The sequence below is a fragment of the Coenobita brevimanus genome, chromosome 53 (genome assembly GCF_032717465.1).
Source record: "Coenobita brevimanus isolate Jiangsu-jjx chromosome 53, ASM3271746v2, whole genome shotgun sequence".
In the NCBI taxonomy this organism is placed as follows: Eukaryota; Metazoa; Arthropoda; class Malacostraca; order Decapoda; family Coenobitidae; genus Coenobita; species Coenobita brevimanus.
In genome coordinates, this window is record NC_137006.1 from 43,432,092 (window position 1) to 43,504,180 (window position 72,089).

The 72,089-nt window shown below is 41.0% G+C and overlaps 4 protein-coding genes and 1 pseudogene across 4 annotated transcripts in view; 2 read left to right on the forward strand and 3 right to left on the reverse strand.

Moving 5' to 3' along the window:
• Positions 1–1,908: 1,908 nt before the first annotated feature.
• On the reverse strand, positions 1,909–2,027 carry LOC145400912 (5S ribosomal RNA; annotated as a pseudogene).
• Positions 2,028–11,301: 9,274 nt separating this feature from the next.
• Positions 11,302–29,819, reverse strand: Hmgs (hydroxymethylglutaryl-CoA synthase). The gene is made up of 10 exons (XM_080273111.1): positions 29,739–29,819; positions 22,411–22,551; positions 21,221–21,335; positions 20,306–20,506; positions 18,162–18,287; positions 17,270–17,431; positions 15,769–15,931; positions 14,536–14,706; positions 13,106–13,341; positions 11,302–11,523 (listed from the first exon to the last, which is right to left on the reverse strand). The coding sequence occupies exons 2-10, from the start codon at positions 22,540–22,542 to the stop codon at positions 11,327–11,329; spliced, it is 1,503 nt and encodes a 500-aa protein (XP_080129237.1). The 5' UTR covers positions 22,543–22,551; positions 29,739–29,819; the 3' UTR covers positions 11,302–11,326.
• Positions 29,820–31,114: 1,295 nt separating this feature from the next.
• LOC145400823 (oxidized purine nucleoside triphosphate hydrolase-like) lies at positions 31,115–35,425 on the forward strand. The gene is made up of 3 exons (XM_080273259.1): positions 31,115–31,272; positions 34,033–34,184; positions 35,157–35,425. The coding sequence occupies exons 1-3, from the start codon at positions 31,115–31,117 to the stop codon at positions 35,423–35,425; spliced, it is 579 nt and encodes a 192-aa protein (XP_080129385.1).
• Positions 35,426–47,895: 12,470 nt separating this feature from the next.
• Positions 47,896–50,612, reverse strand: LOC145400824 (putative glutathione-specific gamma-glutamylcyclotransferase 2). The gene is made up of 3 exons (XM_080273260.1): positions 50,478–50,612; positions 49,516–49,557; positions 47,896–48,303 (listed from the first exon to the last, which is right to left on the reverse strand). The coding sequence occupies exons 1-3, from the start codon at positions 50,610–50,612 to the stop codon at positions 47,896–47,898; spliced, it is 585 nt and encodes a 194-aa protein (XP_080129386.1).
• Positions 50,613–69,636: 19,024 nt separating this feature from the next.
• LOC145400756 (serine/threonine-protein kinase SBK1-like) overlaps positions 69,637–72,089 on the forward strand; it is a 3,652-nt gene continuing 1,199 nt past the window's right edge. Inside the window, exons 1-2 of the mRNA XM_080273195.1 lie at positions 69,637–69,844; positions 70,838–72,089. The exon at positions 70,838–72,089 is cut by the window's right edge and continues 1,199 nt beyond it. Coding sequence (XP_080129321.1) covers positions 69,817–69,844; positions 70,838–72,089 — 1,280 coding nt within the window. The 5' untranslated portion in view covers positions 69,637–69,816. The remainder of the gene's footprint in view (positions 69,845–70,837) is intronic.

Genomic DNA, 72,089 nt, shown 5'->3' on the forward strand with positions numbered 1-72,089 from the left:
CCTCAGTCTCCCCTTCCACAGCACCCCCCTCCACCACACTCACATACACTCTCGAAGTTAGTTTCTTGCTCTCCATCCCTCCATCTCATCCTTGGTCGCCCTTTCTTCACCCCCCCTCCACCTCACTCACATACACTCTCCTAGTTAGTCTCTCACTCTCACTTAGGGTCCTAGCTTAAGTGGCTTTGAATATTTCCAAGCACCTTTAATGTTGTGATTTATTTTACACAATAAACATCAATATCCTTTTTGTAATTTATTCATACTCATTACGCTGCTATGTTAATGATTTTTTTTGTGAATGGAAGACACCCGTAATCTGGTGTATGGAATATTTTTTTTATTTAATTTGTTTTTCCTTCCTCTGTGCCTCATCAAAAAAAAAAAAAAAAAAAAAAAAAAAAATTGTTAAGGGCCGTATTTGGGTTAGGAGGCTCCCTAACACCTCTTCTTTAGCTATTTATTTTTGGATATGACTCATTAATATCCTTTTGTACATTATCTAGGCAGAGTATGGTGATGCTGGAGGGATTTATGTAACACAGAACAGAACAGTAAGGCGAAATAAGCAAAACAAATCACTTAGAAAAAGGGGTTAGGGATGCTGGAAGGATTTATGTAACAGAGAACAGGACTGCAAGGTGAAATAAGCAAAATAAATCACTTAGAAAATGGTGTTAGGGATGTTGGAATGATTTATGTAACAGCATAGGACAGTAAGGTGTAATAAGTGAAATAAATTGCTTAGGAAAAGGTGTTAGGGATGTTGGGAGGATTTATGTAACAGAACAAAATAGTAAGATGAAAAAAGCAAAATAAACCACTTAGGAAAAGACATTAATGATGGTGGAAGGATTTATGTAACAGAGTAGGACAGTAAGGCAAAACAGGCAAAATAAACTGCTTATGAAAAGACATTAAGGATGCTGGAAGGATTTATGTAACACAATAGGACAGTATGGTAAAATAAGCAAAATAAACTGACTACAAAAAGGTGCTACGGAGCTTCCTTAACTGACAAGAATAATATAGTGTGCTGTGTCAGGAAGGAATGGGGTTGTGGTGTTAGTGTACAAGGAGTGGAGTGGAATGGCAGGGCTGAGGTGGTGGTGAGGGTTGAGGAAGTTAGGGACAGGCAAACTGTTTTAAAAGTCAAGGATGGAATTCAAAATATTACAACTACTTCCCCTTAACTGATACTGTAAGCTGGGGAAACTGACTAATCAATGATCCTTCGATAGGCAAGTTTTCAGCAATTTAGTGAGAGTGTAGGAGCAAAAGAGAATGTTAATAACGGTGATTTAAAACAAGAACTATCTTCCTCTGTCTGTATTTCCTACTGCCTGTAATCTCCAGTCTTATAAAAGTAATGTCTCCAGGAATCTCAAAATGAATGGAACTTGAATTTGGCTCTGTTATTTTGTTTTTTATTTTTTTTCCTCGGAGGGAACAATTTGAATGTTTCTGGCCTTTGGTTTCTCCTTCCTTGCATTAAAAAGAGAGAGAGAGAGAGAGAGAGAGAGAGAGACAGAGAGACAGAGGATATTGGTTGAGACTCCATTCTCCTTTTGTGGGTGGTTTAGTTAAAGCATTTCCAGTCCACACCACCATCCTCCCTTTTTGGTCACCTTTACACTACACGAAGGGACATGGTGTATGATTTTGATGACAATATTGTTTTACGCTATCCTAATCTTTTAACAATATTCTTTTTAAGTCTATCCTTATCTATTCTTATTGATGATGATGATGATGATGGTATGTACTGCTTATCTGGGAGTTCATCATTCATTCATTGCCAGACGCCATGTATCCCAAACAGGGTGGCCAAGGGCTTAGAGTTAATTGTTTTACAGGGAGGGGCACTAATCCTCCACCAACCTCACTTGACACGTAGGGAGAACGTTATGCCAACAGCATCTGGTGTTCCCAGGCGGTCACCCATCCAAGTACTAACCAGACCCAACGTTGCTTAACTTCACTGATCGGACAGGAAGCGGTGTACTCAACGTGGTATGGTCATGAGTGGTGAAAAAAATCTTGCCCGTGTATACATTATGAACACCACCCATCCCTGTTCTCACACAAACACAACAAAGGATGCCAAACATAAACACAATATAACACTGCACCTGATGCCACACAACTTAATGCCGGTACTGTACAATGTCACAACATTAACAAACACGTGCGGTATCTAAGGCAGCAATATAAACTGTGTACTCTTGCTGCTTCAGATGACTATTCAGCTTGCTTTGGACCTAATTTTGTTGTTGTTGTTGTTGTTGCTGGTGGTAGCTGTTCTTTTTTTCTGAACCTCAGTCTGTCTCACACCTCTTACAGTGACGGCATTTGATGAAAGTCAGCCCTAACCCTCCAGTTCACAAATCTTCAACATTTGAACCATATCTTCTGGACACCGCAATAATAATATTTACAAAAAGAATATTATTTACAAACATCCTTTTACTAAATGGGTAAACAGGCACTTCTTCATGCACTTTTGACCACCCCTTCATTCTGATTACTGGTTTTCTATGTATTTTCTTCCTGCTGCCTCCACACAATTATACCTAAGTTAGTAAAGACCTCTAACACTGAAAGGACTAATGAAGGTTATCCACTATCTAACCCATCCACTTCAAAATGTCTCTGGTTGTATTGTTTTGTACATCGGCTCTCCAAGCTGTTCAATCTCTGGCAGTCTCCCTGTTCAGTCCCTTATCCCTGAGGTCACACTCTGAATAAAGCTAAGTAACAAGAATATAATAAAATATATCCTTTTTTCTGGAAGTCAAGTTGCAATTCTATCTATCTATCTATCTATTGCCAGATGCCATAATCCCGTAAGGGGTGGCCATTTGACTTTGAGCTATTTGTTCTACGGGAAGGGGCACTAACCCTCCACCTACCCACTTGTTGACACGTAGGGAGCACGTATGGTTTGGCTATATGGTTACCACCCAGCGTTGTAAATGGTTTCTTGGCTTACAGGAAACCATTTGGCTTGTCACTCAATGTAAAGCCACCTGTGAAGGAAAGAAAAGCAATGAGAAGTGACAGGAAAGATGGGAGAAATAGGAAGAGAGGAGGACAGACACAGAAAAAGAATGATAAAGGCTAAGGAAGAAGTAGGCAGCACTACATCAAGTGAGTGGATGATGGTTGCCACCACCTACCACTAATTTTCATTCATTCATTGACAGACGCCATGTATCCCAAACGGGGTGGCCAAGGGCTTAGAGTTAATTGTTTTACAGGGAGGGGCACTAATCCTCCACCAACCCCACTTGACACGTAGGGATGCCAACAACATCTGCTGGTGTTCCCAGGCGGTCACCCATCCAAGTACTAACCAGACCCAACGCTGCTTAATGATGTAATGTTTTAGTTAATATAGGTACCTGTACTGGCTGCACCTGGCATGACTTTAGAAGTGTTTTTCGAGACTGATCAGTTTCTTTTTTCTTTCTTGTGACTTTTTTCATCACAAAAACTCCAGTTCCAAGTTTCATGTTATCTCAACTGTTTAGAACCTAACTTAATAGGCTTCTGGTGCAGATGTGACAACACACAAAGCTGGGAGATGGTGAATCCTTTCCTTGTAAACTATGTACAATGTATTTGCAACTAAAATAATATAAGTGGACCTTCTAAGTCAATAGGAAAAAAAAAAGTGGCTGTACTTTTACAGTGCCTGGTAGTTTTGAAGTTATGATTGGTTTTCAAGTGATGTTTACAGAACTGTTTATAAATAACTAACGTATAATATAAGCCTACTCTCAGTGGCTGTAATTGGGCGCAGGATTTCAGCCAGTAAAAAAAATAAAAAGAAAAAAGTAAAATCATACCTGATTTTAATTGACATTTTACAATATCTGAACATTTGCCCCTTATTAAAAGAAAAAAAAATGTATGGCATAGAAAATTCCTTGAAAGAACATAGGCCTATACAGTAAGATATGCATATTGGCTTAATGGAGGAAGTAAAAATACCCGACACTAAAAATGAAATATAATAGGCCAGCATGAGATCAGATCGTTCCTTTATTTCATTTTTCAGAACGCCATGAAAACTAAAGTATTTTTCTTCATTCATTCAGGAAGAAATACGATATACAGGACAGGCCAACTTGCCAAGAATCTTTTTGAATTAGTAATCTTGTGCATGAGTGAAGTACCGTACCACTCAATCGTCACCTGTATCAAGGGTTGCCATTGATATTCCGGTCAAATGCTTGGCTGATGATGTATATAGCCCAAAGAAATTAAATAATCACACAGCCAGAGTAAATTAAGTAAAATATCCCAAAATACCTTGAGCTTTAATCTTCTTCTTCTTCTTTGTAAGGTTCCTTGCGGGCTTTTCAATCAACACTAACTCATATTTATCTTAATCCTTATTATTTTTCCCAGTCTTCCCTGTCCAGCAACTTTTTTACACCCTCTACCACTCCCACTTCCACATCATTCTACCATAACACAAACCTTTCCCCTACCTTCCTTATATACTGTAATTTCATTCCCCATACCCAGATATATTTTAATCCTCCTCCGACTCTTTTCTCGGTTCTCTACAATATTCACATTCAGATGGTCAACTATTTCTTCAGTGGGGACACCTCCATGCACATGTTTTTCATGCTATATCATTCTCCCATCCTCCATCTCCCTACTTGCTCACTTCCTTGTCTTAAATGACATTTTTTGAAGGGAATCTTCCATCACTGAATGCTGAACACTCTCGGTTTTTCTTTATTTTTGTAACTTAGGGTACCAACAACTCCTTCCCATCCATGTTTTTCCACTCCTACATTCCCTTTTATTTATCTTGTTTCTAGTTTTCTTTTTTTTTTTTTTTTCCCACCTAAAAAAAAAAAAAAAAAAAAAAAAAAAAAAAACATTCCTTGCCATGTCAGTTCTAATATTACCCCTTCCATCAAACATTCAAGAATCACTACCAAATCATTCCTGACCATTACTTTCTCATTTTTTCCTGCATTCTTTATCCCATCTACATTTCCCACTTACCCATTCATACATTTGCTCTGGCCATCCCCCTCACTCATTCCTTCCAACCTCACATTATATTTTATATTATCTATCTATCTATCTATTGCCAGACGTCATAATCCCGTACGGGGTGGCCATTTGACTCTGAGTTATTTATTTTACAGGGAGGGGCACTAACCCTCCACCAACCCACTTGACACGTAGGGACCTTTCACTAATTTCCAATATACCATATTTCCTTTCAAACTTATAATAATCTGCACATTAATATTATACCAAAGAATCAAAATAACTCTTCTTCTTTACATTTTCAGGTACAAACACACTTAAACAAAAACCATATGTATTTAACATTTATTACAACAATAACCACTACACATTAAGTACACTAAGTAAACAAAGATACCTGAAACTTTACGATGTGATGAAGGAAATTTGCCGAGGCTGTGGTGGAATGTTCTTACCTTAGGCTGAGTTTAATGCCTTCAATATGGTGACATTTAAATAAAGTTAATTCTCGTTACCACCAAACTATTATATTGAACTCAGGAAATTCTCTCTCTCCCAAACTTATTACATTTAACTCTGGAAATTTTCTCTCTCTCTCTTGTTACCACCAAATTATTACATTCAGCTTAGGAAATTCTCTCTCTCTCTCTCACACTAAATACTTAAGAGAAAAAAATATTACCCAAACCATAAGGGTTACAAAGTTGCTACATATCAGTGTAGCACAGATTTTCATGTACAATTTCCATGATTCACGCTTTCTCTCTCTCTCTCTCTCACACTTAATTTACTAACGTCTCATATTTTACAGTCTACACTCTACCCATGGATGGTCCGTCAACACTGGGCCTACTAACCACTTTCAACTGAGGGAGGGGGAGACTGAGAATGAGATGGAGAGATGGAGTGGAGAGGTATATGAGAGGGGGGGCTGTAAGTTGTGGAGAGGGCAATTAAATGGCAGGGGACAGGGCAACATGGAGGTGATTTGTTTGTGGCCACCCCTTATGGGATTGAGGAGCCTGGCTCTCGTTAACAGTATATAGACAGAACTGTATGTAAATGAATATACTGTCTATCTATCTATCTATCTATTGCCAGATGCCTCAATCCTGTAAGGGGTGACCACAAACAAACTGCCTCCATGTCACCCTGTCCACACCTCCGTCTCTCATAAACCTCTCCACTCCATCCCTCCATATTATTCTCAGCCTGTACCCTGGTTTTATACAGTATACATATTATTATACTTATGACATACAGTACTGACCAGAGCATAAATACACAACTAAAACTGCAAAACACATCAAGCAGCCAATGGTTCACCTCACATGTAAACACACACACATAAACAGATGCTCAGAATTATGCGATATTAATATCAGTATCATTATTGGTAAATGTGGTGTTTCATGACCCCTGGCCCAGTTTCAATGAAGAGGCACTAATGAGTAACAAAAGGTCAACTGTTATTATTATTATTATTACCATCATTATTATCCTTATTACTGGTGTTGGTGGTGGTAGTAGTAGTAGTGATAGTAGCAGTAGTGATAGTAGTATTAGTAGTAGTAGTAGTAGTAATAGTGGTAGAAGTGGGAATGATGCACATACAGTAATCTCCAAGTGGTAACATCATCATCAGCTGCCAGTGCACGCTGGTACAATTCGGTTCCATAACTGCCAGTACACAGCGTCAACAGTGCCTCAGACAGATTTCCTTTACAGACTAACACAACAGAGAAACAAGGAGACTTCAACACACAAATAAGCGCTATAACAATAACTTATAAACCTAGTCTGTCTATAAACTCTCTTAAGCTATAACAAGGTACAAAATAACTATTATGTCGTCTCTCAACCGCTTTAGTCGGAGGATGTGCTCTTCATTTTACTCTCGCTGCTGTTCAAGATTTTTCCAGCATCAGAGAAAGGTTTGGAATTAATGTCTGATATCATATCGTTTATAAAAGCTCCAACATGCTTGCATACATCAACCTTGGTGACCTAATGCCAGCTGTCCACACTGCTTGATCTTTGGCAGCCTCCCTATTCAGTCCCTTATCCCTGAGGTCACACTCTACAACCTTGTGCCAGGTCTTTTTCGGTCAACATTAACACCTTCACTACTATGGGCCTCTCCTATGCTGAGTAATATTACCTAGTACAATAACAGCAAAATTAAATGAAATAAAAGACGCCAAACAAAAGAAGGGGTTTATGCCAGGGATGTAACAGTGTATCTATTGTTCTATTATTTATTTGCTGCCTTCAAACCCTCCCTCCCGGCTCCTCCCCAGTAAATATATCTACTGGTATCTATCTATCTACAGCCAGACACCTTCATCCAGTAAGGGGTGGCCACAAACAAATCACCTCTATGTTGCCCTGTCCCCTGCCATTTTGCTGCCCCTCCCCCACCTCACACTCCCCTCTCTCATATACCTCTCCATTCCATCTTATCCTTGGTGTCCCCCTCCCCTCCTCCACCTCACTCACATGCACTCTCCTCATTAGTCTCTTGCTCTCCAACATACATAACATACAATAAATACACAAGGAGGCCTTTACACTACCCAGCCCTTGCCACTACCTAGCAAATCATCCTGTGTTATAAGGATGGGTCAGTCAGCATAAATTTTTACTTACCATAACTCTTTCTGTGATTTATAGCGAACATTCGTTTTTTACATCCTCTAATAATACGGCGGATTAGTAACACCATGAGACAATCAACTTGTCTGCCCTCCTTACACCCACACCAGCACACTGAGCCATCCTCATAACTTGAAGACATAAGGGCACCACATAGAGACCACTCTGTTTGTACTGACCGAGTGTTACTACAGTTATCAATCCCATCACTATGATGCTGTACTGTACAGTATATTTAATAATTGCTGCCTTCAAATGATTTTATTCAGTTTATGACAGATTATTCCAACCTGAGTTGTTAGTTGTCAGATACAGCCTTTATTTACCCTTCACTATTTGGATGCTCTCCCATTACATAAAAGTCTGGCAGCAGCAAGACTAAAATAAAAGCCATCCCCATACATAAGAACTTATAAACATATTACCGGGAACATATTTTAAAAAGTGGGTACACCAACTACAGTATAAATAATCAGACCAAAATACTGTATATATATATATATATATATATATATATATAAAATAACCTTTTCACAGGCGCTTCTATATTTGAGACCCTTTTCATACAAAGGACTTTTTTGGTATGAAGTGTTGTAACATAACTTGTTGTTGTCCCAGGCTCAACTGGACATAAGCCCCATGGACTGCAAGAAACCAGCCACTTCCACAGGTCCTTTGTTGAGCTGATGTTGAAGGATTATGTGCTGCGATTGTCAAGACTGATGCCAGAGGTGAGTAAATGTGTGGGGGTAAAGAGAAGTCGCATTATAATGAGGGTAAAGTGGAGAGTTTATTAGCTGTATTTTGTGTTGGCGGCCACCCTTTGCGGGATTAGGGCGTCGGGCTATAGATAGACAGATAGATAGATAGACTAAAACAGGGAAAAGTGAAGGCCACAGCACAGTCTGGCCAGGCACACTCATCTCTCTCTAGGAAGGGCAATTTCTGAGAGATCTGTGTCTAGTGGAGATTCATGGTCACATGCTGTTTAGCTGGAGGGTTTTGGATGGTTGTAGTGGCAATGTGTGAAATGTGTTGCATGGAGGAAGAGAAGGAGGAGATGAGGAGGATTAGGATGAGAAGAAGCAGGAGGGAAGAAGAAGGAAGAGGAGAAACAGGGAGGAAGGAGAAGGAAAAGTAGGAGGAAAGAAGAAAAGGAGAATGAAGGAGGAAGGAGAGGGAAACAACCGTGAAGCTGTGTATTATGGAATCAGTCCAAAAAAAAAAGTAGTGAGGATGGTGTGTGATGAAACCTCCTAAGCCAGAGAAAATACAGCCCTAAATGTATGACCTTTGGACAGAAGAGTCATGGAGTGATGCATGAGAAAATAATAAGACTATTATTGTATACTCTACATTTCTTCTAAACTAACAGAGATCTCCAATTTCTTTCACCTCAATTCATGTCCATACACACTCAAACTGGTGGGTCAATCTGAGTAATAACCAAGGAGACTCACTCCTACCCTATATCTCATCCCATTTCATGCAACAGTGACTTGGTGCAGTATTTAAGCATTGAGAGTGGCCCAGCTGTGCTAGGTGAAAACAAAGCAACTTCTGTCTAACCACTCTCACGTGCAGATGCTGACAGATGGTGTGGGAGGCTGGACTCATTATATTACTCTAATATTATTTTTCTCCCTTTTCATTTTCCTTTCCATAGTCTTCTTTCTCTTTCCCTCCCCCATGCTTCTCATTAAATCAAGTGAGGTAAGCCAGTGTGTGAAGCTCCAGCTGCTGTGTGTCCATTGCACATTAAAACTCAAATCTGTAATACATCAGTAAGTCAAGCCCCATCTGCCTTAAGTCAGTAGTTACACTCCATCTGCTGATCTCATTCATTCATTTTTTTCTTATCATTTTTAAAGGCTCCAACATGCTTGCATGTGTTGGCCTTGATTACCTAATGGCAGCTCTCCATGCTGCTCGATCTCTGGCAGCCTCCCTATTCAGTTCCTTATCCCTGAGGACACACTCTACGACCTCATCCCAGGTCTTTTTTAGTCTGCCTCTCTCAACCTAACATGATACGTCATTATGCTACTATTAACCAATAAGCACTGATACATTACCTAGTGCAGTATAACTGATCTGCAACATCAGCCTGCATTGTCAACATGTACAAAAAACACTCTGGCCACTGACTGCTATTATTTATGGACAAGATAATCTCAGACTCCAAGAACTGGGTGGCGTGGAGACAGTACCTCCTCTGGTGGCTGCTATGACAAGTGGCCACCATAATAACTGCATATGGAAGGTTCTACGAGTACAGCTAATCACCAGGAAAACGGTGGCACATGCTTTACCTGCACAGTGATTTAACAGTGGAAAAGTGAATGAGTCAGTCAGAAGTGGGAAGACGTGACTGGGTGTACTGGCATATTACAATCCCTGCCATGGTATACAGCTGGATGGTACTGACGTTGTTTTGATTTGACTCCATATACCACCAAGATGTGACTGTCTTTGAGCACAGCAGGGTGATATAGTTTTTCAATACGTTTTAACAGCACAACACCCACCTGACCCAAGATAACATGGAAAACAGAAAATAAACTTTAAATTATGATAAATATATGATCACCAGGGAGAGGCTGTGTTGCAGAGTACTGAGTATGGCTGGAATTATCACAGCAGCCAATCAGAAACAGTGAAGAGTATGTTTCAAGGTGGCTGTGGTGTGGCTCCTCTTAGTTCCAGCACAGCACTGGGAAGCACTAAGGAGAAGCACCTCAGCACACCACTGGGAAGCACTAAGGAGAAGCACCTCAGCACACCACCAGGAAGCACTAAGGACCTCAGCACACCACCGGGAGGCACTAAGGACCTCAGCACACCACCGGGAAGCACTAAGGAGCAGGACCTCAGCACAGCACCGGGAAGCACTAAGGACCTCAGCACACCACAGGGAAGCACTAAGGACCTCAGCACACCACAGGGAAGCACTAAGGACCTCAGCACACCACAGGGAAGCACTAAGGACCTCAGCACACCACCGGGAAGCACTAAGGACCTCAGCACACCACTGGAAAGCACTAAGGACCTCAGCACACCACTGGAAAGCACTAAGGACCTCAGCACACCACCGGGAAGCACTAAGGACCTCAGCACACCACAGGGAAGCACTAAGGACCTCAGCACACCACAGGGAAGCACTAAGGACCTCAGCACACCACAGGGAAGCACTAAGGACCTCAGCACACCACCGGGAAGCACTAAGGACCTCAGCACACCACTGGAAAGCACTAAGGACCTCAGCACACCACTGGAAAGCACTAAGGACCTCAGCACACCACAGGGAAGCACTAAGGACCTCAGCACACCACAGGGAAGCACTAAGGACCTCAGCACACCACTGGAAAGCACTAAGGACCTCAGCACACCACAGGGAAGCACTAAGGACCTCAGCACACCACAGGGAAGCACTAAGGACCTCAGCACACCACCGGGAAGCACTAAGGACCTCAGCACACCACAGGGAAGCACTAAGGACCTCAGCACACCACAGGGAAGCACTAAGGACCTCAGCACACCACCGGGAAGCACTAAGGAGAAGCACCTCAGCACACCACTGGAAAGCACTAAGGAGAAGCAACTCAGTTCACCACAGGGAAGCACTAAGGAGAAGGAACTCTGAGTGTGGCTAGACTTGCTGTGAGAGTCTATCAGCTGGCAGTGGTGAGGGTGCATCCTTGACGGTTGTTGAGGCGGAGGGTGTGGGCGTGGTGGGCGTGGTGTAGGGTCGGCGGGTGTAGCTGCGGCGGTGCATGTCATCGATGTGGCTGAGGTACCACGTGCCAGGGAACAACACGTCCACACTGCCCACGGGGGTGTATGGAGCTGACGGCACAAAACAAAAACATAAGTATGGGCCGTCATCATTAAGCATACAGGATGTTTTATGACACACCACAAAGTTTTACCACGAACTGCTGCTGTGAGTGAGATGGAAGGGGAGAGTGGGAGAGGGGGAGACCGATAATGAGGTGGACAAACAGGATAGAGGTATATGAGTGATGGTGGTATAAGTTCAAAGGAGGGCAGCGTGATGGCAGAAGACACGGTGACATGGAGATGATTTACTCGTGGCCACTCCTTCTAACATTAAGGCATCTGGTTATAGACAGACAGATAGAAATTGGAGCAGAGACGCAACTCAGCTTTACAGGTAGCAATGAAATTTTAACAAGCAATATTTCTCTGTCTGCTAAAGATTTAAGGGCAAAAAATAAATAAATATATATAAAAAAGTGGACTTATAAATGATGACTTACTGTACAGGCAAGACTTACAGCCATTTCTTACTGAAAACTGTTTTACTTGTGTTATGGTGAAATTATGATGACTAAATACTGTTTTCACTTAGCATCTAAAGCTAAAATCACCCTACATTACCCTCCTTCACCTTCCCCCACCTTGCCTCACCCGTGCCCTTTCTCAATCCTACTCTGGCCCACACCAACACATACCTGTACTCTTCCCAACCCTGCCTCACCCCAATCGTTACTCTCACCCAAGTTCACCCAATCTTCACTCTCCTTTATTCCACCTCACCCTAACAAGCCCTACCCCATCCGTCTGGTGCTGATGAGCCTACATGTGCGTCCCAGGTGGAGCAGCTGCAGCATCCACTCAGGAGCCTGTATTTCCCTGCACCTCACCACTATACTCAGTTTTTTTATTGACGCAAAGATGCACTTGACAGGTTGGTGATGATTGGCTGAAGGCAACATGTCCGGATAACATTTACTAACCAGAATTTCCCCCTCAGATATATGCTGTCAATTAATAATGCTAAAGAGTAAAGAGATTATAAAGTATCGTTACATCCAGCCAATCATAACCAACCTGTCAAGTGCATCTTCGCCTCAGTAAAAAAAAAAAAAATGAGAGTAGAAGGACTCTGATGAGGTGCTGTCTACCACAAGGGGGCAACGGATCCCTACACGGTGTATGCACTGAACTGTACCTGAACAACGGCCCCACAAAAGCAACTGTTTACCAGGGATCAGCATATCTCCCTAGCCAGACAGACTGAATTTAGTCAACAACAACCTCACCCCTCTCTTGCTTCAGGACTACCCAACCTCACACTGTATCTTCCTACTTCCTACCCTGTCTCATCTCTCTCCTAACTATCCTCTATCCTGCCTAATCCCACACCTTACTCACCTCTACCCTGCCTCACCCAAATCTTCCTCAACCTTCTCTTGCCTCACACTCATCGTACCCCCATTCCTATCATTACTATCCTCTACCCTGCCTCACCACCACTCATTACCCACCACCATATCTCATCACAACCCAACATCATTCCCACCATGCCTTACCCAACCCCACAACCCCCACTCTGCCTCATCCCAACCCCACACTACCCCCACCCCGCCTCACCAATCCCCTCATCCTCCCCACCGTGCCTCACCCTTATGATGTGTATCCTCCCTGAGCTGCATGATCTGTGCAAACTCCTGCGGCTGCACCACAGTCCGGGCGTTGAGGCGGGCTGGCAGGTCCGCTAGGGAGTCCACCAGACGGGCCAGGGCAGAGTCAGGGCCCTGGGACTCCCGGGACACACGGAAGGACAGCATGGTGGCGGCAGATCCAGACCCATAGGAGAACAGGGCTATTCTCTTTCCTGCCAGGGACTCCGCTGTGTGGCTGTTGACGAAAGCGGGACAATCAGTTACCTATAGTCTGTCCATCTTAACCTGGTACAGATTTTCGTTTTCTTGCAGCATAATTTCTGTAACTTAGGGTCATGTGTGTAAATCTCAAATCAACGTGGAGTGCAAACCCCCTAATTTTTGAGGGTCATTTATGGAACGCCTGTGGTTAAATGCACGGTTAGCCTGCATCCCATACTATACAATGCAGACGGCAACTATATGGGAAGGGCAAATGTGTCCCATCTCCATCATGTAGTTCAGAAATTATAAAAAAAAACTGGGAGTGTGCATTCCACTTTGAACTCTAAAATCTAAACATAAAGGCATTAGTTGTGGAATAAAACAATACTATGGCTCTTTGCACTTCTTAAAGACTAGCAATATATTCTACTGCTAATCTCTTGTACACAAACATCTCAATGGCAGAAAATAAACAATACTACAACTCTACACCATTTCCACAGTACTATTTCATGACTGGCAACATATTCTAGTGTTACCCTTGTTACAGCACAGCATTCAAGATAGAGAGATGGCAACTTTAGACCAAGCAAAAGGGAAGAGAGTAGTGACACCCTATCCCCTTCTGCCTGACGATGTTTTTTCTATCTTACTGCTGCTACCTACAAGCAATTTTGTTAGGATAGGCCTACATAGGTAAAATATCCAGTGTAGGGGTTGGATGAATTACACCGGATAATCAAGAGTTAACATCATCATCATCATCCGGACCTCCTTTCTCATCTTAGGGCAGGGTGAGCTATAAAGGTAAAAAGTCAATGAAGGCTGCATCTAACGCTCACTCACATTTACCCTTTACACCACTCGAACTACATTTTCTTTTTCTAATGCAAGACAGAAGGAACCAAAGGCCTGGAGCCCACATGACTGATCCCTCCAAGATAAAACAAAAACAAGATAACAGAGCCAAATTCAAGATCCATCCATTCTAAGCACTGGTATGCAATTCAAGATCCATCCATTTAGAGTATGTAAGCAACGTTGGGTCTGGTTAGTACTTGGACGGGTGACCGCCTGGGAACACCAGATGCTGTTGGCATCCCTACGTGCCAAGTGGGGTTGGTGGAGGATTAGTGCCCCTCCCTGTAAAACAATGAACTCTAAGCCCTTGGCCACCCCGTTTGGGATACATGGCGTCTGGCAATGGATGGATGGATGATCTAACCTTGCTATGAGTGAGGCCAGACCGGCATAGACAGAAGGTGTGTACATATTGCCCACTTGTCCCGCCAGCAGGAGTGAGGGCCGGGTCTTGGCCTGGAATGCACTCTCGCTGTGGCCCAGGAAGGCTTTCTCTACATCACGGTCGAAGTACGTTTCCTCCAGCCTCTTCTCTCTGTTTGGGGAAAGTGGAAATACATGAGGGAGGGGGGAGTGAGTTGGGGGGAGGGCAACCAAATGGTGGGTGACAGAGTGACTTGGAGGTGTTTTGTCTAAGGCCACCCCTTTGCGGGATTAGGGCGTCGGGGTATAGATAGATAGATAGATAGAATAGGAAAGAAGAATCGCTGAATCAAATCAATTACCACAGTGAAAAGAGGGAGTAATTTCAGTCTGCAGTCCACTGGGTTCACATTGCAAAACAAAAAAATCAATTACACTGGCCCCATGCATCCTGTCAACCTCTTTGGTACGGTATTTTTAAAATTTTCTATACAAGGAAGAAGGAACCAAAAACAAGACGCCCATAAGACTGTTCCCTCCAAGAAAAAACAAAAACAATACAACAGAGAGCCAAGGTCAAGATCTGTTCATTCTGAGACGGCTGGACACACTGCATCTGAAACTCTGGAGGTCATAGGCAGTAGGAAATACAGACAGTTCCGGAGTCTATGGATGTATCAGTTACCATTCTTCTCCTATTACTTTCAAGGGATTTTATTCAGGTTCCTAAATACCATTAGTACTTAAGGGATCAATGAAGGCTGTAAGAACCCTCTCCAGTTTGAAGTCTCTCTTAGCCGAATACAACCCGAGACATCATTCATCATCATCATCATCATCATCATCATCATCATCCGGACCTCCTTTCCCACCCTAGGGCAGGGTGAGGAGTAGCAACGTACAGATGGCCCAAGCCTGCCCAGTCCAATAGGCCACACTTCCATTCACTCATCACTCAAGCCATTCATTCATCACAAAGCATGCCACCTATTCCTCACACACACACACAAACACAAACACACACACACATACACTCTCTCTCTCTCTCACACACACACACAAGGTAGACTTGATAAATGTGGATATGGAGACAGGACAACACGAGCATTGCTCAATTCCTGTATACTACAAATAGGTAAATACAAATAGGTAAATACACACACACACACACACACACACACACACACACACACACACACACACACATACACACTCATCAGTACAAGGCTCTGACCTAAATGCCTCAAGGCCGGGGTACTTGGCCGACACCTGGTCTTGGGGTGTGGCCAGGAAGTCACTGAAGGCGAGACGAGCCAGGGATTTCTGTACCAGGCGGCAGAACGGCGAGTGGAAGATCACCGCGTCAAGCTGGTCCAGGGACATGGGTGGTGACGTGGCTGGTATGGGAGCGAGAGAACAACATCATCATCATCATCATCATCATCACCTCCACCAACACTGGTATCATCACTCATTGTCATTATCAATACTGTCATTATTGTTATCATCATCATCATCACCACTGGCATCATCATCATCATCACGAACACCATCAATACTGTTATCATCATCACCATCAATACTGTTATCATTATCATCATCAATGTCATCATCAACACCATCATTACTGTTATCATCTTCAACATCATTAGTTATCATTATCATCATCATCACCATCATCATCATCATCATCATCATGACACCTCTTCCCAGCTAAATACAAGGTGGGGTAGAGAATGCAAAGAAATTAAGAGAGTACCATGTAGACAGAGAAAGCTGTAATTATCATCATCATTACTTCATCTTCCACAAACATTACATTCATCATCACCATCATCCGGACCTCCTTTCCCACTCTAGGGCAGGGTGAGGAGTAGCAATGTCCAGATAGCCCAAATTTACTCAATCCACTGGGCCACGCTTCTATTCACTCACCATTCAAGCCCCCGGAATCCTGGCTCTATCGGACACGCCAAAAACATTCCCCACCTTCTGTAGCTTCACAAATTTAATTCCCACCTAAGAGATGGGGTGAAGAATTACATTCCTTACTTCCTACTAAATTTAATATGCATTGGAAGGATCAAGAAATTGGAGAAGACAGCATCACAGAAGGATGCAGATGGAGAGAAAATGGTAGATTATTCCCTGGACATATAGAAATAGACACACAGGTAGATAGACAGATAGCCTTATAGCATGAAAAATAGATAGATACAGTATATACTTCCCAAGTTTTAAACATTGCGACAGATAGATAAATTCATGGACGGAGAAAAAGACACGTAGGTAGACAGACAGACTTGCGACATGAAAAATAGATTCAGTATATATTTCCTGATAGTGTAAAATGCTGTGACAGATAGATAAATTCACAGACAGATAGAAACAGATACAGGTAGACAGACAAACAATTTTAAAGCATGGAAAAGGGATAGATATATTTCCTGATAAAGTAAAATGTGACATATATTGATAATGAGTACACAAATAGATGCATAGGTAGATTGACAGACTTGTAGCATGAAAAGGAGTTTGATATATAAATCCTCTGACTCTATAAAAAGAAGCTGCATACTGTACCTTCTTTAGCTGCATCTGCCTTGCATAAAACATGACATATATTGATAATGAATACATAAAAAGATATATAGGTAGACAGACAGGCTTGTAGCATGTAAAGGAGTTTGATAAATACATTCTCTGACTCTATAAAAAGAACTTGCATACTGTACCTTCTTTAGCTGCATCTGCCTTGCGTCTGAAGGTATGGTAGCATGAGTCGAGGGCAGAGAGGTAGCACTGGATGGAGAGTTTGCCGTCCACTGTGGGGTACTCCGAGCTGAGGTCCGGCTTGTAGAAATCATACACGTGGCACATGTGGCTCCCTCGCAGACCTAAAACACAGAGCTGTATTTTAGATGATACAGAAGGATGGTGAGTGAGAGTCTGATGAGGAGAGTTTATGTGAGTGAGGTGGAGAGGGGAAGAGGGAGGGGGAGGCCAAGGATGAGATGGAGGGATGGAGTGGAGAGGAATATGAGAGAGGGGGTGTGAGCTGGGAGCAGGGCAGTGAAATAGCGGGAGACAGAGTGAAATGGAGGCGATTTGTTTGTGGCCACCCCTTACAGGATTAAGGCGTCTGGCAATAGATAGATAGAAAGAAGAATGATGATACTGATTATATGATAGCTACATGATTTGTGTCCCAGTCTGGACCTCCTTCAAGTGTGAATACAGACACAACACAATTTCTGTATGCAGGCCTACTTAATGAAATTCAAACACAGTAAACAGACTCTTCCCTGCCCTTGCCTGGGACTGAATGCATGTTGCTTTGGATGGCACACCAACTAACTATCTAATCAAAGGGAGAAGTACAAATGAATATGAAATGATGCCAGAGAAGCAGAAATGAATATGAAATGATGCCAGGGAAGCAGAAATGAAGTTGAAATGATGTGAAAGAGAAGCAGGAATGATGGTGAAATGATGCGAAAGAGAAGCAGAAATGAAGATGAAATTATGCCAAAGAGAAGCAGAAATGAAGATGAAATTATGCCAAAGAGAAGCAGAAATGAAGATGAAATAACACCATCTCACTTACGATGTATGCATGTGACTCACCTCTCTCCAGTACGAGGGGTGCATGTGGGCCCAGCAACATGGCGATGGCCCCGGCTCCCCCTGTGGGTCTGGCCGGTCCCTTGGCATACACTGCGATGTCACCCGCCACCACCACTGCGTACCGACCTGTGCAAAAAAAAACAATAATAAATTCTTGGCCACAAATTACCTACCACTCATCCACCCACCAGTGAATCCTTTGTTGGCCCATTACGAGTGTTAAGGACCTGGGGCTACGCTGTTTAGCCTACACATTTAAGGATACATTATTTTGTGTAGAAATTTAAGGTACAGGTGACCAGTTCCTAATCCCTGAGTAGTATTTTGAGACCAATAAAACCAAACCAATCCTTCATGGGCTACATCCAACACAAGTGCCTCAACCCATTTGGTCACCATGAATCTGTGTGTCAGTTACATGGTTATCTCCCAACACAATATGGTAAGTGCTTCCCTGAGGATAATAAACAATATGGCTTGTCAATTACTACAGTCACCATCCACTTCTGGATACTATTCATATAAAAATTTGACAATCTATTTAGCTCATAAACTCAATAATTTACTTAAAAGGCTTGTCAATTACTCTTGTTAACCACCAGCTCTGCCCTCGACACACAGACTGATACAGACAGACACACAGACTGATCGACAGGTAGGCAGATATATATAGAGACACAGGTAGACAGACAGGGATACGAAGATAAACGGAAACAGACAGACAGACACAGAGAGGCTGGCTGGCAGGGAAATAAGACAGATAAATTTATACAGACACAGAGACAGACAGACAAGGGTACAAAGACAGAGATAAATGAATAGAGAGACTGAAAGAGATACAAAATAATACTACAGCCATACACAACCCAACGAGGAGAGAGGTGAAAGACTGTGACGGAAATACACCATTTGAAACAGTGAGGAGGAACAATGCTAACAACAATGGGGGCTTGAAATAGATACTTAGGAACATAGGACTGGTTTAGCCTCCCTCTCTCCACCCTCCTCATTCATTCTCTCCATCCTCCATCACTATCTCCACCTTTCTCCTTCACTCTCCACCTTCCTCCTTCACCCTCTCCACTGTCTTCTCTCACTCTCTCCACCCTCCTCAGTCATTCTCTCTACCTTTCTTCCTCGCTCTGCCTTCCTCCACCACCCTCTTTTCCTTCAAGCTCCTCCCTCTCTCCATCTTCCCTCTTCTTTCTCTCTTTCTTCCTTAATCTCTCCGCTTACCATCCTACTCTTTCTTCCACCTTCTGCTTCTTTCTCTCCATCTTCCCTCTTCTTTCTCTCTTTCTTCCTTAATCTCCCCGCTAACCATCCTACTCTTTCTTCCACCTTCTGCTTCTTTCTCTCCATCCTCCCAAGCAGTTAAAAGGCTTAAAAAATGAAAGGACACAAAAACTATCTGGGGCTACCATCCACGAACTCTATTTAAGCTAAAACCAAACCCATTTGCACAGTCTAGTCCTGGCAGTTGCTTTTATTACCTTCTTCTATCTATCTATCTATCTATTGCCAGACGCCTCAATCCCGTTTGGGGTGGCCATAAACAAATCGCCTCCACGTCGCCGTGTCCCCCGCCATTTCACTGCCCTGCTCCCAACTCACACCCCCCTCTCTCATATACCTCTCCACCCCATCCCTCCATCTCATCCTCGGCCTCCCCCTCCCTCTTCCCCCCTCCACCTCACTCACATACACTCTCTTCGTCAATCTTTCACCCTCTATCCTCTCCACATGGCCAAACCACCTCAGTATGTTCCTCATAACGTTTCCTATCACATCCACATCCACACCACAACACTACCTAAAAACAATTAAATTTAAACTTTGGGAAGATCTCTCACAATAAAAAGGGTGATTTAGACTATATTCAATCTCTCCAGTTTGAAAAATTTCTCCTTAATTTGCAGCCAATCTCTCATAATAAAAATGATGATTAAGATTATATTAATATGATCTCTCCAATCTACGCTACTAACTCTTTAACTTTAGGGGGATTTCTCATGATGAAGATGATGACCAAGGCTAAAATTATCTCTCCAGTTTTAAAGTCTCTCCTAAACTGAACATAAGGGTCTGTGAGTAGCATGAATATAACAGAAAATCCATGGGACTGAAAGGAATAAATGACCAACCATCCCATGAACTTGACTCGATCCAGTTGACGGCGTTGATGAGAGCCGCGGTGCCGCCATAACAGGCATTGGTGGTGTCGACGCCCTCCACATCCGTATTGCCACTCTCCTCAAACAGCTGCATCAGCGCTGTCTTCACGCTCTTCGACTTGTCAATGATGGTTTCCGTACCCACCTCCAGCCTCCCTATGTTCTCGTAACCTGGGGGAAATCATGTCCTGTGAGTGAGGTGGAGGACGAAAAGGGGAAGGGGAGACCGAGGATGAGATGGAGAGACAGGGTGGAGAGGCATATGAGTGAGGGTGGCATGAGTTGGAAGGATGGCAGCCTGATGACGGAGGACGAAAAGAAGGGGAGACCGAGGGTGAAATGAAGGGACACAATGTAGAGGAATATGAGTAAGGGTGGCATGAGTCAGAAGGAGGGCAGCGTGATGATGGAGGACAGGGTGACATGGAGGCAATTTCTCCGTGGCCACTCCTTCCACGATTATGAAGTCTGCTTATAATAGACAGATAGATAGATAAGCAATTTCTATTTATCTATTTTGTACTTCTCGTAACTGCTGATACTATAGCCTCGTGTGTAGTGAGGTATGACATAGATGAAAAAGAATCATAATGAATGTGTGTTACTGCCTTGTTGTGTCGCAACTGTCAATATTGCTGTGTTCTTTTTAGCACTGGAAAATGATAATATACTGGTAGTTCATTTACTTAAAAGACAATACAGTATTTGCTAATTCCAAAAAGAAAAATATAGCACAGGAGGTAAAAAAAAAAAGAAGAAAAAAAAAGAAAAAATGGAAAGGAACATACAGTGAGTCATGATACCAAAACAAATAACAGAGTAAGTATGTATACACTGAGGAAGAGCTTATATTTAAACAAGAAGGAAAATATGCAGAGTACTCACCAACCCCAGTCCTCTCCATAAGCCTGGCCAGGACAGTGAGACAGAGGGAGTTGATGTCCTCACGGTCAGAGCAGAAGCCCATCTTGGACTGGCCCAAACCCACTGTGTACTTCCCCTGCACCAACAAAACACTGGATCAACATGCAATCTGTAATCTACCTGAACCTAATTTAATCTAACCTAGGCATTGTCCTCTCACTTTAATATGGCCAATCCTAACCCTTTTTCTCCCATGATGTAGTTCAAATGTAAAATGTAAAATGAGCATCCATGCCACCCAGCAACAAGATGGGTTTGAATAGTGTGGTTGGTAAGGAGGTCCATGTTTATGATGGTGGTTTGAGCTGATGTTTATGATGGTTTGAGCCAATATTTATGACGGGCCTAAGGACCATACCATACTGAGGATTGTCAACCATTTTGAGGGCAAAGATGCTGCCCATAGCACACACAACGGCAACAGTGGACGTCCAGCATCAATCAAAATGATGCATCTCGTGTATGGACCAAACCAAGTCAGAACCAAAGATGGACTGTGATGTATGATTTGGTCTCATATCAGAAATGGACAATTTTGCCTTTCTGCTCTGTTGTCAAAACCAGTTTTGCTGGAAACTTCTACTTCACTTACATTGAATCGTATAATCTCTTCACAAAACCTGTACAGGAAAAGTGTGTACGTTAAACAACTGATGTTTCAAAACCTTCAGATTTTTTAAATGCCCTGTAAAGTTGTGTAATCCTGTGGCTAATAGCAAAGTGCACCAAATTTTTTTTTCTCTCTCTCTTCTTTTCTTGCTTTTCTCACATAGTAGTGATGATATATGCCCTCTCCTTGACATCTATGCTGGACCTATAAGTGAATATTAATGCATCATATACCTGTACTGAAATTTACATGAATGGAAGAAGTACTATACTGCTGTCATTCAAACTTGGCTCAGAATTGCCATTTCTGTACTACTTTTCAGTGGCAACACCAGCCACTAAAAAGTGGTCTGTGCACAGGAGTCATTATATATTACAGTTCTTTCACATTTTATTCTTGTAATTCTCAAGGGACTTTTCAGCCTACTTAGGAAAGTCTGTACTGGAAAGTCAGATACTGCCTTCATAATCCCCTTCACTACAAGGATGAATAAAATACTCTGTAGGAAGAAATAAAAAACTTCAAGTACAACTACACTGACCTGTGAAACACCATCAAAGACCTCAAGCTGTGCCTGGTCGACATACTGTGCGGGGAAATAGACCTCCAGTGCGATGATGCCCACGTCCTGCGGCCACCCGGCACCCTCTGCACTGCTCTTGTACCCCGGCATCCTCCTCACCTAAATACAGTACAGAGTACGACAGTGGCTACTTTATTTATTACACTACTGGTAAAGCTTCAATATTCCTGCCTGCACATCTACATCAGTGCTAGAGGAGGATGGCTTTATGGACACAGGAGAAGGATGCATTCACAAATTAGCATCATGTCCAAGTGGTGGAGCTGCCCAGTTATACAAACATCCTTCAATCTCCTCCCTCTCCATCAAGGGTAAGGTGGTGGACTAAATAAATAAATAAAATAAATAAATACATAAATAAATTAATAAATACATAAATCAGCCCGCAGTCCAATAAAGTACTACTGTGCTGCAACCACTCCTACATCCTCTTAATGTAGAAATATATTAGTACAACATTTTGTAACTGGGATATGTTTCTGCATAACAAAGCTTTAATCAGAACAGATCTAAAAGGAACCATTACATCATTCTAGTGTGATAATGTATGACTCTGTATGGAAATGGGCTCTTCATTTTATACAGCATTACCCCAGGCCCTTACAACTTTAAAACAGCAAAAAGGGACTGGATGATGGATGGATGGCTTACTAGCCTTCATTCTCTTCCTTTTTTGCAATGAAAAAATATGGGATCCAGATATGTAGACAGGAATAACTCTGTAATTAGGTATCTCTAAATAGGTAACTGTAAATAGGTGGCTCTACACAAAAGCAGTCATAACACAAGGTACTAATACTACCCTTCCATGAGGCAAAAATTCACTTTCCCACTGCAATGTGGCCATCATTTTCTGCACCAGTACCAACACAAATAATACTCACACAGGCCACACACCCCTCACCAAAATGCCACATCTCACACAACAAAACATCCTTAATTCATCATCATAATCATTACATTTTTTCCCACCTAAGGACGGGGTGAGGTAGGATCTGCAAACAAGGAAAGACAAAGGTGCTGGACAAAAGTGGGAGAGCTATTGTATCAGGTGCAGGAATAAACCAACCACAGCATCACAGTGAAGAGGTTACAAGGAAAGTAGTGTATACCCAAATTTCTTACAAATTCAAGTGTTACATTACTTAAATTACAGTACAGTAGCCAACAGTTAACCAGCTGTCATACACAAAGGTCTACACCCACCATGGAACATCAGTACACAAGAACCATGGACAGACTAACGGTACATTAAATCGTGATGTCAAAATGAAAAAAGTACTGGTATTACTTTCCCTTATCAAAAATCCTATCAACAACCAGCAACTAGATTTATCAGTAATCCCCCTTATCATCAAAAGCCAGCACTAGTTTTATCCACTTTAAATCCCATACATAAACATAATCTCAGCCTGCTTAAATTGCTGTTTTGGTAATCTAGCTGTTGTTGTTTTTAGCTGTAGTAGTAGTAGTAATAGCTCTTCTTCTTGTTTTTGTTATTGTTGGTGGTGGTGTTGGTAGTGGTGGTGTGGGCCCATCTGAGCATGAACCCAGTGGACTTCAGGCTGATGTTTCCTTTCTACTGCAGTCCACACATCAACCTTTTGAGAGATGGGAAGGAAGCTGGGGGTCTGTGTGGTCTGTGTAACCTCCCTTCCTCTTTCCATCCTTCCTCTCTCACTTTCTCTCCCCTCCCAATCCATCTTTGGTACACACACACACACACACACACACACACACACACACACACACACACACACACTCTCTCTCTCCAATCCTTTTCCCAACCTCATAAATAAAATACCCGAAAGGCTTTCTACCAACACTCCAACTTCACCACCTCGCCTCAAAATAATCCTAAGGTCTGTATGGTCTGTGTAACCTCCACGTGACCTCCCGACGTCCTTCCCAGTGAAAGCAGGTAGTCAGTTAACCTTCCGGATCCCCAACACCTGAGCCCTTTGTCCTTCCAGTGCCCTCTCAGGAAATGCCACAAAAGGATAGGATGCCCACCTTCTCGAATATGGGCCCTGTGGGGTGTATGGACTCTCTCTCTCTCTCTCTCTCTCTCTCTCTCTCTCTCCAAAATCAGTCAATATTAGTCATGTGAGAGAAATCATAAGAGACTTAATTCTCTCTCTCTCTCTCTAACATCAGTCAATATTGGTCATGTGAGAGAAATCATAAGAGACTTAATTCTCTCTCTCTCTCTCTCTCTCTCCAAAATCAGTCAATATTGGTCATGTGAGAGAAATCATAAGAGACTTAATTCTCTCTCTCTCTCTCTCTCTCTAACATCAGTCAATATTGGTCGAGAGAGAAATCCTAGACTTAATTCTCTCTCTCTCTCTCCCTCCAAAATTAGTCAGTACTGGTCATGTAAGAGAAATCCTAGGAGATTTAATTCTCTCTCTCTCTCTCTCTCTCCCCAACATCAGTCAAAATTGGTCATGTAAGAGAAATCCTAGGAGACTTAATTCACTCTCTCTCTCTCTCTCTCCCCAACATCAGTCAAAATTGGTCATGTAAGAGAAATCCTAGGAGACTTAATTCACTCTCTCTCTCTCCAACATCAGTCAATATTGATCATGTAAGAGAAATCCTAGGAGACTTAATTCTCTCTCTCTCAACCTTCACCCACAAGGCAAATCTTTATATTCACCTCACCTGAGCCACCACCCATGAATAATACAGGTACATCACAGGAACTATACCTGGCCTATCAATCAACACCATCTATCTACAGTATATATATTTGATTAATGTCTAAATTCTCAGCGTTTATCCCGGGTGACTGACAAAAAATGCCTTCGTGTTTTTGCTATCACCACTATCACCATCTCACCACTCTATCACCATCCCAAGCCTCTTACACCACCCTCTGTCTCTCTCTATCACCATCCCAAGCCTCTTACACCACCCTCTGTCTCTCTCTATCACCACCCCAAGCCTCTATCACCACCCTCTGTCTCTCTCTATCACCATCCCAAGCCCCTTACACCACCCTCTGTCTCTCTCTATCACCACCCTCTTTCTCTCTCTATCACCATCCCAATCTCTATCACCACCCCATTTCTCTATCACCATCCCAAGCCTTTCTATCACCACCCTGAGTCCCAATCACCACCCTCTCTCTCTCTATCACCACTCCAAGCTTCTCTATCACCACCCCAAGCCCCTTACACCACCCTCTGTCTCTCTCTATCACCACCCCAAGCCTCTTACACCACCCTCTGTCTCTCTCTATCACCACCCCAGGCCTCTATCACCACCCTCTGTCTCTCTCTATCACCATCCCAATCTCTATCACCACCCCATTTCTCTATCACCATCCCAAGCCTCCCTATCATCATCCCAAGCCTCTGTATCACCACCCTGAGTCCCTATCACCACCCTCTCTCTCTCTATCACCACTCCAAGCTTCTCTATCACCATCCCAAGTCTCTATCACCACTCCAAGCTTCTCTATCACCACCCCAGGTCTCTTTCACCACCCCAGGTCTCTATCACCAACCCATCTCTCTATCACCATCCCAAGTCTATCACCACCCCAAGTCTCAATCACCACTCCAAGCTTCTCTATCACCACTCCAAGCTTCTCTATCACCACCCCAGGTTTCTATCACCACCCCAAGTCTCATCCCAAGTCTATCATCACCCCAATCTCAATCACCACTCCAAGCTTCTCTATCACCACCCCAGGTTTCTATCACCACCCCAAGTCTCAATCACCACTCCAAGCTCCTCTATCACCACCCCATGTCTCTATCACCACCCTATCTCTCTCTATCACCACTCAAATTCTCTCTATAAATCACAACAATAATAAACAGTTCCCCGAGTGGACAGTTACGATAAAAAAAACAAGTATCTTAACTACTGTCTGATGTACTGTGTTTGCCTAATGACTACCTGCCTAATAAAATGATCCTCTACCCTTTGAATCTATACCCCCTTTACTTTAACCTGGCCTAAAACTGTCATCTCTCAAGCTTGATTACTAAGAATTGAGTACCGTAATGCTAAACTATGATGCTAGTCACAAAGAAGTGCTATTTATAGGGTGGATCACGGCAGGATTGTCTGGTTGTGCCACTGACCTACATGAAATAAGCTGCAAAATGATAAAAAGCTGAGCCAAGTTAGTGTGAAAGGAATACAGGAACATTATTTTTAGCTTATTCCTGCAACTATGCCTATGATCTCCAGTCTTTTAAATGCAGTGTGTCAGGCATCTCAAAATCAACATATGTTGAACTTGACTCTGTTATTTTGTTTTTATTTTTTCTAGGAGGGAGAAATCTTTTGGGCTTCTGGCCTTTGGTTCCTTCTTCCTTGCATAAAAAAAATCAACAGAAAAAATTAATTCAGTCTACAAACATCTTCAAACTAAAAAATTGATACAGCCTTCAGTTACCCATTCTATCTATCTATCTACAGCCAGACACCACAATCATGTAAGGGGTGGCCATTTGTGTCTGAGTTAGTGGTTTTATGGGAAGGAGCACTAACCCTCCACCAACCCACTTGTTGACAAGTAGGGAACACACATGGGTTGGTTATATGGTTACCACCCAGCACTGTAAATTGTTTCCTGGATTACAGGAAACCATTAAGCTTGTAACATAATGTAAAGCCACTTGACATGGATAGAAGAAGAGTAAAAAGTGACAGTAAAGATGAAAGAAATAGGAAGAGAGGAAGGCAGACACAGAAAATAATAAAGATGAAAGAAGAAGTACACAGCACTACATCAAGTGAGTGAATGATAAAAAAAAATAATAATAATGATAACAGTAAGAAAACTAATAATAATAATAATAATAATAATACAATAATAGTAAAAATGTAACTAGCAGCAATGAATATCACGGCAATGTAACCTGCCCTATTTCACAACTACCACACCCCACTCCAGCCCATCCTAATGAGGCTCAGAGCTGTTCAAGGCCTGGGTGGGTCAGAGCACCAATGAAGATGGAATGACAATTGGTGGGCGGGGAATTGCTACCTTCTTAACTCCCATGGCTTCTTTTATACCTTAGTTTCTTTTCTCTCTAGCTGTAAGGAGGGAGAGACCGAGGATGAGATGGAGGGATGGAGTGGAGAGGTATATGAGAGAGAGGGGGGGTTGTGCTGGGGGGAGGGTAGTGGAATGGTAGGGGACAGGGCAACATGGAGGCAATTTGTTTGTGGCCACCTCTTACGCGATTAAGGTGGTTGGGGTTTGTTGCTCACATAATGCCACTCAGGGATGGGTGAGGCTGGTCACTCTCATCCTAACTGTCAGGACCAACTTGCCTAGCCTCAGGCTCCTACGCTCCTCATGGGGCAACACCGGATTAGATGATGAATGAATGAAATATAAAGAGAGGAGCACAGTTATAAAGTCAATACAGGTTGAGATGCTTGTTGTGGCTGTCACCAGTTAGAAAGTTGCTGAGAGAGGGAAAGGCAAACTTCTCTCTCTCTCTCTCTCTCTCTCTCTTTCTCTCTGTCTGTCTCTTTCTAGCTCTCTCTCTCTCTCTCACCAGGTTGCCTATATGCAGTTATCTCCAGCTTTTACCTACATATTTATTTATTTATTTACTTTTTTCATTATTCTTGCAACTGCCCAATGCTCTTATTTAGTTTGGGGAGCATTGCAGTTATATAAGTATTAATGAAGGTTTTATCTACAGTTTATAAAGCTGAATAGTCTTGGAATAAAAGAGAGAGTCACAGAAGCCTGAGTGCTAAGCTTTTTGTTAGGTATCATACACACACACACACACTGAGGAAACAGCTTGTCCTGCATTAAAAGTGCTGTACATTCAGCCTTCCTCTATGCACAGTCAGATACATGTCAATCAAACGTGTGGATGGTCATGAAGAGATCACCTCCACACTGTCCCCTGTCATTACCCAACTCCTTCCCATCATCTCCCATCACTCTCACTCACACAATTTACCTCTCCATCCCATCCTCCGTCTCCCTATCCACATCTCTCCCTCCACCTCACTCACACACACTCCACTCTAGTCTTTCACCTTATCTTGTCTCCCTATCCACATCTTTCCCTCCACCTCACTCACACACACTCCACTCTAGACTTTCACCTCACTCACACAATTTACCTCTCCATCCCATCCTCCGTCTCCCTATCCACATCTTTCCCTCCACCTCACTCACACACACTCCACTCTAGACTTTCACCTTATTTTCTCTCCCCATCCACATCTCTCCCTCCACCTCACTCACACACACTCCACTCGTCTTTCACCTTATCTTCTCTCCCTATCCACATCTCTACCTCCACCTCACTCAAATACCCTCTCCACTCCATTCCTACACCTCATTCAGTCTCCCTGTAATAATAATGATAATAATAATAATAATAATAATAATAATACCCTATACATATAAATAATAATAATAATAATAATAATAATAATAGTGAAAATATAATAATAATAATAATAATAATAATAATAATCAATTATAATAATAATAGTAAAAATATAATAATAATAATAATAATAATAATACAAAAACTCAACAACAAAAAACAAGAACTGGAAGCATAAAAAAAAAAAAAAAGCAAATTATAGGTGGGATGCTACAGTATTTTATCATAATGATAATAATAAGCATTAGAGTGCTGATATAACAAATTGAGATCAAGTACCTCTGATAACACTAATAAGTTGAGATGAGTGTGTACATGTGTGTGTGTGAAGTGTATGTAGGTGTGTAAAGTCACTGACCTCAACACACACACACACACACACACACACACACACACCCATATAATGTACTCCTTCAGTTGCCAATGCATTTAAATATTACTTACATAATCTAGTACACTAATATTACAAAACTAAGCAATATTGCATAACCACTGCATAATAACCATCAAACCAGCCTACATTTTCTTCCATAGAGTTAATAACGAGGCTCATAAAACAGGAGAAAAAAAATCAAGTCATTAATTATTTTGTCATCTTTCCACGAATCTGGAGAAACTTTTTCCATGTGAATTTGTTAACGTTAAAGTAATAATTATCTTCCTATCCGCTTTGACTGTGATTTTGGTGCAATAACTAAAACACATCTACGTGCTCCTACTGACTGATATATCGTACTGAATTAAAGCTAAGTTAAATAAGGTCGATATATAATGAAAAGTGGCGAAATTGACAAAATGCGCAGCTCCACTTCTGCTACAATCACTGTTAATATCATGAGGTAACGCCTGGAAACAAAAGCAATGAAAGTACTGGTGGTTTAAAACGTCCTGACTTACAACATTCGCCGCAATGGTGGCCCAACGTGGAGAAACTGTTCACTGTGGCAGATCGAGTTGGAGTCGGTCTTTTTGTGACTGCACCATCCAAACATACACTTACACTGTAGCCACATCACAGTGTCACATACCCGCCAACTCTCAAGGGAGAATAGTCTGAAATCATATAAAAAAAACAGATCGCACTTTGCCGTAAACTCAAAGAATATGATACTTGATTTTATATCAGTAAAGCGTAGCTGACAAGAAGACAAATTTTGCTGATATTTGAATAAAAATTAAAAGTCGCCCTCTTTGGCGAAATCGTTTGGTTGTGGCAACATTTAAATCATCAGTCGGATACGCATCGTACATGTTTTATAAATTATTTGTTTTTATTTTCTAAGCAGAATGAATTATCATAATTCTTCGATTATGAATTATATTGTCTTCTTTTCGAAATATAAAACAGGACAGACAGAAGACAGAAGTTTACAAACGTAAATTACCGTTTGGACGATAACGTGTATTTATAAAGGTGTCCCTATAGGCGAGTGAGAGCCCTGTGATGCATAAAGTTATACAGAATATATATACACCAAACAGAGGTGGTGGGCTTGCCACGTACCTTCTTCAGCAACTATATACAACCAATGGTTACAAAGTGCATACACCGCACACCCTTCAGTAAGAATAGTCGCATTTCTGCTTCAAAACTAGCCCAAGATCACGGCCTGCCAATCCTCAAAATTTATAATGGAAAATAAGAACGGATAATTAGGGAAACAATATCAATGAATAGGACCCAGTACAGTAATTTGTACAGTACTGCTAATTAAACATTTATACAAAATAGAAGTCTGGCGAACCGCTTTTGCTAACTTAAAGTGGGCTCTCCCGCTGATGCGCGATTTCTGCCTTGTCTTTGTAGCCTATGCGCCTTCCAGGTGCATTTGCTACATTAAAGGCTTATTTGCTATTATGCATTGTCGTGTCGTGTATTCTGCTGATCGCTGATTGTGATGGTTAGCATCGCAGAGTGCTTATGCGGGGGAATAGATCACGTGTTTTTGTACGTAAACGATACTTATCGTACACTTTTCGTGACAGCTAATTAATGCCGACTGTACAGTTACTGTATTTTATACAACTTATTGCACAGCACTATATTCCCGTGGTATTTAATAGTGGCAATCAAAATTATTCAATCCTGGATAGGAATTATTTTAATATAGTATTACAATTACAGAGGTTGCGTCAATCAGCTGATGCCGCGCGGGAGCTGCATAAACAAACACGTTTTAAAAGCCATTCGATGGGCCGGGGTTAATTTGTGAAAATTCCGTAATTCGTCGGTTACAGCTCTGACCCCACCTCCCAGAACCAAGAATTACGTGATGGCAAGCTACGTACGCAAGGCCTTCTCCCTGGTGGTGATCAGGGAGGGGGATAAGGTGCTGCTGGGCTACAAGAAGAGAGGGTTTGGTGAGGGAAGATGGAATGGTTTTGGAGGGAAGGTGGAGCCTGGAGAGACACCGGTGGAGGGGGCGGCTAGGTGTGGTGACTCAGTTAACCATTTACCTGTTATGGTAAACTTTCAGTTTCGGGCAGTTAAGATCACGTTCTGCATAACCAAATCTAGCCTGCCGTAGACTACTGTACATGAACTAACCAAACCAAACAACGAATTTTGTGTAATTTATCGAGGCGTGTCTAGACTGGAAAACTGCATCTGTTAAGGATAGGCAAATACTTTATCCCTGTTAAAACAAAATTATTCAAGCTAGTACCAAAATCTTGCCAATCAATAGTAAACTTTGGATAGTCAGTATGATGAGGCTGCTTTGTGTACAGTATACAGTATTAGGTTTAACAGTTGACTTATTTTCTTGATATCCCCAATTTTCATTTATCTCCATTGCCAGGGACAAGGTTTAATAGATTTACTGAACATGATCCATCAGAGTTTTGTCATGTGGGATATTTACATTTATCCCTCCAGTCATAACCTGAGTGGTAGTCTATATCTATCTATTGCCAGACGCCACAATCCCGTAAGGGGTGGCCATTTGACTTTGAGTTATTTGTTTTATGGGGAGGGGCACTAATCCTCCACCAACCCACTTGTTGACACGTAGGGAGCACGTATGGTTTGGTTATATGGTTACCACCCAGCGTAGTAAATGGTTTCTTGGCTTACAGGAAACCATTTGGGTTGTCATATCAGCAAAACCTCAGTGTCTGGGTAGTGTTGTATTCAGGCAGCATAATACAGTGTAAGGACAGGGATATCATTGAAATGTTTTTGCTCACAGCATCTGTTGTGTATTGTCTCTCTTCAGATCCAAGTTCTCCCCTATTTCCACCAGAGGGCTACAGTTTAATGGTTGGTTCTTACAAAACCTACCTTCCTATCTACCTATAACTAGATGCCACAATCCCATGAAGGGTGGCCATTTGTCTTTGAGTTAGTTGTTTTATGTGGAGGGGCACTAACCCTCTGTCAACCCACTTGTTGACATGTAGGGAACATGTGTGGTTTGGTTGTATTGTTACCACCCGGTGTTGTAAATTGTTTCTTGGCTTACAGCAAACCCATTAGGCTTGTCACTCAATGTAAAGCCACCTGAAAAGGAAAGAAAAGTAATAAAGAATAACAGGAAATGGGAGGAAAAGGAAGAGAGGAGGGCAGACACAGAAAAAGAATGATAAAGGTGAAGGAAGAAGTAGGTGGCACTACATCAAGTGAGTGGATGAAAGTTGCCATCACCTACCATCAAAATCCAGTACCTTACCTATAATTGTCACATATAAGTATACATACAGTTCATATACTACGGCACAGTCATCACAAATTATAAAGCTTTCTAAAACCAGATTCTTGAAGTGATTTCAGGTAAAGATGTGGTCAGAGATGGGAGAGATATGGCAGTACATAACCCCATTTTCTTGGAATTTTTACCCAGCAAAAGTTGGTTAGTACTTGGATGGGTGACCGCCTGGGAACACCAGATGCTGTTGGCATCCCTACGTGTCAAGTGGGGTTGGTGGAGGATTAGTGCCCCTCCCTGTAAAACAATTAACTCTAAGCCGTTGGCCACCCCGTTTGGGATACGTGGCGTCTGGCAATGGATGAATGAATGAAAAGTTATGAGGTTTTCAAAATTGGGGAAAATGTACAGCACAGTATCCTTTGTAATGAAAAGTGTGCTTTAAAAATACACTGATATTTCAAAGTTATGGTGTAAAATTGTAAAGTGCCAAGTTACTTTAACACTTATTCTTTTTTCTTTTTTTTTCCATTATTTAAATGATCACGTATCTTTACTTTAGATTGTTTTGGCAACATTCTTGTTTTAGCAACACTTTACTGAATCAGAAAAGCCATACCATTTTAGTGGGATTATAAATCATGAAGAAATATATATATGGTCACTTTTCACCAATCAGAGTTTTAACACAAGGCCTTAGAGAAATATGATTGTGCTGATTTAAACTGAATAGGAAACATAACTTCTTCATTTTAATAACATGTTTTAAAGTTTATAATACCACCAGACTGTGTTATGGGGTGGGGAGGGGTGAGGAAGGGGTGGTAAGGGATGAGTGAAGTGAGGGGTGAGGGGAAGTGAGAGAGGGATGGTGAGGGCTGAGGGATAAAGGAGGGGTGGAAAGGTCTGAGGGATGAATGAGTGGTGGGGAAAGGGATGATGGAGGAAGGGGTGACTGACCTAGTAACCATACGCACAACCACAACAACAGATGGTGCACACAGCTGCTTCTGCACTCATGAGTAGGTTCCTTTGTCCACACAGCCATATCTCATACTGATTATACACACACATAGACACCCACACACACACACTCACAATACTATACATCATCCAACACTATACACACCTCTGTTATATCCTTATACACCCATTTTATATTCACTGTTCCCGCCCCCACACACACACATATACACCATACACACACTTACTATACTATATATCATTCTTTACATATACAGAATACATACACCATACACACATATATTATATCCTTATAAACCCATATTATATTCACTCACACACACACACACACACACACACACACACACACACACACACACACACACACACACACACACACACACACACACACACACACACACACAACCACCACTCCTACTACTACTACCACCACCACCACCACCACCACCACCATTACTACCACTATCACTACTACTGCTACTACTACTATTACTACTACTACTACTACTACTACTACTATTACTACTGTTACTACTACTACTACTTCCTTATTCTTCTAGGGAACTACTGGAGGAGGCTGGTATCAAAACATCTCCCGCCGAGCTCAACCAAGTCGGCGAACTTGAATTTACTTTCGAGGGAGAATCAACCCTAATGCAGGTCCACATCTTCTCCCCCTCCTCCTACACAGGCACGCCCACCGAGACGGAAGGTTTGTGGGTGGAGGGTAGACTGACCTTTGACCTCTCTCTCTCTCTCTCTCTCTCTCTTTATGCAAGGAAGAAGGAACCAAAGGCTTGGAGCCCACAAGCCATTCCTTCCAAGAAAAACAAAAACAGTACAAAAGAGAGCCAAATTCAAGATCCGTCACCATATTGTTTATAAAGGTTCCAGTTATTCTTGCATGCGTCGGCCTTGGTCACCTAATATCATCCCTTGAGATCATTTGAGAGACTGGCAGATCGGCTTTATGGGTGTCAACAAAACTTTAATAACGTTCTCCCTACGTGTCAAGTGGGGTTGGTGAAGGATTAGTGCCCCTCCCTGTAAAAACAATAACTCTAAGCCCTTGGCCACCCCGTTTGGGATACATGGCGTCTGGCAATGAATGAATGATGAACTTTATGGAGTATGATGTCAGGGATAAGAGGCTGAATAGGGAGGCTGCCAAAGATTGAGCAGTGTGGAGTGCCACCATTAGGTAACCAAGGCTGATGCATGCAAGCTTGTTGGAGCCGATGTAAGTGGTACAGTGATTTTTGTGATATCCTGCAGACCTAATCCCTTGAATACATTGGGATCAGGAATAAGGCAGAATTTGTGTGATTTGCTGTGGACATAGCCCCGTGAATACATTGACATATTTTTATATTTAATCATGCAACTTTCTTTTTTTTATTTTTAGTGATTATATTCAGCTGTAGCAGTGAAGGGAACAGTTAAGGCTATCTGTCTATCTATCTTTTCATCTGTCTATCAAGTTATCTGTATATATAAAACCCCTCTAGTTCAAAAATTCTCACCTAGGCTGAATATAAGCATGTAAAAATAACAAGAATAAAATTTAAAATGTGTCATCAGATGGAAGATGTTTATAGTAAAAAAGAATGTCAAAAAGAATGAATTATAATGAGGACTTAATATGAGGCTGGACTAAGGTTAATACTGCACACCCTTTCCACAGAGATGCGTCCGAAGTGGTTTCCGGTGGCGCAGATCCCATACCCGGAGATGTGGCCGGATGACATACTGTGGTACCCCATCTTCCTGAAGGGGGGCAAGTTCCGTGGGGCCTTCCACTTCAAGGGCCATGACCAGATCCTCTCACAGCACCTGGAGGAGGTCGACACGCTGGGGAAACACAACACACACACCCCTGAGCACAACACACATGCCCCTGAACACAACACTCATGCCCCTGAACACAACACACATGCCCCTGTACCTTCATAAGTCACTTTTCTTCCACTTCTTAGGCCACAGCCAGATCATCTTGCAGCACGTGAAGGAGGTTGTCTCAATTTATAAATCAGTTTTCTTTCACTTCCGAGACCACAGCCAGATCCTCTCGATGCATGTGAGGGAGGCTGACATACTGAGATGCACAACACAAGCCCCTCTACCCTCAGCAATCAGTTTTCTCCCATACATCATACTTTCTGTGATGATGGTATGGCTGTGGGATACACCCCCTCCCCTTTTGCCACAGTACAGTACTTTAGTGCAGCTAGACTTGTTGAAAATCAGTGTTATGTTCTTACTACTGACTCTGAATACTGTGCATTTTAGCAGTAATAAGTCATTGTGCATATTCACTTTAGTTACAGTAGGGAACTTCTTTTCATATTTTATTCAATCATCTAACAATTGTATGCAGTGTAGGAGAGATATGTTTGATTGAAGGGGATATGGCAGTCTCCACAGACCCCGTCAGTCAGGAGTATTTTTGATTATAGCTGACACCAAAGTTATTTAGCATAGGAGAGATCTCTTTGGCTGAAGGGGTTAAGCAGACAAGGAGCTACCGGCCATAACTTGCTATACATCACCTTGGCCAGAGATGTATACATTTGCTTCCCTGTATACAGACTTTTGGGTTATAAACTTTCTGAGATATAAACATTTCTTTGAGATGCATTTACAGTACATTATACATGTTTCATTGACATCTGCGAAATACTGTATGCATTTCTCATTAAGACTCTTTTAATGACAGTGGTACTGTTGTCCAAATTATGTGAAGCAGTTGGTACAGCAATGGTATTTCATTTTCTACCTGTGTTTATAATATTCTACGGTTGTTTGTATATATTTGGCCTCAAGCATTATTGAATGTTTGACTTTCAAATTTTTTGTGGTAAAAACTCTTATACACAGGTTTCAGGGTTAAGGAACAGCTGTATACTGTACCTTCAGGTTTTCAGTATTTATCAAAGACCCACTTGCTGGATGCTGCCACTTCTCACCCCGCCCTAGGGTGGGAAAGGAGGTCCGGATGATGGTGATGATGATGATCAAAACATAATCATAATTTCAGAGGTACCCTACATTTTGGCAGCAAAATGATCACTGCACTTTGCTTGATCTTAAGTTATGGTGCTTAATGGAAATGAGCAGTAGCATTGGTTTCATTTTGTCACATGGAGCAGAAATAGAATTTAAGTCATTCTCAGAGACTAGGATAATGTGTGAATGAGTAATTGACCCATTTTACTGGACACTGATAACTCGCCTCTTGTGCTTTGTCTTTCTCACTTGCTGGATCCAACCTAATTCCATCTGTTAGGTGGGAATTAAAGTTGAAATGGTGATGAATTCTAATTATATATCTTGTAAGTTCTCACTCTTTTATACTTGTCAGTTGTACAGACACGTTATCCCCTGCAGCCTAGGTATGTCTTATCAATGTTGAATTCCAGCCAGTATCCTCTGTCATAAGAAGTAGATAAAGCAGATGTTCCCTTATGGGATTAAGACGTCTGGCTATAGATAGGTAGATAGAATAATAAATATCAGTGATAATGCTTATTGAACATTGTAATACTGTATGACACTTGGGCCTGTATTCTTGTTGGTTAAGGAAGCTCCCTAACATCTCTTACTAAGTGATTTATTTTGCTTATTACTCCGTACTATCCACTGTCCTCTTCTGTATCATTTAAATCATTCAGATACCATCATACTCAGCATAAATAACACAAATTCATATTAACCAGCTGTATCCAAAAATATATTGCTAAGGAATAGGTGTTAGGGAACTTCCTTAACCGATAAGAATACGGATCTTGGTGGTTTAGTGTTAGAATTCTTGGTTTGGAGTGATGGTCATTCCTTGCATACAGTAATTTAAATCTTATAAAAGGGACAGGAGGTTTCTTGTAATATGTAATGGTGCCAGGGGTTCCGATTGATTTACTGCCCTTCAATGTTATGGAGTAAGGTAGCCTAGCCTTGGGTCACCATATGCTGATTGGGGTAATATGGACTTGGTTGTTACTGTTTTCCCTTAATGCTGTAGGTGTATGTATTGTCCTGAAGTTGGTTATTATATTCTGTCTGTCAAATATTCATTCCTGTATTGCCTCATCAGGAGCAGACCAAGCACTAGACTAGCTACTTAGTCTAGAATTTTCCTAACACCTCTTCCAGTAACATTTTTAAATGCAGTTGGCCAGTATTGTTTTGTATGTTATTTATGCAGAGTATGGTGATGCAAGAAGTTTTTAACTAACACAGAAGAAGAAGGCAAGGTGTAATATGCAAAATAAATTGCTTAGGAAGAGGTGTTAGGGAGCTTCCCTAACCAGCAAGAATACGGACCTCAGTCATCCCTTAGATGTAAACCCTCGTGGGCCACATCCAGTTGGGACATTTTAACCCACTAGACCACCAGGCATCCATCTGGTTATATGCTGAACACCCAGCTTAGTAAATGGTTTCCCATGCAAGAAACCATTTGGCCTGTCACTCAGTGTAGGGTCACCTCAGGGTAGCACTACATTCTTTGAGTGGATGGCAGGCAACTCCACCTACCTAGGAATACCATAATAATAAAACATTAATTCTGTACTCTGCTGCTTTTAACCAGACCTAATATTGCCATCACCCCACCTTGAATGCTGAGCTGTAACTGGAAATTAACACGACAAGGGATTAAGAGTGATATACGGTGCTAGTCATGAAGAAGTGCTTGAAGTGAGGTAGTGCAGCCAAATCATTGTCTTATTCTGCCATTGAGTTGTAATAGGAATTAATACAAGAATACAATATACTGCTAGTCATGAAGAAGTGCAGTGGAAAGGGTGTACTGCTGTAGTATTGTTTTATTCTGGCAATTAGGTACAGGAAATAAGCAGCTGCAGGATTGAAAACCTCTGCCAAGTTAAGATGAATGAATTACAATAGATCTCTCTCATTCACATCTTGGAATGGCGTGGAAGGATAGGTAATGAGGAGCAACTTTTTTTTTTTTTTTTTTTTAAGTCATAGATGGCCTTGGGATATAGCTTCAGGTAATAAAATGGGTGGGTTCAATTTATTTTCAGGATGTCCATGAACAGTACTCCACTAGAACCTCACCTGATGGTATCTTGTGTTGTAGGGATGGCTCAACCTGCTGATGTGGGAATGGTGATGGCAGTACAGGTAGCAGTAGTAGTAGAGTAACCCCAGTATGTCTAACTGAGGAGATCCATCAACCACAGGCAAGCAGTAGCCCCTGCAGGACCATTCCATGCAGTGAACCAATATTCCCTTGTGGCGGACATTCCTGGATGGACACCACGTTTGCATCTCTCCACCAGTTAACAGGGGCACCATAGCAGGCTCTACATCATCTCATGGTTTGGTTATATGGTCACCACCCTGAGTTTCGAATGGTTTCCTGGGATATAGAAAGGCATTATGCTTGTCATTCAGTATAGTTACCTTAGGAAGAAGTAGACAGCCAAAGTGAGTGGATTATGGTCACCAGCACCTACCACTGGGTATGGCACTGGGAGTAGGGAATGAATATAGATGATGCTGGGTAGACATGGGTAACTTTAGCTGTCCCCCACAACATGAGAATTGCCCAGGAGAATGGAAGAGCATTAAATATAGAGCACTCTGTACTACAGTCATTCCTCACTTAACCAGTTAACTGTGGCCGATGGTCTGAGCTGTACTAAGGGGTAATGTGACTGACATCTCGGGCCAAACCCCTACTGTCCACCCCACCATTTTCTCAACCAAACCCAGTGCCGGGAGTGGTAGCTCGCTCCTGTAACCCTAGCGGGGCTATATAGTCCAATACAGGGCTTAGCTCGGGGGAACTCCATTTCTCCCAATTTTTCAACCAAACCCACCTCTCCTTCACCCTCCACCCTTCCCCCACCCCATCTCTGCTGCCCGGTTATGCAAAATTAATGTCTCCTAACCTTGTCCCTATCCCTCAAAAGGAGGATGGTGGACTCAAGAAGGGAATTTTTTAGTCTGCAGGCCATTGGGTTCATGTTAAGATAAGCCTGGTGCTCAACAGCACAAGGCAAATGAATACGTTACATAGCAGTGATACACAGAAATAGGTAGTATGACCAAATTACTGAGCATCGTGTTAAAATATCAGCCAGACCATCCCCTCCTCAACTAAGACTGTTTATTAATATGTAGATCCCCTAAATACTGAGGTGAGATTGGCGAGGTAGCAGGAGCATAACCAGCCATTCTAGACTGTCATCCGAAAATAGTGAGTGATGGATGGATAGCCTGTTTCTGAGAGATGCCTTTGCTTCTAAAACTGCAGGTGGTGCACTATGAAGCAATAAAATTTTAAAATCGCGGCTAGATTTCAACTCTCTCCTGTCATTCAAAATTGTTAAGTGCCTGACAACCTGGTTCCTAGAAATGCTTCTATATCGCTTGCAGTATTAGTAAATTTGATGATGGCAAAGTTAGACGGCATCACTAAGTCAACAAGCGACTGTAATGCCTAAATGGTCAGGGGATTGGTAGGTGAAATTCTATTTAGACACGAAAGTTAAAGCATTGAATGTTGGCAAATCTAGTGAGAAAACATGGAAGGAAGGAAGAGGGCAAAGACGGCTGGTAGGAAAGTTGGAAAATCGAGAAGATGCAGGTGTGAAGGAGGGAAGGATTGAAGGCATGGAAAAGCAGGGAAGGGAAAAAGGGTGGCTAGAAGAAACGAGGCAGGGAATGAAAAAAGAGAAGGAAGATGGGAAAGAATAAAAAAAAAAGGAAAGAACGAGAAAAGGAAGGAGGGATATATATGACAATATTAGATGCAAGGAAAGAGGGAAGTATTGTGGGGAAGAATTAGCCAGAAAACGGATAAAACTTGAGGAAAAAAATATGAGAAAGATTTTAACAATTCAAAAAGTATTCATTATTAATAGTTTCGATCCAAAAGCGCCAGGATAAAGGTTATTTTTTAATGACAATTCAGAGTCTTCCGGAAGAAGCCGTTTCAAATTACTTGACAGTTCCCGCCCTGCGGCCTGCCTACAAGTTTGCAGTATCGCTCTAATGATGTGTGGGGAAGGTCGTTGGAGTGAAATTCAGATTTTAAAGGATTGTTTGGTGATGTACGTCTTAGTTACTGAATTTTTCGTGTCTCTGCTCGTGCGCTCCCTCTCAGAAGCTTGTGCAAAATACGTGATATTCAACGATGGAACGCTTAATGAGAAATTTTGGGGAACACATTCAAACTCCTGGCCAGAAAACTCCCACGCCTCCCGAAGTGTTGTTATATATTTGTGCGTAAGATGATAATATTGGCGTGAGCTGTGTACAGTAAAAGGCCATGAGTTTGGTGAGAACAGTGGACGGAATATAACCCAGTGGAAAGATTTGGTGGAATAGGGTAGATGGAAAGAAACTTACCTGGTAACTTTCTGGAAGACCGGGCCCATTTTGCCAATAGATTTTTCGAGTTAGACTGATTGCCTCCCTCAAAAAAAAAAAAATAATAAATAAATAATAATAATAATATGTTGATGCCATTTTGAGTTTTTGACCTGTATTCTTGCTTATTGTTCTCTGTGAAATATAATGAAAGTTGTTGCTAAATTATATGCTTTGTCCATGTGCACCTTTGGCCAGTAGTTCAAGCATATGCGAATGTTGCCATCAGCGCGTGTGGGTGAACTGAAATGAATTGAAATGTGACTGAAAATTAGTGATGGGTGATTCTAGTGATTACATTTCAATACGATACCAATTTTTAAAAGTGTTTGGAGTGAGAAGCCGGTGAGAGAGGATGGATATCACCGCTCAGCCTCCATGTGCTGCATCACTTCACGTCAAGGTTAGTAAGCAGTGCAGAGTGTGGCGGGTTGTTTGAATAATTTTGGCCAATGCATACCCAAGAAACTAAACTCTAACGCTTTTTCTACATCCATAAGAAGGCTATTGCTACGGGAACTCTCACCACAAGTAAATGATTACATATGGGTACTTTTCTTGCATTTTAGTCCATATTTTGCTCTAGGCTGACTAGATAATGTAGAATCAGGTGGTGGAGGGGGACGCCTTCATGTGGTGGCACTGATGCGCATATAAACGTCCTACACTTCCATTATACTAACCCACTTTTTTCCATACTATTTAAGGTCTCTCTCTCTCTCTCTCTCTCATACAAACTTAAGAGCTGAATATTAGTGTGAGGAATACAAACTTAGAGCTGAATACAAACAATGAATACTGATTTAGTGAGGGGAATACAAACTTAGAAATGAATATTAGTGTGAGGAATACAGACCTAGATGAATCCAAATATTAAGCTCATTTCACCTTGGCATATAGTTTTGTCCTTTTGCAGCTTATTTCACGTAGCTCAGAGGCAGAATAAGACAGTGCTGTGGTTATACATCCTTTCCACGGCACTCCTTCATGACTAGCATTGTACTGTAGCATTATTGTCATTACAACTCAGTATTCAAGGTGGAGAGATGGCAATTTTAGACTAAGAGTCAGATGGGTGTATAGTATTATGAAAGATGTATTTTTTTTTTCGCCCCAATGAATGAACTCGCCCTTTATTATTATTATTATTATTATTATTACTATTATTATTATATTTCTTTTCAGGTAGGGTTGCATCTCATCACGCCACATCACCTCGGGAATATCTACAAGTCTTCAGTGGTGAGTGTTGACTTAATATTTTTCACTTATCACCATCATGGCATAACACTTTTACTTTGCATGTATCATCTTCGTCATCGTCCATCATCATCATCATCATCATTATCCACCTCATCGTCATCATCATTATTCTCCTCCTCCTCCTTATCATCATCATCATCATCATTATCCTCCTCCTCCTCCTTATCATCATCATCATCATCATTATCCTTCTCCTCCTCCTTATCATCATCATCATTATCCTCCTCCTCCTCCTTATCATCATCATCATCATCCTTATTGTATCCTTCTCCTCCTCCTCATCATCCTCATCCTCATCATCCTACGTCTCACTGTTAAATGATATCAGGATTCAGATATAGGAGTGAGAAAACGTTAAGGGAGAACCGTCAGCAAAAAGTTAAGTGAACCACAGAGCCATTAGGTAATCTTTAATTCATTTGTTGTTTTCCCCCACGAGAGGTGTGGAATAGAGTCATATTAGGCCTACTGACCATCTTTTGATTTAACAGAACGGTGCAACCTTTAAGTGCATCGTCCACTCACATGCCAGTATCATCCAGCAATCTCTCTCCTATGGCTACCGGTTATTTTACTTCCTCACCTGAATTACCTGTTTCTTATGCATTCTCATACACTTACTTATATACCATTTCCAGCCACCTTCTTGGCCTTCCCAACACCTTCCTACTCTCAGAACTCATCCATTTACTGCATACTCTTTCATATCGAATCCACATCTTTAAAAAATATGTGTGTCTTATTATATTTACCCTACTGTGGGCCATATTTAAAGCTCATTTTCACGTTATACAATGGCACTAAAGCACCTTCATGCAGTCCTATTGCAGCCTTTGTACTCAGTCCTTTCATGACTAACAAGGTCTTCATGGTGCCAGACACTTTTGCACGAGCCACTTGAATTTCCACTTCCGTCACTCATATACTTTTTTTCTCCCTTTCTCTTTCCCTGTCCCTGCACATAGGTAACAGCACAGCACTGTAATCTTCCACTGAATCAATTCTTACTCCATTTCCCCTCATTAACTACTGTGTGTTCTGAACAATCATGGGAGCCTCACACACCCTAGTCTCACTCCATCATTGCTTTTGGAACACCCACACATACATGCATGTACTTTATAGGTTGTTATTTTAGGCATGTACGACTGGTTGGCCTTGCTGGCATCGACCAGTGGTGCTTAGGTGGGACCGACTGCTTGATTCCTCAGTCAGTAGCAAATATTTTAAACCCAGTAAGCTGAGAAGTATAGGTAATTATAAAGAATTTGTTTGAAAAAGGAAAATACTTTTCTCAAGGCAAATACCTTGAGAAAAGTATTACCAAAGTGCCAAGATCATTACTTCCTTTGAAGACACTGCAAAACCTGAAGACAAACTGCACTGACAGACCATAAAGTAAATGCTGGTGCCGGTCACCCACTTCATGGAGTAGTAGTAGTTGTTCCCTAGGCAGTCTGGCCGAACAGCCCCGACTTCATGGAGTTAACCCCTTCAGTGTGAGAGAGATCTTATAAGTAAATGAATAAAATGATTTGGCAGTACTGTATGCATAATTAATTAAAGATGAATGGATGTCCTTTGACTGAAGTGCCTAACTGAGATTGTCACAAACCCCTGCAGTCACAAAAGTCTACAGCTGAATCAGATCATTTAATATAAGATGTACTCTGACTGAGGAGGTTACTTAAGAAATGGAGTAACCATTTTAGACTTAAGCCTGCATTCATGTCAGTTACGGGAACTCCCAGACATCTATTTCTAACTGATTTGTTTTGCTTATTATGTGTTACTATCATCTTTTGTTTTGTCTAAATTATTCTAACATTGCCATACTCTGCATAAGTAACTGACAGAAGGATATTAACCAGCCATATCCAAAAATAAATCACTAGGGAAGATGTGGTAGGGAGCTTCCATACCTGATGAGAATATGGGCCTTAACAACCATACTGTCACTGTGTTGGTTTTGTCATGCCAGTACTGCCAAAAAAAAATAATAATAATAATAAAAAAATGAATAATTAAAAGTCAGTTGTAGAGTATGTGTTTATTTTGCCCATAACCTGGAAATCTTTCAGGTCACTGAGATGAGAATACAGGAATGCTGGTGGTCCACAATAACTAATTATAAACACAGCATTACACCATCAGCTGGATTAGCAAGTTGTACTTTAAACAGTTTCAGAGATTCTTATGAGAATTTCTTACCTTTTCCTCAGTTACAGTATGTTTATATTAACTTTCCTCAAATCAGTAACAGTTCCATATTGCAAAGAGTAACCAGTGTTCTAAATCAAATTAAAAGTTATTGCTATACTGCAGCTGCCAATTCAGCAGGTGTCAATGACATTTTTTTGGCATTAGTTATGCTACATGATGACTTAAGTCCATACCTGGTACAGTATTAGTTTTTTCAAGCATACCCGGTACCGTATGCAGTTTCTGCATTGACCCTATACCACATAGCTGCCTGGAACTGAGAATTTCTCCCCATCACAGATGATGAACAGAGTTAAGATGATTATGTATGACCCTTGATATTATGTCTTCATAATAAGCTTAGCCCTGTTTCTTATGTTTCAAAGTGTTGGGTATGATCCACAGAACGGAAAAGAAAAATACTGTACTTAAAGTAAGAGCATATGGACACTAAATATGAGATACTGCGCAGCATTAAAAAAAGCCAACATTCTTAGGCAGTGATGAAAACCTTTCAGCACAGTAAACAAAATTGTTCTGATTCTGTATTTTACAAGTTCCCTGAGTTTAAACTGTGCATACGTTTGCTCCTTTATATTTAATTTTCACTCAAGTGACTAACAAATACTTCACAACCGAAAACCGAGGGTGAATCATCATCATCATCATCCAGAGTTCCTTTTCCACCCATGGGTGGAATGACATACGGCTCAGAGAGCCAAAAGAAACCTGACAGAATGAGATACTATCTGAAATTTTACTGAATGGGCCACACCTCCATTCACTCAATATTCAAGTCCCTGGAATCCTGACTCCACCAGATAGGTATGCCAGTTGACATTTAGTTTCATATTTATCTGGCTATCCAACAGAGTCAGTCCAATGATTATGATGTTAAAATGGGGTGCCAAACCCTGGTAATACTCTCCGTACAAAATTCATCCAGCTAGCTCAGTCCCTTCTCATTTCCCTAGCCTTGTCAGTTTCCATACCTCTCTTTCTCACACACTCATTACCACAACTGTTCATCTTCCACCATGCCTCCTCCCATCTTCAGATTCACTCAGATAACAGAGTGAACAAACTACAGCCAATAATAATGTCTGGTAACAATTCACTGTCCATGAGGCTTCTTCATTATAAAAACTAGTTATGATCCTCTATGAATGTGTCCCCTGGTATGTCTGGATTACCTCGTACTGTTGTTAATCCCATCACTCCAATAATGTCTTTGTTCACTTTAGTCACGTTAGTACATATCCAGATTAGGGCGTCGGGCTACAGATGGACAGGTAGATGTCATGTTTATTTTTTATGCCATTTATGAAGAACCTCTAGTACTGAAGCATCTCAGAAGGTCTATCTGTAACCTCTCCAGTTCGAAAAGTCTCATGTAAGCTGAATATTGTCTGGTGATATCAAGAACTTACTGTAATATTAAAGCTCTAAATTGTCCTATGGCTAAGTAGGTTAAATAGAGGATTGTTGCTTAGTCTGTCTTATTGTTGGTGTAAATGAGGTACCTACTGTTTGTTTAAGAAGTGAGGTACATGATATGGTACTGTATAGGTAAAAGAATTGAATGTGGTATGATGCAAGGGTGATGGGTACACTGGTTTGAATGGGATAACTGATTGTGAGGAGCATAAAGCAAGGTACAGTATATGGTGTAACTGAGAGAACTAAGTGTGATGTAAGAGTGGTATGGTGTGAGAGTGAGGTGAGAGTGGCATGGTGCTGCTGTGGTCATACCCTGTTTCAGTCACACACGAACAATAAAACGGAGCCCACATCAAATGCCATGTCATATAAAGTACTGAGGTATCTGTAGATGTAGCTAAATATTGTCTAACATCTGAATAAATGTGTATTATTATGCAAAACACAGTATACACAGAACTGTATTATTAATAGTAATGTTTCAGATATGGAGCATGATGTAACAAGTCACAAGTATTGTACATGAATCAGTCTCACTGAGACTGAAATGCAAAGTGAAAGCAAAAGATATCTGACAAACCAGGCTAATAAGTCTCACAGGCTGAATCTGACCCACACCCTTGAACTGAAAGCATTTAGGCATATCCAGCTTCTCTTGACGTCACAAGCAAATCCCAAGCATTTTGGAAAAACATCATCATCCCAGTGCTCAAGCCAGGTAGAGCATCCAACAGCTGAACATTATATAGACTTTGCACAAAATCCAAAATCATGGATAGCATAAAATTTTCAAGATACTGTATTACCTCTACATCCCCTGTTACAACCTCAACAGGAATTTTGACCAAAACACTCAACCACCACATACCTTTCTAATCTGAAATTAAGATGGCTTCTGCAGTAATCAACCCTTATTAAAAAACACACTACCAACAGTACACATACAGTAACTGACAAAGTACTGGGAGGTATCCTGGTCAGCAAAATGCTGAACACGTACATGCAACACAATCAGTCTTCTCATCCTCACTTTTCGGCTTTCACTTCAATAGCCTACCAAACCCACCTCTTTCTGAAACAGTCCTACATTGTGCCAGTGACTCAGCAACAAAATCAACCATCGGTCTTCATTCCAGTCACATTACTCTCAAACACCATCATGTCTCCCTCTAACCAGTCACTCTCCTTAAGGGCATCCTCAAATTCTTGGACTTATTCTAATACAAACATTCCTTTTTGCAACTCTGAACATGTCTGATGCTGATGGCCTCTCATAGAACTGGCTCTCAAAACACTCACAGGCACCACCTTCAGATGACAGAGAATTACTGAGAACAGTACAAAACAGTTTATGTATCTGGACAACACTGTGTCTGTCCATAAGTGCTACCCCCATAACAACCATAAGCATAAAGCACACATGCATGCACTCATGCACAACAAAGCCCTGAGAATACAACAGGATGTACAGCACTTTACAATATCTACAAGTATAGATGATCACCTTTGTCATGAAACAATGACACATAATCGAAGGCTTCACGAGTATGAGACGCACAGCTCACTGCCATCGTGCAAGATCCATGCCATACTTGCTACACCAACCTCCATCACAAGGAAACCACAAAATATACAGGTTGTTTACACTAGCCTATACAAAATGTCTTAAAAAACATCCCTCCTCCCCACCCAATACTATACTGTACATAAGTGGTCTCTACAGCAATCCGCAACCCATGTACACACAACCTCCTCCATGAACCCCCACCAATTATTTGTCTCACATAAACTCTCCTACCCAGAGATGTGAGTTCACTTTGACAGAGTGTGATGTGGCTGCCATTCCCCTTGGTACTGGCACAAAATGTGACTTGTAAACAGTTCAGTTTACCTTTAGTATACTGCTGCCCCTTCCACCCAACACACTTACTTACACAACAAGTCATCAAATTAACCTCAGTAAAAGGCTTATGGAAGTACCTAGCTCCTGGATTTCACATTACATCAGGTTCATGTCCACAGGAGCCAGAAACAACAACAGTAACATCAACAACAGCAGCCAGCTAATAACACCCACCCACACACATATAGCCTACAGTGAACTGCGTGTGTGTGTGCTAAGTGTGAGTATCAGTGTTTATATGAATTTTAGTGTCGGTGTCAGTGTGTGGCTCCAGCAAGCGTGTCACAGCTTCCTCCAGTTGGAAGAGATGTGGGTCGTCAGCATGGGGTGCTTCCTCTCGCATGAAGCTGGCCAGGCGGAGGAGGTATTCCCGATTGGTGCCTGATGGACCCTGGCAGCTGACAATCTGTTGTGCCATCTCACAGAGTGGTGCTGGACCCAGGAACAGGCTGGGGGTACTACTGCCCACATACACCAACACACGGTCTGGCAACTCCTTTCCTCCTGGTTCAAACATTGGCAAGAGTGCCCGGCAGTCAAAACGACGTTCTCGCACATCCAGGCTTGCAGTGGTCTCCCCTATGTTGTCAGTGACGTAGTAGGCGACTCCCCACACCCTTGCCTAAGCCACACCAAACTGCATTGACGATGTGAATGGTTACCCTCGCCCACACACATTCCAAACACTAGGTTCTGTTGTTCCTACCCCTCACTGAACTGGCAGGCTTCAATATACAGTTACTGTTTATGCACACTGAGCTTAATACAGACAAAGTTTATGGAACTGATAAGAAGTTAATGGTGACTCTGTACAGTTACTAAATACCTTCACCCCATGGATGTACTGTACTGGCACATGTGCAGTACAATATTTATCCTGGCTGAGGCAAATAATTTTCTTCATCCACAGAAAGAACAGTCAGGTTGAAATGTGTACAAATAACAGTAATCTCCTTAACCCCTTCAGCCTATTAATGTATGGTACTGTGCTTCGTATTAATTTTGGCTAACATCAGACCATTTAAATCAACTTAGAGGAGACACTGGGTCAGGGAACTGAACTTTTTTCCTGTGCTGACATTGAACCACTGTGTTGGGCAGCCAGCAATATCATGGAATGAGCAGAATAGTGCAGCACTAGGCACACTCTTATGTAATACCAACAACTTTCCATTCATACCATACATAAATCCTTCCATAATCCTTCCCTCTTCACTTCATAATACACTTTTTCCAAATTCAAGAATACCATAAACCTAACCCTAAGAGGCAGCTTTGGTCTTTTGAATTTGTTTTTATTGTTTACTGTCACTTTAAGTTTTAATGTGGGCAGTAATGAAATGGACACGAAGCACACCACCCCAAGCCAGGTCAGAAAACTGATATCCATAATTCATTGGCCAGGGCAACAGTGAACTGGAACACAAATTAACCTTTTGACTGCAGTGTAGGCTATATATGTGAACTGAACAAAAGTGTCTGGCACAGACTGGAATAAATGACAGTGTTCGTGACTCTTAGCCATGGTTGAAGTAGCTAGTTATTTTCTTAGAACGAAATATTTCTTTGAGCTGAAAATCACATGACAGTTGGAATATAATACAAATTTCGTATATTGCAGCCATAGAGTCAAGTGAAATAAAAAACTATGGTTATTGTCAGTTAATGATAAATTGTACTATATTGGTACTGATTTCTGTCAGCTTCTTTCTGTGAACCTTGCAAGTTTTTTCTTTTGATCAGCAACATATGATTTTATTCAGCTTAAGAGGGAACTACTATACAGTATTACAATTTAGTATAAAGTAGGTTTGGAGGCTAAGATAATGTTTACCTCAGGGTCATCGGCAGGAACCAGGGTGGCCACACGTCCAGGCTGCAGGATAAAGACTTTTTAGTGTATGAAAACAAGTACAGTGTGTGTATATATATATATATATATATATATATATATATATATATATATATATATATATATATATACTGTATTAAGATTGTTAGGCTTTTGGAATGGTCAGGTTTCGAAGGTCTTGAATATTATGTGAATACCTGTGTGGCTCATTTTACTGGACATGATGTTGCTAGTTCTCCAGTTTTTGTACATGCTCTTTCCATGTTTCTGGCCCTACCTCACCCCTCTCTCAGGTGGGAAGAATGGTCAGGATGATGATGATGATGATGACAATAGTGGTAATGACGTTGACAACGATGATGATGACAACAACAACAATGATGGTGATGATGATGATGATGACAAAAAACAGCTACTGTACTTGTTTCACTTACTGTCTCACTCTCATCTTAAATGTCGAGACCAACTGCCTAGCTCCGGGCTCCTATGCTCCTCTTGGGGCAATGTAGAATTGGATGATGGATGGATACAGAATGAAAAACACTTCAGTAAGGATAATTGTTGTTGTCCTTGGTGTAAATGCCACTAAGCTGTTGAAGATGAGGATGTGTGTTGAGGGTACATAGAATTTTGAAGGTTTTGACTCCTCTTTTTCTGAATCCTTGCCAGCCCACTAAAAGAGAGGAAAGCTTAGTGGTGGTAAGGACAGTGATTACAAAAAAGGCAGTAGCTACAGTGTACCGTAATAGTGGAGATGATGATGATGAAGATGATGATGATGATGGCAATCACGATGATGTTGACGCTGATACTGATATGACAGTCAAAACAGTAATGACTACAGTAATTATTATGGTGATGTTTAAGGTGACACTGATGATGATATTGGTGATAATATAGATAATAACAATAATATTATTGATGATGACAATATTGACCATTACCTTGTCATGAGTGCCACGGTGATCGACACTGGCCTGCCAGAATCTGCGATGGTACCCCTTAATGTAGCCCACCACACGTTGGCTGTATGCAAAATCCGCCTTCCACGTCAGCGATCCGTACCCAAACACCCACATGATCTGTTAGGCACCACTGGGTTAGGTTTACTGGAGGATAAATATTTGTCTGGTATTTCACCTCTTCTGCTTCTCACTTTCCTCTGGTGGTTTAAGTATTCCTAAGCTGAGAGAGGCTTGGTTTGCTCCTATTACAGTACTTCACCTCTTGTATGTTATTGTCACTTACCCCTCCTGGCTAAGGGTCTGTTGTAGCTACTTCATGGGGCTAGACATGTATCCCACAATACAGTAGTCCCACTTTCATTGCTCTCACATTTTCACCTTTCTGGTTCATGCCATACCAAAGTCTTACAGCTGTAGCTATGTTAATTTATGCACCAGCACACCATCATGCCATTCTCGTACAACCACCGTACTGTCCTCAGTTGTTTTGTATCAGAACCTCTGTAGCACTGGCCACTTTTCATTCTTAACTCTCTTGCTGCTGTTGGGACACATGGATGTATTTATTCAGGTTTGACACTAGAAGATTCAGTAAAATGAAAGAAAGCATACAGATCCACTGCATCAAAAACTATCCTGTTTTTTCCCCAGTACCCAGCAGTTCTGCTGTTGGCACACCTGGGAATCTTATTTAGACTAACACCATACAATTTTGTTTAGTCAAGAGAAACCCAAGCAGTCACTGGTTTATGTCACTAAACTCGCCACTACTTTTACACGCTTACATCTCTTCTGTCACTGCATTGAGGTATGGCAAATCTCCTCCAGTGATATTTGGGATCAGGCCCCCAGATCAGACAGACACACAATCAACCCACTCTTGTAACTGCAATTTGTTTATGTTGGAAGAGGGACAAGGTCACTGTAGAATCTTCCCATGTCTCTTGTTCCTCCTATGAAAAGAAATACCGGTACCGCAGTTATTATAGAAGAAAATTATTGTCTGTTTTGTTTTACAGGAAGGACAAATAAATGAGACTGATGGCTTTTCACGACTAGTTCTTGCTAAAACAGATCTAGTTATGACAGGGAATTTCTCATGTCTGAAAATCTGGGTCAGGGAAAACTTACACACAGGTTGGCAGGGAATGCGAGAGGCAGAGTTATGGTAATGATGTTAGGTGAAGATTAATTCAAACATTCCGTATGTAGGTTAAGATGGTCATGTTGAGAGAAAGGGGGAGGTTGGCTGGTTTAGAAAAGTCTGTCTGTCTATCTGTCTATAGCCCGACACTCTAATCCCGCAAAGGGTAACCGCAGACAAAACACTTCCAAGTCGCTCTGTCACTCACCATTTGACTTCCCTCCCGCCTCCCTCATATAAGTCACAGATATGAAAGGGGAGGGGAAACTGCTCAGGGGTGGGTTGAAGAAGACAAGGGGGATAAGTCCAGCATGGAGACCTCCTGTAAGGGGACTGAGAAGGGAAAAGGTTCAAGACTGTGATGGAGAACTGCCATCAGGTGAAAAGACCAGTATGTGCTAGCGTAGTTAGGGGTCTCTAGGATGTAAAGGTAATTGTATTGTATCGTTTATAAAGGCTCCAACCTTCTGTACATATAACAAAGACTGCCTGTTGTATTGGTAAAAGCTGTTTGTATGGCCAAGGAGTTCCAAGGCTGCAGGTCACTAGTCACAGGGGCAGGAGTTCATCCACATAAAACCTCTCAAAGCTGATGGCATATGAACCCGGTACAGTGATGATTGGTGGAGTCCCTGGTGACACTGATACCACAGAAGAGACTTACTGGACCTCAAACCAGTTCACACTTCACATGGTTAGGTTAGTATGGGTTACAGTAGGTTAGGTTAGGGTAATTACAGTAGCAGGTTAGGTTAGCTTGTTAGGTTAGGTTATAATTAGGATATAGTTTTGTTGCTTTTCTAGGCTATCAGTTACTATACACTATTTTCAACAGTAATAAGATGGTTTGGGACATGTTGAGAGAATAGAAGTCAAGAGTTGGGTGCATCATCATCATTACTTGTAGGGTAGAGTTAACAGCTTCCACCTGGACTTATTATTTTCTTTAATTATCAGGCAATTTATATACAGTATAAGGCATCTCATTAAGGACTTTACATGGTTATATCTAACCACTCCAGTCTTAGAAATTTCTCAGCTAAATAGCCCATTAGTAGTCAGATAGCTGCAAGAATAAAGCAAAAAAAACAAAAACAAAACAGCTACAGTGATTCAAGTTTAAGACAGTTAAGATACATATATATTTTTTAAGCCTAACCCAACCTAACCTAATTATTATAACCTGACTCTCGTTATGTAACCTGTTAACTGATTAAACTTGGGGAACCAATTCAGGTCATCTAACAAAAGTAACCTAATTAGCCTAACTGAGAAGTGTGACTGTCCGAAACTGCGATAATACCTAGTTAACTATGAGCCTTTTACTTTAACCTGGCTTTTTTTTTTTTTTTTTTTTTTTTTTTTTTTTTCTGGAAAAGACAATGATATGGCTCTACATTCATTCCATAGCACTTCTTCATGACTGGCCGTATATTCTGGTATTACTCTAGTACTGTACAACGACTTAGCATTCAAGATGGAGAGATGACGTTGTTAGACCAAGTTTGAGTAAATGCAGTACTGTCTAAAATTACCTGTTATTTGTAGCCGAGTAAGGTATCCAGTGTCGATATGTTCCTGTTTGGCGCCGAACTATTCTCTTGCCTAATTTCGTGTGGATATTGTTTACCTTCACCCATTAGCTACCAAACGCTACAATTTAGTGGAAACACACACACACACACACACAATCAAGTTAGTTAATATAAAAAAAAAAACTGCAACACAATAAACTTGACCACAATGAATATTAACAACAACTTGTAAACAAATGCGTCAAAATTATATAATGAAATCCTGCCACATCTCAGTCTAGTCCACATATTGACTGATTGAAGTATTTATTTGTGTAAAGGTAGAAATATTTCTTAAACCAGGAAAATTATAATTAGGTATATATAAAAAAAGGTAGTATCAAGGAAGTTGGGGAGTTGGGATTATGTGCGACTACAGTAGTATGTATGCACGAGTATGTATGTGTGGATGTGTGTATATTTATGTATGTATGAATGTGTATGTGTGTATGTATGTATAAATGTGTGTATGTATAAATGTGTGTATTTATGTATGTATGAATGTATGTGTGTATGTATATAGGTAGGTAGGTAGGTGTGTACAGTATATGTATGTATGTCTGAATATGTGTATATTTATGTATATGTGTATATATATGTTTGTATGTGTGTGTATTTATGAGTGTATGTATGAATGTATGTGTATGTATGTATGTATAAAACGTGCCTAGGGAAAAATAGTGGAGAAAATGTTGATTCTCTCTCTCTCTCTCTCTCTCTCTCTCTCTCTCTCTCTCTCTCTCTCTCTCTCTCTCTCTGAAAGTTATCACCCTGTGTCCTTCAGCAACAGGTGTGCTTGGAAGTGAAATTGAAAGTGTTAGGTTTGGAAAAAGTAATGGAGAGAGAGAGAGAGAGAGAGAGAGAGAGAGAGTTGGTAGCCGAGTGAAGCATTTCCAAGAAGATTTGGGTATCATTACTATTTATATTCTGGAGTCCTTGTGTGGAGATAGATAGATAGATAAATAAACAGAGAGAGAGAGAGAGGTGGAAGAGGAAGAGGGTGGAAAACTGAGGAGGAACGGAGAAAAAGCGAGGAAGAGTGGAGAGAAATGGAGGAGAAAGGGAGAGAATCGTTACAGGGAGGACAGAAACGGAAGAGGAAGGGGGAGAGAGAGAGAGAGACAGGAGGAGGAAGTGAGTGACAAAGTGGAGAGACAAAGAGATAACAGGAAGGAGAGAGAAACTAAGAAGTGATAGAGAGAGAGAGAGAGACATAAGGTACGGTAAGCTACATAATCAGCTAACGGAGACCTTGCCACACTTTCTGAGTATTGCTGGCACACTCTCTCTCTCTCTCTCTCTCTCTCTCACACACACACACACACACACACACACACACACACACACACATTACGTTCCTAAATCAAACGACAGAATGGCAGAGGAACGTAAAATAAGAAATGGAGAGAGAGAGAGAGACGAGCAGAAAAAAACTCGTACTGAAGGGATTAAGGCTCTATCTATCGTATCTATTGTCTCTAACTTATCTATCTATCGTGCTGTCGTAGTGAAGGGGTTAACCAAGGCTCTATCTATCGTATCTATTATCTAACTTATCTATCTATCGTGCTGTCGTAGTGAAGGGGTTAACCAAGGCACTATCTATCGTATCTATTACCTCTAACTTATCTATCTATCGTGCTGTCGTACTGAAGGGGTTAACCAAGGCTCTATCTATCGTATCTATTACCTCTAACTTATCTACCTATCGTGCTGTCGTACTGAAGGGGTTAACCAAGGCACTATCTATCGTATCTATTATCTCATCTATCTATCGTGCTGTCGTAGTGAAGGGTTTAACCAAGGCTCTATCTATCGTATCTATTACCTCTAACTTATGTCTATCGTGCTGTCGTACTGAAGGGGTTAACCAAGGCTCTATCTATCGTATCTGTTATCTCTAACTTATCTATCTATCGTGCTGTCGTAGTGAAGGGGTTAACCAAGGCTCTGTCTATCTTATCTATTACCTCTAACTTATGTCTATCGTGCTGTCGTACTGAAGGGGTTAACCAAGGCTCTATCTATCGTATCTGTTATCTCTAACTTATCTATCTATCGTGCTGTCGTAGTGAAGGGGTTAACCAAGGCTCTGTCTATCGTATCTATGAATCATATGGCCAGAGTCGGACACATAAGAATGAATAAATGGAAAATAAATGAATAATAATAAATGAACAAAATAAATGCATACTAAATAATAAGTAAATCAACAAATAAATAAATAAATAAATAATAAATGAATAAATAAAGAAATTAGCCAAAAAATTAGTAAATAAATAAATAAATAAATGAGCAAATAAATAAATAAATAATAAATGAACAAATAAAGAAATTAGCAAAAAAATAAGTAAATAAATAAATAAATAAATGAGCAAATAAATAAATAAATAAATAATAAATGAACAAATAAAGAAATTAGCAAAAAAATAAGTAAATAAATAAATAAATAAATGAGCAAATAAATAAATAAATAAATAATAAATGAACAAATAAAGAAATTAGCCAAAAAATAAGTAAATAAATAAATAAGTGAACAAATAAATGAATAATAATAAATAAATGAACAAATAAATAAATAAATGAATGAACAAATAAGGAAATACATGAAGAAATAAATAAATAATAAATAAATGAACAAATAAATAAATAAATGAATGAACAAATAAGGAAAGACATGAAGAAATAAATAAATAATAATAAATGAGCAAAAAACAAATGAATAAGTAAATAAATGAATAAATAAATAAATATATACGGTATATAAATAAGTAAATATAAATAAACAATAAAATCAAAGATAAGTGATTTTTAAAGTTGAATAAAATCGTAATGAAAACTACTTAATAAATAAATAAATAAAACACGAAACTGATAATAGTGAAATGAATAATAACTAATAAATTGAAAAATGCGTAAATAACAGACGAAGGAATATAAAAATAAATGTAAATAAAGACCTAAAAACACGAAGCAGTGAGTCATTATCAGATAAATAATAAAGAAGCACATACATAAAATAAGGAAATAATAAACAAATAAATAAAACACGAAACTAATAATAAAGTAAATAATAAACACGAAACTAATAATAAACAAATAAATAAAACACGAAACTAATAATAAAGTAAATAAATAAATAAAACACGAAACTAATAATAAAGTAAATAAATAAATAAAACACGAAACTAATAATAAAGTAAATAAATAAATAAAACACGAAACTAATAATCAGATAAAACACGAAACAGTAATTATAAAGCAAATAAATAAATAAAACACGAAACTAATAATCAAATAAACAAATAAATGAAACGGTAATAATAAAGCAAATAAATAAAACACGAAACTAATAATAAAGTAAATAATAAACACGAAACTGTAATAATAAAGCAAATAAATAAATAAAACACGAAACTAATAATAAAGTAAATAATAAACACGAAACTAATAATAAAGTAAATAATAAACACGAAACTAATAATAAAGTAAATAATAAACACGAAACTAATAATCAGATAAAACACGAAACAGTAATTATAAAGCAAAGAAATAAATAAAACACGAAACTAATAATCAGATAAAACACGAAACTAATTATAAAGCAAATAAATAAATAAAACACGAAACTAATAATAAAAAATAAACAAATACATTAAACGGTAATAATAAAGCAAATAAATAAAACACGAAACTAATAATAAAGTAAATAATAAACACGAAACTGTAATAATAAAGCAAATAAATAAATAAAACACGAAACTAATAATCAGATAAAACACAAAACGGTAATAATAAAACAAATAAGTTGATAAATAAAACACGAAACTTATAATCAAATAAACAAATAAATAAAACACGAATTGCTAATAATAAAACAAATAAAACTAATAAAGAAAACGAAATATTACATCAAAATAAATAGATAAAACACGAAACTTTTGCCTATAATAAGATAATTAAAATAAATACATCTTTAATTAAAACACGTAACTACTTAATAAAATAAGGAAAAATAAAATAAAAATACGAAACAGTTAATAAGAATAAAAAATAAAATAGTCCATCCATCCATCCATTGCCAGACGCCATGTATCCCAAACGGGGTGGTCAAGCGCTCAGAGTTATAGTAATTAAATAGAAACACGAAACAGTTAATAAAGATAATAAATAAATAGAAGCACGAAACAGGTAATAGTAATATAACTAATAAAACATACATATAATAAATAAATGAAACGAAACTAATAATGAAATAGATAATAAAACACGGAACACTAATAATCCAATAGAATAAAACGCGCAGCAATAAAAATCAAACAAACAAATGAATAAATAAATAAATAAATGAATAAAAGTCTAAGGAAGTCCATCTACCTATTTATTGCCAGACGCCTTCATCCCGTAAGGGGTGGCCACAAACAAATCGCCTTCATGCCGCCCTTTCCCCCACCATTTCACTTCCCTCCACCCGGCTCACACGCCCCCTCTCTGTCATACCTCTCCACTCCATCCCTCCATCTCATCCTGATTAAAGAGTGTATGTGACGGGAGTGTGCCAGTTCCGTCAGGTAGTAGCAGGAAAACCATAGGGGGGAGAAAGTAACCGATTAGTGATAAATAAGAGACCAGTGTTATTGGTGAATGGATTTTTTTAATTTGAAATATTTTTAACATTTGGTTCTCCTGCCTATGTACAGTGAGCGCCAATAGTCGTGTCGCGGTTTTGTTCGAAGATTAAATGTAACTCGTGAAACATTATGAACCTTCCGTATGAGAGACGGCGGAATGCAGCAGATGTTTAGCCCGTCAGCTTATGTTTTCACCATTTTCACACGACTATTGGCGCTCACTGTACAGTTGCGTTCATGAGTTTCGATACACGTATTATCTATTGAAGTGCTCACTGCCTCTGGACTGTGGAGCTTTTGCGCTTACTGCCTAATACACTGAACATAATTTGACCGGGTAGCAAGTGGAATAGTTCAACATCCTACCAGCGGTGGACAAAACACGACTACATGTGTATCGGGACTCATGAACGCGACTGTACATCTTAAAGAGTGTATGTGCCAGGAGTGTGCCAGTTCCGTCAGACAGCAGCAAGGCAAGTCCTAGGAGTATAGTACCTGAATAGCGATGTGTTAACCTTTGCTAAGAAGTTACTTTCTGAGAAGTTGCTGAGACGAAAGATTATAGTGTTGGGTCTTCTTCCTGGTACTGTACACCTCGGAGACCTGCCAGCGCCTCCACGAATTGACTCTCTCTCTCTCTCTCTCTCACCTAATTACGTGTCAGGTACCTACCAACATAATCACATCTGCTACTAATACTACAACAACAACAACAACTAAAACTACTACTACTACTACTACTACTACTACCACCACTACTACCACTACTACTATCACCACCACCATCACTGCTACTTCTACTACTACTGCTACAACTACTATTACTACTGCTGTTACTACTGCAGGTGTTCCTACCATCACAACCACTCACTACCACAGCTGCCACTGCAAGCCATCACTATTACCACAGTCACCACAACCACTACCACAACCACCACCACATTCACCACAACTACCACACCCTCACCATGACAGTTTTAGGTCTCCTTGAAGCTCCGCCACATATGCTGTTAATTTTGCCTCTGACTTCATTCTCTTTAGGGCTTAATTATCGGTTCTTCGTTATTATTATTATTATTATTATTACAGTATTATTATTATTATTATTTTATTATTATTACTATTATTATTAGTAGTAGTAGTAATAATAGTAGTGGTATTATTTTTATTATTGATTTATTATTGTTATTATTACTATTATTTTTATTATTATTATTATTATTATTATTATTATTATTATTATATGTTTTATTATTTTTATTACTATTTTATTATTATTTATTATTATTATTATTATTATTATTATTATTATTATTATTGCCTTACACAAAGACAGTGTGGATATATGTATGCATGTAACTATTTATTTATTTATTTATATTTATTTATGTGATGTATAGAATCGCCCTTCGTTTTTTAACCCATTTAATAACTCATTTATATTTCCGATGTTTAATTGACTCAGTTATCACGTATTACTGTCCCTCTTCTGCGCTAGGGTGGGAAATGAGATCCGGATGATGATGATGATGATGATGACTGTCACTTGTTATCAGGGTTTGTTAAGTTATTTCTTGGAAGTGTGAGTTGGAGGGAGGGTAGCCTGTTAGCAGAGGACAAGGTGACGTGGAGGTGATTTGTTTTTGTGACCTTACGGGATCCTTACGGGATCAAGGCCTCTGAGTGTAGATAAATTGGTAGATAGAGACATTGATTGGTAGATAGATGGATGGATTATTTCGATGCATTTTTAGATCGATAAATTAGATAGATAGATTATTCAGATGGATAGATAATACAGTAACAAGTCTAATTAAAACAGAAATCCCTTACTGACAGCGTAAAAAAAAAAAATAAATAAATAAAAGGAGGAAGAATATCACCTGTAGCACATTCAGTAATTACACAGGTAAAAATGAAATGCAAAAACTCGTCTATTGGTAAAAGGATATTATTAAAAAAAAATCGATGAACTGAAAATGGAGTCAGGAAAGGTGTAAAATGGTCATTTGTCAGTTTCAGTGTTTAATAATATTCTTGTAAGGAAAGTGAAATCGTGTAGTGATGAAAAAAATGATAAATAATAGGCCTAATAACAATAATAATAATAATAATAATGATAATGGACCTAATAGCAGTAATAGAAAAATAATAATAATAATAATAATAGGTCAGTGAATGTACAGTGAGGTTGGATGGTGAGGAATTGGAAAATGTGAGTACGTTTAAGTACTTGGGTAGTGTGATGAGTAAGGATGGAGGTTTGGAGGGTGAAGTGCTTGAAAGGGTACAGCAGGGAAGAAAGGTTGCTGGTTCTTTGAAAGCAGTGATAAGAAACAGGGAAGTGAGCATGGAAGTGAAAAAGTTACTACATGACAGTATTGTGATACCAACTCTAACGTACGGAAGTGAAGCTTGGACGTTGTTGGAAGGACACAAGTCAAGAGTGAGAGCCGTGGAAATGAGTTATTTAAGAGGAGCCTGTGGAGTCACATGGAGAGACAGGCTGACGAATGAGGTTATAAAGGAGCGTTGTGGTGTTGATGTGGATGTGATAGGAAGCGTTATGAGGAACACACTGAGGTGGTTTGGCCATGTGGAGAGGATGGAGGGTCAAAGACTGACGAAGAGAGTGTATGTGAGTGAGGTGGAGGGGGAAAGAGGGAGGGGGAGGCCGAGGATGAGGTGGAGAGATGGGGTGGAGAGGTATATGAGAGAGGGGGGTGTGAGTTGGGAGCAGGGGAGTGAAATGGCGGGGGACAGGGCGACTTGGAGGCGATTTGTTTGTGGCCACCCCAAACGGGATTGAGGCGTCTGGCAATAGATAGATAGATAGATAATAAATAAGAGCCGTCCCGTGGTGAAGGATTGTAAGAATGTAAAATGAAGAAGACGAAGGAGGAGGAGGAGGGGAAGAAAAAGGAGGAGGAGGAGGGCGAGAAGAAGGAAGAGGGGAAGGAGGAGGAGGAGGAGGAGGAGAAGAAGAAGGAGAATGGGGAGGAGAAAAAGAAGAAGAAGAAGTAGGAGGAGGAAGAGGAAGAGAAGAAGAAGGAGGAGGAGAAGAAGAAGGAAGAGGAGGAGGATGAAAAGAAGGAAGGGGAGGAGGAGGAGGAGAAGAAGAAGACGAAGGAGGAGGAGGAAAAGCAAATCACCCGACCCAGTTTCATTATTTACATTCGTCACAGAAGAGTCACTCCTTAAAGAAGAAAATAGTGACAAAAGGTAAAGGAAATAATTGGACGAAAATAAAAGCGACGCCCTGGTAGTAAAGGAGTCAAAAGGAAGGTGAAGAGTATAATAAATCACGTTGGGTAGTCACGATGCGTCAGTCTCCATCGAAAAAATATATATAAAAAATGTTCCTGGCTATATCTATCTCCCTGTCGATCGTTTAATAGTAGTAGATGGCAGAGAAAATGAAAGATACATTCCCATTGTGAATTTGTCAAAAGGAAGGCGAAATGTCAGCTTGGAGAGTCACATTTTGTAGTCATCAGCGAGAAATACAACAAAATTTATCCTTTTATCTCTCAGTCTGTCTATCTATTTATCTATCTCATTTACCTAGTGCGTAGAGGGAAATTTTAAGATCCATGCCCACAGTGATGAATTAAAATGAAGGCAAAGTATTTTAAAAAAGTGTCACCTCGGGCACTGGCGTTGTTTTCATTCTTCATCGGAAAATCTATCAAAATCTATCTGTCTTTCCCTGCCCATCTATCTATATGTCGTTTAATAATGGTACGTTTTAATTTTAAGATACATATCCATAGTGAAGAATTAAGTAGGTAGGTGAAGTAGTTTAAAAAGTCACCTCAGGCAGTGGAATTGTTGACATTGTTGCTTTCCCGCGCTTTTTTCCATCATGGCCGACCCCGACTTCATCGTCGATAAATCTGACATATTCTGTCTATATATATCTTAAGTAATGTATCTATCTGTCTATATCTATCGTTAAAAGTAATAAAAAATTAGATATATCCCCACAGTGAGGAATTAAAAAGGAAGGTGAAATATTTTAAAAAGTGTTACCTCGGTCAGTGTTGTTTACATTTGATTTCCCGCGCTTTTCTCCTTCATCGGCGACCCCTACTTCGTCGAAATATATGACAAAATCTATCTGCTACTATATCTATCTCTTGTCTATCGTTCATTAGTAGTAGATAGTAAAAAATAAATAAATAAATAAATAACACGATACACCCCATAATGAAGAAATAAGAGGGAAGGTGAAGTAATTAAAAAAGTGTTACCTCGGTCAGTGACGTCATCCATCATGGCCGACTTCCTTTGATCTCCTCCCACCCCCTGTTTTTATACCCAGTGCCCTACAGCCTTGGCCAGCACTCACGCCGCCTCCTCCTTTTATCTTTATGGTTTATCTGGCCTTATCCCTTGCCATTGTTCATAGCTGAGGAGTGTTTATGAATTACTAGTATTATTGTTGCTGATGATGGGTAATATAGCTGCTTTATTGTCGTTCTTAGGTAGTTATGTCTTTTTTCCTCCCATATATAGTAGGTTGGGACGTCCACCATCCACTCACTTGGTACAGTTCTGCCGCCAAGTGACTAGACCGAGTGAAAAGCCAAATGATTACTTGTAACCCAGGAAACCATTTACGCTGGGTGGTAACCATATAACCAGATAACGCCTGGTAGTCTAGTGGCTTAGGGCGCGTCAACCGGATGGGATCTTTTAAGGGTTTACATTTAGGGCTGATTGAGGTTTTTTGCTTACATGATGCCACCCAGGGAAGGGAGACTGGTCACTCATAGGTTTATCGCTCACATGATGCCACTGAGGGAAGGGAGGCTGGTCACTCGTGCCTTAAATATCAGGACGGAGTAGCCTAGCCTCGCCGTCCTACGCCCCTGTTGAAACGAAATAATTATTGTATGATCAGATAGAAATTCTTGCATCATTGTAGATAATGTTGATTCTCTCTCTCTCTCTCTCTCTCTCTCTCTCTCTCTGTTGAAACAAAATAATTATTGCATGATCAGATAGAAATAAGGTAATGTTAATTCTCTCTCTCTCTCTCTCTCTCTCTCTCTCTCTCTCAGGTGTATAAGCTCATCATCCAAAGCAGTAAATCTCCTTGCCCATAATTAATCAGGGGAAGAGAGAGAGACAGAGACAGAGAGGACAGATTACAATGTCGTTGGCTTTATAAATCTCGTAATGCTATGTGGAGAGAGAGAGAGAGAGAGAGAGAGAGAGAGAGAGAGAGAGAGAGAGAGAGAGACATGCCAAAAGATAGCCAAGATTTCAAGGAGAGGGCCAATATGGAAGGCCTTCAGGGGGTGATGTGGCCCCCAGACCTTCATCTTGTGTTGTTGTGGTGGTGTGGTTGTGGTGGTGGTGATGTTGTTGGTGGTGGTGGTGGTGGACTGGTGGTGATGTGGTGGTGGTGGTGGTGTTGCTGATGGAGGTGTGGTGGTGGTGGTGATGTTGTTGTTGTGGTTGTGGTAGTGATTGTTGTGGTTGTGGTGGTGGTAGTGATGTTGTTGTGGTGGTGTTGTTGTTTGGTTGTTGTGGTGGTGGTACAGTAAGTTGTTGTTGTTGGTAGTGGTGGTGATGTTTTGTTGTTGTGGTGGTGATGTTGTGGTAGTGATAGTGTTGTGGTGGAGGAGGTGGTGATGGTGATGTTGATGGTGCTGCTGGTGGAGGTGTGGTGATGATGTTGTTGTGGTGGTGGTGAAAGTGGTGGTGATCCAAGCTGATGTGGTTTTCCTTTGATGCAGTCCACGGCGTGAGAGAGAGAGAGAGAGAGAGAGAGAGAGAGAGAGAGAGAGAGAGAGAGAGAGAGAGAGAGAGAGAATGCGATAGATAGATAGTCAGAGGGAGGGGGGGAGAGGTAGGTAGGTAGAGAGAGAGAGAGGTGGGGGAAGAGTGCAGTAATCGTAGTAACCCCAGGCTCATCTGAACGTGCACCCGGTGGAGTGCAGGCTGAAGTTGCTTTCCCTCTGCAGTCCACCAACCTAGAGAAGAGAGAGAGAGAGATTCCTACAACCAGCCAGTGGAGATGCCTAGTTATATCAGTGCCACTAGCAGGGAGGAAGGGGGGAAGGGAGGGGCGTGGAGGGAGGGAGGGAAAGTGGGGTGTGGGGTGAGGGAGGGAGGGAGGGGAGTGTGGTCAGGGTAGGAAGGGTGTGTGGGTAAGGTAAGGTAGGGAGAGAGTGATGTGTGGGGTAAGGTATTGAGAGTGGTGTGGGGAGAGGGAGGGGTGTGTGGGTGAGGGAGGGAGGGAGGGGCGTGGTAGGGAGGTAGGGAGTGGTGTGGGGTGAGGGAGGAAGGGAGGGGCGTGGTAGGGAGGGAGGGGTGTGTGGGGGAGGTAGGTTGGGTATACTGGGGAGGAAGTTGGTGGTTGAGTAAAGGGGTGTTGCAGAAGGTCAGTGTGTGTGTGTATGTTTCTGAGTGTGTGTGTGTTTCTGAGTGTGTGTGTGTGTGTGTGTGTGTGTGTGTGTGTGTGTGTGTGTGTGTGTGTGTGTGTGTACCAGTCATAACTCAAAGGACACCTGTGTATATAAGGACTGATATTTAAAGCAATCCGTCCTTGTCCTTTCACGTACTTAACCAAAATAGAATCGCCTCCTTGACTCCATAAGAACATCTTCACAAAGTTTTATTAACCTCCTATTATTATTATTATTATTATTATTATTATTATTATTTATTATTATTATTATTATTATTATTTTATTATTATTATTGTTATTGTTGTTGTCGTTATTATCATTATTATTATTATTATTACTATTACTATTTTAATTAATACCGGTATTATTATTATTATTACTATTATTATTACCATTATTATTATTATTATTATTATTTGGCTTTGTAGATCTTGTAATGCTGTGGAGAGAGAGAGAGAGAGAGAGAGAGAGAGAGAGAGAGAGAGAGAGAGAGGTTAAATACATCCTTCATTGACCCATCTTTTACTATTTCTGTGTGTGTGTGTGTGTGTGTGTGTGTGTATACCTCTTTTACGAAAGGGAGGGGGGAGTGAGTTGAGGGGAGGGAAGACCAATGGTGGGTGACAGCGACTTGGAGGCGTTTTGTCTGCGGCCACCCTTTGCGGGATTAGGGCGTCGGGCTATAGGATAGATAGATAGCGATTTATTTTGAGTGTATTTATTATTTTTGTGTTATTTATGGAGATTTTGGAAGGATTTATATACCTCAGAATAGGACAGTAAGGTGTAATAAACAAAATAAATCGCATACGAAAAGTTGCCAAGGAGACCCCCGTACTGACGAAAATGCTGGCCCTGGTGTTGGCAACGAGGTGAACGATGACGTCATTGAAGTAAACCATGACGTCATTGAAGTAAACCGTGACGTCATTGAAGTAAACCGTGACGTCATTGAAGTAAACCATGACGTCATTGAAGTAAACTATGACGTCATTGAAGTAAACCGTGACGTCATTGAAGTAAACCATGACGTCATTGAAGTAAACTATGACGTCATTGATGTAAACTATGACGTTATGGTAGGGATAAGATTGAGAGCCCGCATACTCGTCGGATCAGAAAGCTCCCTAACACCTTTTCCCATGCGATTTATTTTGTTTATTACACCCTACTGTCCTCTTCTCTCTTACATAAATCCTTCAAACATCGCCATACTCTGCATAAATAACGCACACAATGATATTAACCAGTCATATAAAAAATAAATCGCTAAGGAAGAGGTGTTAGGGAGAGAAGACGAATCCGTGACTTGAATAGGCGTATCTCAGGAATATAATTTTTTTTTTTTTTTTTGCCCAGTGGATAGTATGAGAGACTGACAAGGAGAGTTTGAATAGGCGTCTCTCAGGAATATCCATTTTTTTCGCCCTATGGATAGAATGAGAGACTGACAAGGAGAGTTTGAGTAGGCGTCTCAGGTATATCTTTTTTTGCCTTATGGATAGAATGAGAGACTGACAAGGAGAGTTTGAATAGGCGTCTCTCAGGAATATCATTTTCGCATTATGGATAGAATGAGAGACTGACAAGGAGAGTTTATGTGGGTGAGATGGAGGTGGGGAGGAGGGAGACTGAGGATGAGATGCAGGGATGGAGTGGAGAGGTATGTGAGAGAAAGGAGGAGGAGGAGGAGGCGGACCAAGGATGAGATGCAGGGATGGAGTGGAGAGGTATGTGAGAGAAAGGAGGAGGAGGAAGACCAAGAATGTGATGCAGGGATGGGTCACAGTGAGAGTCAGAGCATTCGAGAGTGAAAGTGTGTGTGTGGGGTGTGTGTCAGAGGGGGTTGTCGCTGCCTGTATCTCTGTGGAACTATTTGGGGAGGCGATTCTTTCTGGCGATATCTAACAACACTGATTTTCCATGGACTTTAGAGATAGTAAACGTGATGTGAATTACAAGAGGACAGGAATGAAATATCAGTTACACCATTACCACCGTGTCTGTTAAATCATGAAACACTCTATGGATTTACAGTGTACGCTTTGGGGATTTGTTTACAGGTATTTTCCCGCGAAGATCAGCCTCCGGTGCCGCTTGCTTCTGGGAATAACTCTTCATCTCACCTCCACGATGCCTGCCAGAGTGATTGTCTGTCCCACCTCGTCTTCAGAATTAGAGGAATCAGGGGAATATTGAGAGGAAAGGGAAACTGTCGTGATTTTCTCTGACAAGGAAAACACTCAGGTTGTGGTTCTTCAGTGTGGCTTACATATTGGTTACATCTATCTATCCATCTATTGCCAGACGCCATAATCCTGTAAGGGGTGGCCACAAACAAATCCCCTCCATGTCGCGCTGTCCCCCGCCATTTCACTGCCCTGCTCTCAGCTCATATACATACATACATAATATATTCATCCTATTTAGGAAACCTGTATTTTCAATTGACACCTTCTAAAAATTCATGAAATTATTTATACTGTTATCTGTGGAAAAAAAAAAGTGACGTTTCCTTTCCAATGTTGTATTTAAGAAGTAGGGCATCTGGAGTGAATGATGAAGTCTGGCTATAGATAAATAAGATAGATAAACAGATAGGTAGATAGACCTTTTAGCCACCTGCAGACGGTTTTAACTCACAAAGACCCTCTGCCAATGAAAAGGGTGACTTGTCGTAAAATCTACCTCTCCACTAATCATCGTTCCTTCACCTGAGTAGAATTATTTAGAGGAAGCAGATATATAGCAAGATACGTCGTAGGGTTCAGCGGGTTAGTGAAGGGTGAAATAGGAGTAAGTGTGTATGGGGTAGTTTGTGTGTGTGTGTGTGTGTGTGTGTGTGTGTGTTTATTTTGTGAGGTGTGTATGAATGTTTGCATCATGGGTATCTTGTGTGTGTGTGTGTGTGTGTGTGTGTGTGTGTGTGTGTGTGTGTTTATTTCGTGAGGTGTGTATATGTATGAATGTATGCATGATTGACAATTTAGTGTATGTGTGTGTGTGTGTGTGTGTGTGTGTGTGTGTGTGTGTGTGTGTGTGTGTGTGTGTGTATGTGTGTGTGTTTACGGGGTATATATATGTCTATGTGTACATCGTCAGCCTGTGCGTCTGAATTCATGAGTTTTGAGGTGTACTTCTTTGTGTATGTATGTATGTATGTATGTATGTATGTTTTCTCATGTATGTTTGAATATGTATGTTTTTTCCTGCATGTTTGTTTCTCATGTATGTATGTATGTATGTATGTATATGCGTGTGTGTATTATTTGTTTCGTACATAGGTCTTAAAATGTATGTATGTCTAGTATGTATGTATGTGTATGTATGTATGTAGGTAGGTAGGTCTCTGTGTATGTAGCCTATGTATATGTATGTATGTATGTTTCTGTATGTATGTAGGATTCTGTATGTATGTATATGTATGTATGTAGGTTTCTGTATGTATGTATGTGTATGTATGTAGGTTTCTGTATGTATGTATGTACTTTTCTCTATGTATGTATGATTATGTATGTGTTTCAGTATGTATGTATATTTATGTAGGTATATATATATGTATGTATGTGCGTGTGTTCACTTCCGAGAAACGCAGGTAGAGTAAGTAGGGCGGAAAGGTGAGAGAGAGAGAAATTGAGAGAGAGAAAATTAGAGCTAGCTTCCAAGTGGTGTTCCTCACATCACCTCGCTCACTCACACACTTTAGCTCAGTGTTTACTAAATGTTTTACCTGGGGATCTAAATTATGTGGTAAAAGTGTTAATGTGTGGAGGGGGAGAGAAAAGACATATTAGGAGATGGAAGAAGAGAGAGAGAGAGAGAGAGAAAAGACATATTAGGAGATGGAAGAAGAAGAAGAAGAGAGAGAGAGAATACATATTAGGAGATGGAAGAAGAGAGAGAGAGAGAGAGAGAGAGAGAGAGAATACATATTAGGAGATGGAAGAAGAGAGAGAGAGAGAGAGAGATACCGGTACTACATATTAGGAGACGGAAGAGAAAATATATAGTAGTAGATGGAACAAGAAGCAGAAGGAGAGAGAGAGAGAGAGAATTACTACATATTAAGAGATGGAAGAAAGAGAGAGAGAAAAATATATAGCAGAATATGGAAGAAGAAGCAGAAGGAGAGAGAGAGAGAGAGAGAAGAATCAGAAAGAGAAAGGAAGAGTCAGGAATAAAAGAAAGAAAAGGGAAAAGGAGAGAAGAAGGAAGGAAGATAAGGAGGAAGGAAAAGGGATGAGGAATAGAATGGAAAAAAAAAAGTTAGGGTAAAAAAATGAAGGACTTTTGGTTACACAACAGCACACAATATCTCTCTCTCTCTCTCTCTCTCTCTCTCTCTCTCTCTCTCTCTCTCTCTCTGAAGAAGAAGAAGTAAAGGAAAAAACATTATCAGAAGAAGTGGGGAGGGCACATTATCTATCAGAGAGAGAGAGAGAGAAAGGAAGAAGGAGAGAGAGAGAGAGAGAGCAAGGAAAATCAGGCGGAAATCTAGAGAGAGAGAGGGGGGGGGAGGGGAGAGCAAGGAAAAACGAATTAGCAACTACACATCTACTGAGAGAGAGAGAGAGATGGAGGGCAGCTAGTGGGAAAGGGAGTGAGATCATGGCACCGTCTTTGGCACCGTATATAAAGACAAAGGACAGAGGCGGGCCCAGTCAGTACCCTCCCTGCTGTCGGTGGGAGTACATTGCGTCTGTCCTAAGGGGCGAGCACTGACGCAATACCCCTTTCCTAAACGGGAGTTAAAGATTTCAGAGTTTGGGTTGACGACTGGGGAGCCATTGTCGTAACAGGACTTAAGCTGAGCAAAGCAGGACTAAGCAGGTGAAACAAGCCCTAAGCAAAGAGAGCCAGGCTAAAGAAACCAGGATTAAGCTTCTGAAATACGATTTAAAACAAGACCTGAGGAAGATTAAGCTGGTGAAACAAAAGCTTAGGCCAAGAGAGCAACAGTTCACCCACAGAAATATAGAAGTTGATCCAGAAAAGCGAGAAACGGGATTAAAGCCGAGAAGACAGGCTTAACTTCAGCTGAGAAAACAAGCTTAGTATTTCAGCCCAACTTGAAGCTTCGAATCTGCGTCTTGACCTGGTTTCCAATTGGACTGCATTCGGCGTTTACAAAAGAGGGGAAGAAATATTTGAAATCGGGTCTTGGAATATAATTAACAAAAGAGGAAGAAGTTTTTTGATATTGGGTCTTGGAATATAATTAACAGAAGAAGAAGTTTTTTGGAATTGGGTCTTTGCTTTTGAGTCTAATTAGCAAACGAAGAGGCAAAAGAAGAGGGAGGTTATTTGAAAATCCGAACGTCGTTATTACACCCAGTTGGCTGATTTGGGAAACGTTCTGAAAGCCAAGCCAACCCAACCCTGAAAGACGCAGCTGGTGGCTTGGTTGTGAGAGGGACAGCAAAGACGGGGGGAAGCCAAGCGGAAGCAAGCCCAAGCCAGGAAGAAGCCACGGGGAGATTAGCGAGGAAGCTTGGAGGCAAATTCGCAGCGCTCTTGAATGCCAGTGGATCAAGCCGGATTGCCATGGATCCCTTTTCGCTGAACTTAGCAGGTGGGTCATTATTTTTTAAAACTCATTCTTCTTCTTGTCATGTTCTTCCCCTTCTTCTGGAGCTAATTCTTCCTCTCCTTTTAAACTTTGCTGGTGAGTTATTTTGCTACCTTCTTATTCTTCTACTTCGTCCTTTTCTGAATCATACTCATCATGTTTTTCTTCCTTTTTCTTAATCTTCTTGTCGTTTTTCTTCTCCTTGCTGTCGTGTTTCCTTTTTTGGTCTTTCTCCTCATGCTTTCTCTCCACTTAGTGTTTTCCCCCAGTTTTCCCTTTTCTTTCTTTATCCTTAACCTTCATGATAGTATTTAATGTCAATAATTGCTTAGTTCATCAATTATGTCATCTAGTTATTAATTTCATATTTTCACCTAAAGTGTGGAAGGCAGGCACGTATTCAAAGTATTTCACCTTTATGCTTTTACGTGGCGATTGTAGCCATTAAGAACAGATCTACATAAAAACACAAACGATGCATTTATAATTCCTGCGTATGAACAGCTAATGGAGTTGTGACATCTAGACAAATATGGTGACTATTTTTTGCACGCCTGTCCCCGCAGCCCGCTATGCTCCATTTTGTAACTGGGCCAACATGTCTAAATTTGCGTGCACACGTGGGTAGCTGTCAGGGGGGGGGGAGGTTATGGCAGGAATGTCCCCTACCTCGCGTGTGAGTTGAGCACGTCAGGCATAGTCACCCATTGCTTACAGAAAATGAGGCGTGGGGGCATACTTGAAGCAGGGTTTGATTACTGAAGGATTTAAGTGAGGAAGAAAACACACACACACACACACACACACACACACACACACACACACACACACACACACACAATTTTTATAGTGCTTTAACTTTGTGTTTTTTGGTTTTTCCTTATAGAACAAGGTTATATATGAAGACAGTTGTCATATATATTAATAATGGTAACACATTTTATTTTTCCCTCATGGGCCTCTTTCTCTTACTTGCTGGCCTCTCTTCCCCTCCAGAGGCGGAACCCGATGCAGCCACAGCCAGGTTCCACGACATACAGATGCAGGGGCTTCCGTACGTGGAGGTGGAGCGGGAGTTCAGGGACGTGCGGCTGCTGGCGTCAGGCTGGTACACCAAGATCTTCCTGGCCAGACAACGTTTCCGTGAGGACAAGTTGGTGCTCAAGTGTATCCAGAAAGGCACCACCAGCAAGGAGGATTTCTTCAGGGAGTTCCACTACAGTTACCAGCTCAGTCAACACCCAAACATCGTGAAGAGCTTTTATTCTCCCTTTGTCACTAGAACGTCATATGTGTTCACTGAGGAGGTGGCGCCCTGTGGTGACCTCTCACAGTACCTGAGGAGGGGTGGGATAGGAGAGGCAGCAAGCAAGCGTGTAGCAGAGCAGGTGAGTGCAGCTCTGGCCTTCATGCACAGCAAGGGTCTGGTGCACCGGGATGTCACCCCCGAGAACATTCTTGTTTTTGACTCTCAGCTGCACGTTGTTAAGTTGAGTGACTTTGGTAGCACACGGCGGGCAGGCGAGGGCGAGGATTTGGCTGCAGGTGGACCTGTTGCTGCCTGGACGCCTCCTGAGGTGCGACAGGCGGGTGGTGAGGCAATCTGCATGGGACCGTGGCAGGATGCCTGGGCACTGGGCGTGTTGTTGTTTACATGTCTAACAGGTCGACCACCCTGGTCTGCTGCCCACATCAGTGACCCTCACTACCGCTGGTGGGCAGCCTGGGCCACTCACTCTGCCAGACGTCCACCCCACAAGTTCCGCTGCTTCACACCACGCCTGCTGCGTCTGCTACGCCACCTGCTGCACCCATTGCCAGAGAAAAGATGTGTGACTGATGTAGCCAAATACCTGTCATACCCCTGGCTGGTCCATGGTGCTGATCCTTACCAGGCTGCAGTTGAGGATGCCCTCAGGGATCCCATAGATGCCCAGAACACCAAACCTCGTGGCGTGACTCTGTTCAAGGCGGCAGAGAAGAAGGTGCGGGAAGCTCTGCGGTCACACCTGTGCTATGGCAACAGTCCACAGAAGCCCCACAGGAAAACAGTCCGCTTTGACGATACCCCTGATGACAACACGCCCTACCAGGTGACGGGCTGCTCTGACAAGGAGCCTTCCCCTCCCACCATTTCCCGAAAATTCACACCCATATGTGACTTAAGTTCCTTTGACTTCACCCCGTATGACATGTCCTTACCGTATGATACCGACACCTTTGACTTCATTCACTATGAGGACTCGGG

Bases quoted from the DNA above. Each gene is read 5' to 3' on its own strand.
- Hmgs (XM_080273111.1), bottom strand. From the start codon at position 22,542: ATGCCGGGGTACAAGAGCAGTGCAGAGGGTGCCGGGTGGCCGCAGGAC. The intron at 20,507-21,220 runs GTGAGTACTCTG...GATTTCCCCCAG, and splicing joins TATGGAGAGGACTGGGGTTG to GTTACGAGAACATAGGGAGG. The intron at 11,524-13,105 runs GTGAGGCACGGT...TTGTGCCGTCAG, and splicing joins GGAGGATACACATCATAAGG to CTCCATACACCCCCGTGGGC.
- LOC145400823 (XM_080273259.1), top strand. From the start codon at position 31,115: ATGGCAAGCTACGTACGCAAGGCCTTCTCCCTGGTGGTGATCAGGGAG. The intron at 31,273-34,032 runs GTGTGGTGACTC...TTATTCTTCTAG, and splicing joins CCGGTGGAGGGGGCGGCTAG to GGAACTACTGGAGGAGGCTG. The intron at 34,185-35,156 runs GTTTGTGGGTGG...CCCTTTCCACAG, and splicing joins CACGCCCACCGAGACGGAAG to AGATGCGTCCGAAGTGGTTT.
- LOC145400824 (XM_080273260.1), bottom strand. From the start codon at position 50,612: ATGTGGGTGTTTGGGTACGGATCGCTGACGTGGAAGGCGGATTTTGCA. The intron at 49,558-50,477 runs GTAATGGTCAAT...TTTATCCTGCAG, and splicing joins ACCGTGGCACTCATGACAAG to CCTGGACGTGTGGCCACCCT. The intron at 48,304-49,515 runs GTAAACATTATC...GGTGTGGCTTAG, and splicing joins TTCCTGCCGATGACCCTGAG to GCAAGGGTGTGGGGAGTCGC.